The sequence below is a fragment of the Manis pentadactyla genome, chromosome 12 (assembly GCF_030020395.1).
Source record: "Manis pentadactyla isolate mManPen7 chromosome 12, mManPen7.hap1, whole genome shotgun sequence".
Taxonomy (NCBI): domain Eukaryota; kingdom Metazoa; phylum Chordata; class Mammalia; order Pholidota; family Manidae; genus Manis; species Manis pentadactyla.
Window position 1 is genome coordinate 94,303,772 of NC_080030.1, and position 72,089 is coordinate 94,375,860.

Below are 72,089 nucleotides of genomic sequence, written 5' to 3' on the forward strand. Positions count from 1 at the left end.
TGGATGGAGGGTGAAAGGGTAAAGGGGCACAATAATTTGCAATCACAATATAAGTTGGTCACAGGGACCTTAGTATAGAATGGAGAATATAATCAGTGATTCTGTAATGTCTTACTACATTGATAGATAGTAACTGCACTAGAGTGGGTGAGGATTTAATAATATGGGTAACTGTTGAACTACTTTGTTGTATATTTGAAACCAAGGTAAGATTGTATATCAATGATACTTCAATAAAAAAATAATGATTCATATCTTTGATCCATTTTGAATTAATTTTTGTATGGTGTGTGGTAAGGGACCAACTTCATTCTTTTGCATGGATGTCCAGTTGTTCCAGGACCATTTTTTTCAAAAAGACTGTTCTTTCCACCATTGAATGGTCTTGGAACCCTTGAAAATTAAAGTATTTACTTTTAAATGAGAAACAAAATCAAAATAATAAAAAATGTGTGTATATATATATATATGTATATATATATATATACATATATAAAATGCACTATGGTACATCTATGTGGAAAAGAAAAAAATTCAAGTTTCTCCTATAATTGATAGTATAAGTGTATACTTTGTGTCAATTTATAATTTGGATCATTATGTGATGACTACGTACTTAGGACACTTGTATATGATCACCGTGGAATGATATCTTCCTCATTATACTGAAATTGTTTCATTCTCTGAGGAATGAGGAGAATGATGGCCCCTGGGTCAGTGTTAGGTATTTTGAGGGTGACAGAGCTGGAGGAGGAGGAGGGGGAGGCACGGTGAGTGATTCAAGGTCTCCATGTTAACCCCTGAGGTGAAGTTCCTTTTGTAAGTCTACACTTTCTGCCTTGAATTCTTCTTGCTCGTGTGTGCGTGTGTGTGTGTGTGTGTGTGTGCGTGCATGTGCATGCGTGTGTGTGTGTGTCGGGGAGTAACCTAAGAATAGTGCTTGAAAAATTGCCAAGATCTTAGCTTTGTGTTGGAAAAACCATCCACTATTCTCATTGCCTGAAACCAGAATCAAAGGAGGTGTTCAGAAGAACAAACATTTCCAGCCTGATGTCCTGCAAGGTGTCAGGCCTTCTACCTGGTTCCTGGGTAGATGAGGGGGGCAAGAAAGGGCCCATGACTTGGTCAGGCTGTGCGCCTTCACCTCACACCTCTGTCCTAGTGGTCTGTGTGACGTTTGGTGTGTAACTTAACCTAACTCTTTTTGCCTTAGGCTTGCAGTAGAGCAAGTGGAGGAAGGCAGTTGCTGTGTTGCAAATGACAGAAAGTATTTTTCAGATTTAATAAATGTATGGTCTGATTATTATTCTTTTAGAAGCATGGGCAAGAAGCCTGTGAGACTTCATTGTTCTGCAGCTGGCACTGTAATTTCCTCCTCGGCAGGTCCTCTTGCCTCTTCCTCCACCCCAGGGACCTGTTGTGGCTATCTCCTCTAGTGCAGCATTAAGACAGTCTTAGGAATACTGGTTAATTGCTGAGTAGCTAATCAGAATTGTAAAGGTCAGTGATAACAGGAAACAACTTACTCGTGTTTGCTAGCAGCAGGATATGACAAAAGCAATTTATCTTGATAAATGCACTGCTGAAATCTATTGAGCTTATTTTGTCTCTCTCAGGCTCGGCCTGTCCATCTTCCTCTGTCCTTTTTGGTTTCTGCTTCTGTCCCCTCTTTCGGTTTTATTTCTTGGTTTTCCACACTGCTGCCTGGTCTGCTTTGTTACTCTCCCCTCCTAGTAACAGAGAGGACCACGAGTATGCCCTCTTCACCCCTTTCCTTTCTTTCTCCTCTCATCTTTTTCCTTTTCCTTTCTTTCTTCATCCTCTTCATTTGGTTTTGTGTGCCGAGGCTTCCCCAGGCCCAGAACATAAAAAACTACCTACTGTGCTAGGGATTTTACTTCTGTTGTGCAGGTTACTTTTTATTTTCACCCCAATTCAATAGGCAAAGATTAGCACACTATGGTCCATGGGCCAAATCTGGCCCATTAATCATTTTTGTCAGTAAGGTTTTACTAGAAAACAGCCACACTAACTTGTTTATGCATTGTCTATGCCAACTTTTGTGCTACAACGGCAGTTACAAGAGAGAAGTTACAAGAGTAGCTATTGAGTAGTTCCAAGAGAGACTCTTTTGCCTGTAAAACCAAAACTGTTTACTACCTAGTCCTTAACAGAAGTCTGCTGACTCTTGCTATACAGCCGTGTAAAGTCTCAGTTTCACAGAGGAGGAAAATGAAGATCAACAAGTTTCAGTAACTTTCTTGTATCTAGATTTCGAATGGCAGAAGCAAAAGTCAAAGTCACCACAGCCCTTTTATCATCTCTCCTCACAAAGCAGATCTCCTTGTTGAGATATATTTAGGGGAGTGGAGCAAATTTCTGCAAGGGGATGACATTTGATCTAGGTCTTAAAGGAAAAGTTGTATTTTGCAATGGACAAGAAAGGACAAAACATTCTATCTAGTCTGTGACACAGAAGAATGAAAGAATTTGGTGCATTGAGGAGATAGCTAATAAAACTAACAAAAACATGGTGCTGGTGATTATGAGGGCAGTGGGGTGAAACTGACAGGAAGGGAGGCTGCTAGAATGAGAGGAACCTGCTCCAGACCAGGAACCTGAGCTTGAGCTCCCAAGCCTGTGGTTTCTGCTTTGCTTGTGTATCTTCTCTCTCAGGAGAAAGGAAAGAAATACTTTGAACATTTGTTCCAAATATATTTATTTTCCAGTAACTGTTTACATGTAACACTGTGTTAGTACTATAGTGTATGCATTATAAAATGTTCAAATATAGAAAATTGAAAAAGGCAACTGAAAGTAAAACATATTTAAAATAGTTTTTATTTTAACTGTTAATGGTTCACAATACCTTTTGGCTGCCTTATAATAATGATGATGTTTAATGAGAGTGATGTTAATGAATATGCTTACTTATATTTTAAAATCTTGACTTAACCTTGTTATGGCTGTTTGAGGATACCATTTTAAGACAAGTTTTCCTTAATATGTTGTTTTAACGGTATCACAGCTGAAAATGATATTTCACAAAGATACATGCATTCAGGTGAAAAAAGTACATTGTTAATTCCATTTATAAATTATGATAATTACTTTTTAAAACTATCTACCAATTATGCAGAAGTTTTTTTGGTTTAATTCATCCATTAAGTTTATACCTTCTTTGCTGTCAATTGCTTGTCAATGTGCAAATAAATTTGAAAGTATGTTGTTTTCACATTTTACACAATGTGTTCAAGCCACTGAAGCTGTTCACCTGTAAATTTTTAAACATTTCAGGAAATTGTAAGTTTAAGTATCTAGCTTTGGCAGTTCTTGAAGATGATACAAACCATTTCCAGCAACAAAAATCATATAACAAAGAAAATATTTCTAAACATTTGTTTTTGAAAAAGTTCTCCCCAAAGCACAGATTTCTCCCAGAAAGAAGTTATTTTTTCTGTCTCTGACACTGTCACCTTTACCTAGAAAGAACAGATTTTGTGCTTATCTTTGAAAGCAAATGCTTCTCAGTGACAGGTCAGACGATCACTGTTTTTGCTCTCGCCTCCTCTTGTGGTTGACTAAGAGTTCAAACTGGGGATGGGAGAATTGTTTGTCTTGACATTTTCTTATTTATTGGCATCATTAGTGTTTTCTTCAATCCACAGCTTCTTTGAAAGTCGTCGTTAAGCCAGTTGTCCATCTTGTAATAGTTGGTTTAGTAAAAGTATTTCCATATAACATCCATTTCATCTGGAATATATAAACTGAGCTGTGTTGTGATGTGCTCGGATAAATAAATGACTGAGGGCTCCACTGTCAAATTCTTGAAGTCAATGCATATTTTGACTGTTAGAAATCCTTAATTTCTTTAGTTTATTTTCGATATCTAAAAATAGAAGTTTTAACATTTTACTCCTGCACCCCAGTGGCTCAGCTTGTTCATTCCCCCGGTGCGAACACCTTATTTTGGAGACTGCTGCTTTGAGTGCTGGAAAGCAAACCACAAGTTATTAAATAGGAAGCAGGTGACGTGATCAGATTCAATTAGTCTTCGGGATTATATTTTGTGGCTTTGTGTCTAGACACTTTAAGTATTCCTCTCAGGTTTTTACTGTGCTTATTCAAATAAATGAGTTGGCTGGTTTTAAGTAATATTATCCAAACATGTTAAGGATAGCCAGCCACCCTAAGCCTCATGAAGGCTTGTCCAACCTCATTAGTTTCTTGATGTCCTCTGAAGTTCTCTGATAATTCCAGGGTCTTTGCCCTTCAGGTTGGAGAAAAATGTGCTTTAGGTACAAGGAGACTGAGGTGACTTAACCACCTCAATGTGGAAAGAAGAATAGTTGTGTTCCCTGAGAGTCAGGGCAAATGCATTTTGTGACCCTATTAAAACTGAAGATTTAAGAGGAAGAATTTATTAGCTCTGACTCCATATTAAAAAAAGAGGAAGAAGAATTTAAAAAATGAGAAATGACTCTAGGTTAAGAGTTGCTTGAGGAATTATGCCCTTTTTAAGCCTTAATGAAAAAATTCTTGTGTGTTTTTTTTTAATATAAGCATATGAAGATAAAGAACCAACCACTGACCTTGAAACAAGGAGATAAAAAAATTGAATTGGTCCCTGAGAAATAGAAGTTGTCAAAACAATACCTACCTAGGCAAAATTTAATAGCCATTTTGGATAAAAGTGCTGTGCTAGTTTGTTTTGCAGACCAGGTACCCAGTACATAAGGGACTTCCTCCCTTGTTAAGCCTGGAGGTTTACTTTTCAGAGAAGAATTTTCATTATCTCTTTATGAAATAATTATGTAAAAAGCTTATTGTTTCATTTCATAATTTTTCCAATTACTGTAATTGTGTGAGTTTAGAAGATGAAATAAATTAAAAAATTTAAAGGCTACTCTGTGTAGCTGCAAATGGCTTACAGCATGGCATCCACATAGAACTATGCCTTCCAAATTTTTGAGTGGTTAGGAAATACATTTATGTCCCGAGAAAAGGAATACATAGATACACAAAATGTTAAATTAGAACCTTAACCAAGGTACCAAGATATTATTGATATCAGTTACCAGAATGAATTGTGAGACAGAGCACCTGTTTGGAATTTCAAAGTAGGTGCTTTAAAACCTTGGTTTTATGACTCTTCAATCTTTTACTCGCTTAGAGTATAGAAAAGAATTCAGAGGGTTCATACTTGTAGACAGGGAATTTTTTGTGAAGGGTTTCTTTGGAGAAAGGTGCTGGATGAGTTGTGTGTTTTGCCCTCCCTACCATCAAGGGGAAGGATTGGAGGAGATCTTGAAATGTGCCCCGTGCAGTTACCCAGGCACCAGAGACAGGTATCTGCCTTTTGCATGGGGAGTCTAGGATATGAGCGGTGGGCTGCCCAGCTGCCTTGGCATTGGAGGAATGAGTTGTCTGATACATTGGGATTAGCCTGCATCTCCTGAGTTTGTTCAGATAAATAATTTATAGGTATTACCCATGATAGTTGTGAGTCATACACAGGAGAGAATTGATGTCACGGTCATCTTCAGACCAGTTCAATAGCACTGATAAGTGGGGCACCCCACCAGAAAGAGCAAGCGTTTGGTCACTGATGGAGTCCCAGCAGGACTCAGATAACCAGCTGCACTGGAGATGCATTGCTGGAGTTTAAGAAGTGGCAACAGAGGACTGTGATGCCTGAGACTCCCCAAGGAACTCCCACTCTCAAACGTGCCTCCGAATCAAGAGCTTTCAGCAGACCTAGAGAGCGTGCAGCTGTCTTGCAATGTTACCAATCAAATAAAATCTTTCTTCCTACCTTTCTTTCCTCCCCAACAGGACAGTAAGATGGGGACAGGTTTTGGAAGAGTAAGACAGGGACAGGAAGGGAAAGGTAGGACAAGATGATCTGTTTGCCAAATTGAGCCTGTGTTTGTGACCTAACATCCCTGGGCAGTGGGGTGGGGTGCGTTTTGTAATCTGACGGTGAACTGAAAAGTGCTTCTGGGGAAGTGGAAGAACTTTCCTCCCCTGCATAAATATTAAAAGTATAGTGGGAGGCCAAGTAAAGTTATTGGCTGATTACATCTCCTAAGTCCTGCCTATTCAGCATCCAGGTTACAGAGCCATCCCTTAGTTCAGGGCCCCCAGAGCAAAGAAGCCACAGGGCCTAGGGGAGAGCACTGGCCTCAGTGACGTAGGGGCTAAGAGCAAGGGCTCATGGGCAGTGCTTCAGCCCCTTTCCCTCTCCTTCCAGCTGCAGTGGCTGGGCTGGGGCAGAGGGAGGAGGCATTGTTGTAGGTAAGCAGTGAGTACTAGTTTTTTTGGTTTGCAAGGAAGGCTGTTTGGCAGCATCAGTTGGTCTTCTCATTAATGAAGTTGTTGAAGGGCTGATGGGTGTTGAACATCTGCAATGTATATATCCTCCCAGCTTTTATGTATGTCTAATGCAAAGATAGCCTCTCATAGTATTCTTGAGTATGTGATGTTTTTGCAAAGCGAGATGATGAAACAAGGTAACAAGCACTGAAGGACTCAGGCATGGGTTGTTTGCGATTCAGGCAAAATCACAGCATTTTACAGGTTCAGGGTAGGAAAAGTCATGAGACTTCATACAGTGCAGGGATTATGATTGCAGGTTTTGGGGTCAGGGTGTTGGACTTCGAATGCTTGGACCTCAGATAAGTCTAAGCCTCTTCCTCATCTGTAAACTACTGGTCTCACGGGAGTATTATGGAAATTGAAGAAGGTAGTCCCCATTGAGTACCTGCTGTAAGGGTTCCTGGTCTTGATAAGGCAGCTAAAATTGTAATTGTTTTCCTAATCTGTAGAGTTGATCCTCACCGTCCAAGGTAGTTATGTTGTGTAAAGTCATTGTGAACATTAAAGTAGGGAATACTGAACCATTGCTACTAGGTGAAATAAAGGTTAGGTTCCTGTGAGCCTCTGTTCACAGTATTTTCATCAGCTGATCAATGTATAACTTTGTTTTATCTGAATTTCTGTTTAAAGACAACTTATTTAATATTTGTTGTTGATTCATTAACATTGAGCTCAGGGATAACTAACACTCATTCCTGAATGAAGATTACCTAATGCACCTGTTTTTTTCTGTAAGGAACATTCTTGTGCTTAGGAATACCAGACAGCATTTTAGCACTACACTTGGGGGCTATTTTAAAACAGCAAAACCACCAAAAGAAGCACAAGAATGTGGAAAATATGACACTAAATAGACTATAAAGAGGACACTTGTTTGCAACATACCAGCTGAAACAAGAAGGCTGCTTGTTTGACCTCAGCTGGGAATGTGCATGACGGGCAATTTGAATTTTTTTGTTGCTCTGCTCATGCCTGGGAATGACCACAAAGGCACCACATAAATTTTACAAATAAATTTTAGAGAGTAGGCACATTCGCAGATACAGAATCCATGAATAATGAGAATTCACTGGATCTGGGTGATTAGCAACCGATGATACAAGGTCTGCTTAAATATCTCCAGTAAAGAGAGAAGGACATAAAATAGCAGTTCGTTCCGTCCTTGGCCAGATCTCCCTTTTACAAATTCTACCCCATGGGACCTCGAAGAAGAACTGTAACATTTCTTTCAAGTGACAGTTGTTCATATGCTCTCCCTGGAACATGGTTCCAGTGTTTCAACATCTTTTTTAGAGTGTGAGTTCCATGAATAAAGCTGAGTAAGTGGCAGGTGAGGTTTGATCAGGGCCCCAGAGAAAAGTGACAATTGCCTTTTTCATTCTAGATGCTGTATTTTGCCAAATAATTTTAGAGTTTATGCGGCAGAGATTGTTAGTGCTTATGCAATAAATATACATTTACTAACATTTATTATGGCCCTGTGTAGGTAAGTGGGGTCATGTGACTAACAATTGTCAATGAGATATGGAAGGAAGTGATATAAGCCCCGCACAAATCTGATCTATAAGAGCACCGCAGGAATCTTCCTCGACCAGCTTTGGAGTCACGGTGCCGCAGCTGACCCAGCTACAAGGGGAGAACAGCTCTGGGTCTTGAGTCACCGCTTGGTGGAGAGCTGTGCAGAAGGGTCATTCTTGGCATGAATGTGAAATACAATTTTATTATTTTAAATACTTTTGATTTTTGACAACATACAGTGTAACCTACTGCAACAAATTTAATCTGTAATATCTTTTTTTGTGGCTATATTGTACTGTTGACTCACATAGAATGCGCTATAAACTAAAATCTGTTCTTTTTAATTCAGGCTACTACTTAAATACATACCCCTATCATGAACTTACTGACTTTTTCGGGGGACAAGTCTAATATATATTTCCTTTTTCCCTACTAGGTTTTATTTTTTTAGATCTAGTAATCTTTTCCAACTTCTCAAAAACTTCTTAGATCATGTTTCCTTTAAGTAGCCATCCTTTCAAATTCTGTGTCTTCCATAAATGTATAAACCTTTAAACTGCTTGCTGATAACCACATTAATATCCAACATCCCGGGCCTTGGTACTCAGAAAAAGAAGATGCAAATCTTGTTTCTAGCCAGTTACCTATTTTTTCAAAATGTGAATTGCTGGTCAATTCTGGATTGTTCCTTTTTCTTTTTTCCATTATTTATGTTTTCTGTCCTTCAATATAACTACTCTGGATGTTTTTTTAATCCCCCATTTTTTTTAGTCTGAATCTTGCAGTCTCTAGAAAACACATTCTTCCCCCTCCTTGAGAAAATACCTCTTGATAGTCAATATCACATCACCTGGAATCTGTTGCTGGGGCCCAAGGACAAAACCCCTACCCTTTGCCACCATCTGCAAAGTATTCTATTATTGCTTCTCTCTTCCAAAATCCTGACTATTACCTCTAAAAAAAACTTAGGAACACTACTGGCCTTCAAGCTGTTTGCTCTCCTAGTGCAGTGGACAAGCACTGTCCTCAAAATTAGAAAACTTTGGTTTGGATCCTGTTTTTTTCCAATTATAAGCTTAATGGCCTTGTAAAAGGGCCTTGGCCTTGGAAAAGGGCCTTAGCCTCTATAAACCTCAGTTTTTTAAAAAATCTGTAAATAAGGATAATAGTACCCATCCTGGATACTCCTAAGATTGTGTGAGAATTGCATGAGTGAATGGTGCCAGAACATTTAGAATGAGAAGAGAGGTAGTGTGGTTACTCTCTTCTCCAAGGATGCTTCCTGGGCCTTTTCTGTCACCATCTTTCTTTCTCAGGGATCACTAGGAGTGTACGGGCTCAGCAGGTCTAGTATACCTTACTAGGCAAGTCCTCAGATATTACCCTGTATATCTGTCCCAGGAAGACAGGAAAACTCCCCACTGACTGTACTGGATCTTATGCTTATTGATTTTCATCCCTCAGGGGTAGCTAGGGGTACCAGCTCTGGGACAGCAGGCATCAGAGTTGTTATTGATGGGCTCAGTGACAGACTTCCCCACTGTCCTCTCTAAGGGTTCCAGGAAAAATTGTTTCATGGTCAACAAGATCTGGGAAATGAAGAATCCATCTTGGATATTTATCATACAACATTAACCTATTAAAGGCTCTGAGAAATCCTGCAGTTAGAAAACAAAACAAAACAATTTAGCTTCATTTAATTCAGTGGTTCTCAAAATTGTCTGATCTTGGAATGCTTTCTTTCATGGAATTTATGTCTATGTCACATTGAACTGATTTTAACAGAAACATCTTCTTGAAATGTTGTCCTAGGATAGTCAACAGTTAAATATCCCTCAATGGGTAGCTTATTTTTATTCTGATCTTTCCCTCAGCCTGGCCCAGTCCCAGAAAGGTTTTAGAGCTAGCTCACAAACCACCAGTCTGTGTCTCAGATTGTTAAATACCTTCACACACATTGGGAGAAGTATTTCCTTACCTCCATCCCTCCACCCTGCCAGCTTTCCAGGATGTTCCTGTAAATCTTCCCAAACCAGCATGTTTCCTTCCTTGAAGTCATCCTTTAAGAAGTGTGGCATCAAACAGCTGCGGTGGGGGGAGTTGTGACTTTTGACAGTGCTGCTGAGAACAACTTCTAAAGGCTGGAGGAAGGGACACAGGGAGTACATTGGGGAGCCTATGGTGGCCACTGCTTCTGCTCTTCATAGACATTGAGGATATGGTACCTGCACAGACACAGTGCCTGGATTTAACACAGCCAATCAGCTCAAGGAAACATGAGGTTCAGGATACTCTCACTTATTTCTGCAGTCCTCATATTCTCTATTATTGTCCATTCCTCAGAAGTCTGCCATGACCAGTGATTAACTTCTCCCAAATGATATCACTGAGATCTTGAACTTCAGGTTTTCATTCTTTTGATGATAAGATTCCTCATCTGCTACCTGTTTCCTTCCCTCATTGTACTCACATGGATTCGGTCATAACGATCCTAAGTATTGCTTCCTGATATTATGCCCCAGATATTGTTCAAAGCACTTCACATAAATCAATGTACTTAATCCCTACAACATCAGTGTGATCTAGGAACATTTACTGATCAATTTCAGAGAAGTTATATAATTTCCATGGAGACATATAGTCAGTCAGTGGTAAAGCTGGACTCTAAATCTCATCTGTCCTTCACCAAAGCCCTTGCTATTATCAATGACTCTATATTGCCTTCTTTAGTGCAACAATCCTATACTCTCCAGCATCTTTTATTCCTTCACTTCCATTACTTAATGCTGCATTAAGCTAATTCTGCCCAGGTTATTCCTTCAGGGTCTTTCTTCTCCTGTGGCTAAACTCTACCCTCCGTCCCCTCTCATTCTGCCTTACAAATTCAAAGTCAGCAGGTTCTTATCTCTGGTTTTAGCCTCCCTTGTACTCTGGGACATCATTTCTTACCTTATCTTTCTGTCTCTTCTGCCTAAGTGATTCTCTTCTCTGGCATCTTAACACTTACTTAGTCATTTGATCACTGTGTTATATTTGTATTACCCCAGTGCACAGAGTTCCTCAAAAATTACTAATGATTTCCTTCTTTCCAGACCTAATGACGTTTCCTCAGTTCTCACTCACTTTGGCTCCTTTAGGCATCTGGTAAAATTGACCACCCATTAAAAAATGCTTTTACTGACTTCTCTAGCGGAGTGCTTTCCTGTCTTCTTTTCCTGTATCCTTTGCTAGCGGCTCTGCTCCTCTGAATCTCATTCATATTCCTGTTTTCCAAAGCCATGTTCTCTGCTCTCTGTTTCCCACATGGACTTCCCTTGACTTCAGCTATCACTTCTATGTCAGTGACTTCCAAATCTGCGTTAGTAATCTTGCTTTTGCCCTTGCCCCAGTTATGCATTTCCAGCTGTCTGTGGCATAAGTGTACTTGAAAGGAAAATTGAAGGCTTTCACTTACCTCTAAAATGGGTTCCTTTTTATAACCACTTCATTTCTGTTAGTGGTCAGTAAGATTATAGTCTTCAAATAACTTTGAAGTTATGTTTTACATTCCCCGTCTCCTTCATGCAATCTACATTAGCTTTGTCCTTTTATTTCAAACTGTTTTTCATATTTTCTGCATGTCCATATTCCCCACCCAGCACCCTGGTTAAAACTGAAGCCCACGAAGTTTGTCTCTGGGACCCTCATTCAAAAGGTTCTGGTCCCTGAGCACCCCCAGTGATGTGTCTTTCCCATTCCCTCAAGTTTACAGCACCATCAGTTTGTCTGCTTTCCTCTAATCAAAATTCTCTCTGTCAAAGGAATATCTGATAACGTTTTGACACATTGCCCAGTCCTGTTATGGCAACTCAAGTTTCTAAAGTGTAACTGAACTTTGCATTGACCAGCAAAGGCTCTAAATCTTCAATGCCATCAAACAGATAAGGACCTCTGAAAATGAGCAGTTGCATGATTACCTCCTTTGCTTGTATGAAAGCCCAGTGCCACTATCCATGCTGAAGTCCTAATCTGATCAGCTCCTTGTTGCACCTCTGATTCCAAGGTCTCCTTTTTCCAATCAGTCCAGCTACCAACTTCCCATAAGAAGTTAGGTCCATCTGCCTGTTTTTGTTATGTCCTTTGGATTGTTGTCTGCTACTGATTTCCCAACACTACTCTCGATTACTTAAACATTCTGTCAGTCAGCAAATGGGGCTTTAATTCTTGCCCTTCCTTGCTATTTGCTTTTGCTAGTTTTTTTTACCCTTCATCTAATGAAATCACAGGACATAGCTCTCAAGGACAATGTAAATGATACTTTCTCTATAAAGCTATTCTTTTACTCTATCCAACACCAATTTCTCTCTCCTTTGAACTGCTTTTGTAATTACAGTCAGAACCACTTAAATCAGCATGTAAATGCTCTCTAAAATTTTTATTATTCTTTATTTTACCTCTTTACCTTGTGGGCCAGGGTGACATCTTATACTCCTTTAACATTTTTGTATATTATAAACATTAGATAAATATTTGTGGATTGGCAGCATGTTCTTCCATGTTTAATATAAGTTGGCCCAAGTTGACAACTACTTGAATATATTGCTAAACTTATTCCTTTGATTCAGTTAAGAATGGATTTTATTTTTCCACCTAAAGAGGTAAAATATATGCCCATCACGTTCACAATATTTGTGTGGGTTCTACAGATGTTACCACAAATACTTGGTTTACAATAAAAGTTTTGGAATTCAGTTCTAAATGATAGGGTAGGGTTGAAAGAAGTTTGATAATGAAGGCATTTAAAATAAAAATGTAAATGAATGTATGAGTATGCCTCAGACTGAGTCACACAACCTTTCCAAAGTGAATTGCAAAAATAAGGATTAAAATAATTTCTCAGGCTCTTACTGTTAAATTATAGTGCAATGAAAGCATTTAGATGGGGGTTATAGGCATTGCATTGTTAATTACAGTGGTTGCATTTGCTTTTGTTCCAGTGCATTGTAATTAATGAAGATCTACAGCTCTGTGCTTTGTCTTCGAAAACATACAGTTTTCATAGGCATCAATATAGCTACGATATTCTTCATTTATTTCTTAAGAATAACTCTTTATAAAACAAGGGAGTCCATTGTTGAGGCAGCAACATGAAAATCACAGCAAGATTTCAGTTTGGACAGATCGGAGAGCAATTGACTCCATTCACATATGCCCAACCTTGTCTTGACACCCCACAAATGTGGGCTATAATGGCATATGGGATATTATTTAGACCAGCTCAGTAATGATAGTATAATCATGTCTTTAAAAAGTTTTTTTCGAGTCCTAAAAATGACGTTAGGGTACACATGAGGAAAAGCTAGCAATGGCATGAATTAAACTGCATATTTGTAACCTGATTCTTGGTTCAGCCCCTGTGATTATTTGTGTTTGCCATTTTGAATTGAGAATATGACAAAGAATTTTGGAGAAGGAGAGAAGGTAGGTACTAAAAGGACTTCCAAACTTAATGATATCAATGCTTTGCAAGCACTAAATATGAACAGCTAACCACAAAAGGGAGGAGAGGGTAAGATTTCTGCCTCATAAGTGTCACATAAATGTAGACAATGATGAAGAAAATAATTTTTGCCTTTATCTCTGTCTTGTCCCATTTGCTTAGATCCTTCTGCAAAGGTACTAGCTCTAAAAGAAGGGGTGATGGATTGGACTTGGCACATGGCCCAGCAGAAACCTGACAGTTACCTCTCCATGGCCTTCATTTGCATTTGAGGGCTTTGTGCTGCTGTTATTTTGAAATAATCAGTGTGCACACAAGAGTGAACATACAAATTGTGCCACTTGGTCCTTCCTCCTTGCTCTGCAGGGACCAACAGGGTCCCCTATGGAGATGTGGATGGCAGAAAAACCCTTCTCTAACTCCTCCCAAATTCCCTGGTGGAGCTGGGCGTGCAGCCTAGTAGGTTTTGGGTAGAACCGACTGATCACCAGTGACTTTTTGTGAGGCCACTGGCTTGAACGTGCCTCTTTATACCTCTCTGAAGTGACTGATGGTCAGTGTTGAAAGCCTCTGAGAATTCTCAGGGTACAAACAATGGGCCAGAGGGTGACAGAGGTAACTAAAAGGACCTCCAACCTTAGTGATATCAGTGTTTTGATGGGCAACTCCTTTAGTGCTGAGAAGCTAAGGGCCCCCTGTGTCTTAGGGGGCAGGGATAGTTGTGCCTTCTCCTCTAAATCCACAGAGGGTTACAAGCTATGAGTTGATAAGGGCCACATTTCCTCTCTGGGTGTTGAAAAATTTGGCTAATTTTGATATTTTGAAAAGGAGTTTTAGAATTTTGTTGTAAGTGCCACTTAAGGTTTCTCAAAAAAGCACTTCCCTATTTATAGAGGAAAACACTCCCTTCATAATATGAAGGAGAATATCTCTCAAATCTGGAAAACACTAATTGACTTTAGATTGTCTTATCAAAATATGAACTGATATCATAGGACTCCCGCAGATTTATCCACTACAGATCTTTTACTTTAATTTATTGGTTTCTTCACAGAATTGCCAACCGCATTATAGTCCCAAGTGCAGTGGGAAAAGCACTATCATATAACTCTTGAGCAGATGTGCTACAAGAGTCTTTTCATTTCCTTTCTTAAACCCAAAGAATAATGACACTGCAATATCATGTGGTGAAAAGAGCAATAATTTGATAAACATTGTCTTTCCATTAGATTAGAGCAATTAATCTGATTCTAATTTGGCTGAAACATTATCATACTGGGGTCCCCAGAGCCCTGTGAATAATCTCTAAACACATTGGCACACTCAGTAGACAAACATTATCTCCACTCGCACTGTTCTTCCATATGGTATCCTCCCATGGTGATGGCGGGCACCCTGCTGTTTCAATCAAATAAATGTCAATTATCTGAGATAGATTTTTAGTTGCTGAGCCCGGGCTTGCAGAGCAGCCAGAGTGACTGGGTAGAATGGTCCACAACTCTTTCCTGCACACGCTGCTTGCATTTTATAAGGAACTCACACCTTGCCACACCACCCGGCATTCGAGGAACTCCATAAATAAAATGGGTTGTTTTAGAAGCTGTGTGTGTGTGTGCGTGAGAGAGAGCGAAAGGAGGCTTCTTAACCTTCCTTTAGCTTTACTTTTCTTATTCTGGAAGGTAGAGAGTACTTTTTAAATTCAAGGTGAGATACTCTTCACCCTGCATCGTCTGAAATAGGGTTTCTGTGTATGTTCACGCCCTACTCAGTCACTTTCCCATTTGTAGCAGCCCTTTCAGTCCCTGAATTGAAATCTGGACCTAGAGAAACAGTGATTGTATCTGACTGCTGGTTTCTTTGGAAGGCTTTTTCCTGTTCATGTTTCTTCACTGTGGTGTGAGCTCTGGCATTTTCTCACTAACATTGAAGGGGTTGCTGATGAGATCAGTTATCAGTTGCCCCTGTGGACTCCAAAAGGCAGTGGAGGGAAGGAGGAAGTGAACACGTTTTGCATGCGTCTGGGGAGGGTCCACAAGGGCACTTCTGGCGCTGACGAGGGGAATCAAGCCTTTCAGAAAGAAGGCCCTGGATATGATTCTGACATTGTCAAACTAAGCAAAAGTAGACGGAGTAAAACAGTATGACATGCTGAGAAGATTGTCAGTTCTACAGTTTTTTGCAGAGCTCTCTATCTTTAGGGTGTCAGTTATCAGGTGTTGGTTTTGTTATCAGACAAGCCCTTGTCTCAAAAGCTTGTAAATTTGCCCAGAGACCTGGGGGCCTCTGATGACTGTATGTCTAGACTAAAAGCACTAGGTCACTCTCCTTGCTGCTGCTGCATGACAAGCTGGCACAAAGAGAAAGGCAGTCCGTGGGGATCTGGACTAATACACTGTGGCAATCCAGCACATGGTGTCAGAAAGGATTTCAGTTTCTACGTTTGCTGTGATCCTGAATCAAGGAGGAAAGCACTGATTGTGCAGAGTGGGAAAGGACAGTAGCATCAAGCCCCTCCTGCCTCTGAAATGGCTTAGTTGGAGACTGTCAGTCATTGACATCAAATGTCAAACTCCAGGTCTTCCACTGCATATAAAGGGCAAGGAAGTTCCTTACTCCAGAGGTGGGCCCTGTGCACCTGCTCTGCAAAGTGGGAAGTGTGGAGGATGGATATTTTAGCAACAGCTGGAACATTGCTGAAGAGAGCAAACATGCCAGGTTGACATGTGGGGAGGTTCATAAAGAGAAGGCTCAGATAAATTAGAGGTGGTCAGGTGTAATGGCTAAATTATGTAGGCTCTGGAGGGAGGTGGCTCGGGTTCAAAGCCTGAGGTCACCACTTACTATATGATCATGGGAAAGTTAGCCTATAGATTTCTGTTTCCTTATCTACAAAATGGAGATTGGTGATAGCAGCTAGCCCATGTGTTTGTTGTGGGGGCTAAACAAGATAATGAATGTAAACTGCGTAGCATAGTGCTGGAACATAGTATGTGCTCAAAAAACATTTGCTTCTATTTTTAGAGAATGAAGAGTTCAGAAGACTTGGCTTTGAATTATGTGGCTCTACCACTCAGCGGTTTTGTGTCTTTGAGTAGGGCAATAAATCAGTCTAAGCCTTAATGTCATAAGTTCTTCATGATATTACATGGTTATTTTGGGACTCAATGACATAGATACATTGTTGTAGTAAGGAACTACTGAAGTGTCTAAAAATGTCCATGGCTGCAGTACCTATAGGCTTCTATGTGCAAACCAGGCAAAGTTCTACTTCAGTGCTATAATTCAAAGCAGCTGAAGTAAGTAGATTAAATGTACATTACATAGGGAAAGGGCTCTGAGTCTGTACATGTTTGGTAGGGCTGCCAAAACCAAGTACCACAGGCTGGGTGGCTTCAACAATGGAAATGTATTTCCTCATAGTTCTGGAGTTTAGAAATCCAAGGTCAAGGTGTCAGCAGGGTTGTTTCTTCTGAGAAACTCTCCCTCTCCTTTTTTAAAAAAAAATTGATAAATCATATTTATAATCATATGTAGATGCTGAAGATGAATTAGAGAGGTCAGACTTCCATCTTACAATTTAAATTTCAGTTTTTCTTAGGGGGCAAAACATTGTAGTATTAAGAGCCTAAACAACCTTGTGCACATTAAGAAAATAACATTTCCTAGAGTCTGATGACTCTAGCATGGAGTAGAATCATCCATCATCTATTTGTTTTTTAAAAGATATATCATGATTGCCTGATGAATGCTTATTATGCCTGTGTGTTATTATTCAGAGAGGCAATGTGATGCACAATGAAAGGATCATAGATGTGTATACGACAAAATTATTTCTTCTTCCAGTTTTACTGAGATATGATTGACATATAACCCTATATTAGTCTTAAGTGTATAACATAGTGATTTGATATATGTATATACTGAAAAGTCATTACCACAGTAGGCATAGTCAGTAATTGTCACCTCACATACACATTTTTTTTTGTTGTGATGAGAACTTTTAAGATTTACTCACTTAGCAATTTTTAAATATATAATACAGTATTATTATTAACAATTGTCACCATGCTGCACATTACATCCCTAAGACTTATTTGTTGCTGGAAGTTTATACCTTGTACCCACCTTCACCCATTTTGCCCATCCCCTCTCTTGTTGGCTTGTGGTTGTCTTCACAAGTTCTAATATCCTCTTCCTCTTTTTATATGGACACTAGTCATACTGGATTAGAGCCAGCCCTGGTGACCTCCTTCTAACCTTACCTCTTTAAAGGCCCTATCTCCAAATAAAGTCACATTCTGAGGTACTAGGGGTTAGGATTTTTACATATGACCTTTAGGGTGACACAACTCAGCTCATAACAGAGTCCCATACTGGGATTATATTCTCATCATGAGACTTTGAGTTCTATCAGATTTGGACAAAAGGAAGGTAGCTGAAAGAATATTGATCTAGATACCACAGCTGCTGTGGTCTGGTCAGCATTCACACAGATTAGCTGAGTGACCTTGAGAAAATCCATTACTATTTTATAGTCTCAGCTTCCTCTTCTCTAATGTTAATTTTAGCATTAAATCCTTTAATGATTTAAACATTTCTATCTGTCTGTCCCTCTCTCCATCCTATCGTCCATTCATCTCATCATACATCCATCCACCCAACTTTTCATCCTGTCAGCACATATTTATTGAGTACCTATTATGTTCTCAGCACCAAGCCAACCTGGGAGCAGAAGTAATGGATGAAACACATTCTTTCCTCAAGGCATTTGCTAGTTTAATGCAGGAGACAGATAAGTAAAAAGCACATAGACTTTTCTCTATTCTCTCTTCTACATGACAGTCACTCAAATATGTGAAGGCTGACATTTCTTACTTTATCTCTCCTGGTTTCTTGTTTCTTGATTAAATATACTCTAATTTCTTTAACTGGTTCTCTAGACCAGTCTCTAGACTCTTCCTTCTTTTAAATTAATGTTATGTGGTATTTTCTATTTGCCATTTTAAAATAATTCAGAAATAAATAAAAGCTATATGAAGTTACTTTAATGCTACTTGATTATGAAGCAGACAACAATCAGACTTTACTCATGCTGGGGCCTCACACCGATTTAATTGGGATCAAGAAGAGATGTTACAGATTGCATTGGCATCTCAGATGCCACTTCTCTCCCATTTTCTCCAGTTGTGTCACTGAGCCATATTTACTGAGCTTTATTTATTGTGGGGTGCTGCATTGAGCTCGGTTAACACATACCTTCTTGTCAAACACAAAAGTCATAGGGCTGATACAAGAGGTCACCATATTAAACAACAGCAACAATCACAAGGTCTACTAATCAAGCGCGAGGCATTTTGTAACCTTTATCTCCTTAATCATTATAACAACTCTATGAAATATTCACCATTTTACAATTGGAGCTACTGGGTCTTGGAGGTTAAATAATTGCTCAAGGTCACACAGCTGGTAGGAGGAGCCAAAATTTATCCTCAGATATCATTGATTCTAAAGACTCAGTTCATAATTCCTATGCTTAAGACCCGCTCGAAGAGCCCTCTGTTTAACAGAGGCCAGAGGACTGCCTGGTGGGTTTTCTGTTGGGCTGCCCGGATGTTAGAGTTCCGATGTAAAGGTGCCATTAGCAGCAGATTTAGGCCAGGTCTCATGGGGATCACACCTTGACAGGGATGTTATGGTCCTGGATCTGGGCATCAGCTCTTCCCTGATATCTCACTTTTATTATTTTGTCAGGGTGGTCAGCATTTGCAGGATAGTATTTCTCTAACAAAAAATAAAAGAATGACTTATAAGCCACAGTGACCATTTACCATGGGAAACGGGACGGTTTTTAAAACCAGGAGCATTTCTTCAACAGGCATGCCCTCTCTGTTGGGGTCAGTCACTCAGAAGGACAAATAATGCAGGAGGGTGCTTGGTGAGCATAGGATTTACAGCCAAGTGATTAGGTTTTGCTCAAGGGAAGGCTCCTCAGGCTAATGTGACTTGGAGTTAATCCTTCTCTGCTCTGTGGTTATTTCTGCCTAAATGATGGGGATGCATCTTCTAGAATCACAGTGTAGTTTTCTCGGGTCACTTAGATGAGACACATGGACAGTCTAAGCTCCCAGTTCTCTTCAGGCAAAATATCCATTATCAAAAACATCCCTTGCGACATCTTTCAAGTATAACATCCTAAGTCATTGCTTGTCTTTATTAGTTTACACTGTAGGTTGTCTGCTCCTCGACGAGGTTTGCATAGGACCTGTATTAGATTGTAGGGGTTGAGTCATCCATTTTGCAGCAGGCAGGGTTTTGGGGCATTAACTTTAGTTAGAAGGCTGAGCCCTAATCAGTCTAAGAAAATCGCAGTAAAGCCTTACTCTCAAGCCAGCGCCAGTGTCTGTTTGAGGATGTCAGGCCTTCCTTAGCTAGAGGGCATTGGCTCAAGAATTTGTACTTCTTCCAATTGGGCAAATGGGACATGAAGGGACATGTGGGGAAGCACTTCTGGAAAAAAATTCCCTGCTTCTAAGAGGGAGCCATGGAAAAAGTAGGTGTGAGATGAGGATCGTTAGAATTACTGTTCTGCCGATCTAAGGGTGAAGTGCTCCTGGAAGAGGCAAGAACCTAGACCAATGCAGGGGAATAGTGCTGGAGTTACTGGGTAAGTCAAGGCCAAAGCCCAGCTTACCTCTAGACTTTCACTTATGTGAGCAAATAAATTATCTCTGTGGGAGCCAGTTTCATTTAGATTTTCAGATACATGCAGCTGGAAGCATACTACTTAAATGATGACTTTTTCAAATCCATTTCATATTCATAAACCATCCAGAAAAGTTTTCAGATGGCCACACCTGTCCTATATTACATGGGATTTTTTTTATACTCTCAGTTCAGGGAGTGAGATCTTTTAAATAGCCATTAGATTATGGGGTCCAGTTTACCTCTTGAGCAATTACTATGGTTATTAATCCAACCAACTATAGTTTACAGAAATATCAGCATGGTCGTTTGCCTGAGCTTAAGGCAGAAACTGTCCTGCAAGTATACCTATATATCAGTGAAATGCATCATTTCTCAGAACCATCAGATTACCAGTTCTGAAAGTCTGCCCTAGACCTCAACCTGATACTACGAACTTCTGTGTTTAGCCCTGGTCTAAGACATTGTCAGAAGAGTTTATCACCTCTGGAAAAATCAAATTTAATGGCATATTATTCAAGATCCAACCAGAATCATACATATTATCAAAGTGCTGATACCTAATGAAATTAAGAAGTTATGCCAGAATGTGAATCAGTGTACTATTTCCTTTATAGAAACAATAAAAATGTCTGCTCAACTAAACGATATACTTTGTGCCCTAATTAGCTTACCTTTTGGAGCAACATCCTTATCTTGCTATGGATCAATAACAATTAAAGGTTTGACAGCTGGTCTGTAGACCCCACTTTGAATAGCATTGAATATGGCTCTGGACAACATTTACTTATTAATTTATTTAATAAACATTTGCTAAACTAGTATGTGGAAGTAACCCAAGAATAATTTTAGGAGTTATCTAAGGAATCTTCTTCACTCTCATATTCAACCAGACATCATGTCTTCCTCTACATTACTGCTGCCGTTGACTTGATTCAGGCTTCCACTGTTTTCTGAATTGATTCCAGTCTCGCCCTCTCCAGGCCACAACATGCTATTAAAATATATATTTCTGTGCTCACCGTGCTTCTTTAGCTTCCGTGTCAGTGAAACCTACGGTGTTGAACTCTGCTGAGTTAACCACAAATGTTGCCTCATACTGCAGATGTTTTTGGCTAATGACCCTTCCACCATGCTCCCCTGAGATGACTGTGTCTGCAACTTGCATAGTTTCCTCTGTCAACTTTCTTTATGCCATTTGTGTTCTGCAGAAAGTCTTTGACTCATAATGGTTAACAGACGATGTGCAAGTGATAATGCTTGACCTGTGGCAAGCAGACAAAGGAAGAATGCTTATTAGATGTTATAATGCAAGCTCTGTGATAGTTCAGCCAACTTCAGAAAGTGATTCAGAATGAGAGGCTATGAAAGGGTGGGAGGATATTCTTTGAAATTAGGAAAGGCATCATAGTTGTCACAACCTGGGAGAACTAACCAACAATTATATGAACGAGAGTGGAGAGAAACTATAGTCAGAAGAATAGAATGACTTCAGATTATTTGATGAGAAAGGAAATTGCAACAATTCTTTGGGCATTTTGAGACCTTGCCTCTCAGGAAAAGGATGCTTTACTGACCCCTAAGTGCTAAATACATTCTGTCTCAGTTTCCACCAGTGCATCCCTGTGCCTGAAGGGTTATTTTTTATTATACATGCATAATATTAGTAATCCCTCTGTCCTTTAGTTTTTGAAGAGCTGAAACTTAATTTTACTATATTATTATTTTACGTAAATCTCACTAAAATGTATCATATTCTTTTCTGCTTTGTTTCTGGCAGTGCTGTTAAGCAGATTTAAAGTTTTGGTGGTAATTTTTGGAGTCATCATTATGAACATTAATTATATTGCATTATTCTGTAATGTGGCAAAATCTTTGGTAGGCAATTAAATTATGTTTTAACTCTGTGTAAACCGCATATGTGAGAATAGCTTAGAATATTCTAGATAAACAAGAGTAACGAAGGGAGACTAGTCCTACTTGGTTCTTTAGTGCCTTATAAGACTTAAGTAATTAACAGTGTTTTTGTGGTATAGAAATGGTATATATAGTCTAGACATTTGTTCCAATATATGTAAGTATTTAGCATATAATAAATAGGGATTTTCAAACTAGTTGAAAAAGAATAGATTATTTAAAAAATGACATTGGAAAATTATCTAATCACTAAGAGCAAAGAATTAATGCTTAGTCTCTAGTTTACATGATTAGTCCCAGATGTATTAAAGAAGTGCTAGAAAATGCAGTAGAAATGAGTATTTTTATAATCTTGGGATGGGGAAGGGTTTTTGAAGTAAGCTATTAAAACTGTAATGATAAAGATTAATAATTTATCTGCATAAAAATTTTAAAACTTCTGAATTTTAAACACATTCCAAACACATAAATTAAAGGAGGAATGATGTCACATCCATTAGGGTGGCTGCTATAAAAAAATAACAGAAAATAACAAGTGTTGGTGAGGCTGTAGAGAAATTGGAACCTTTGTGGACTATTAGTGAAAATGTAAAATGTTGCAGCTGCTATGAAAAACAGTAGGGCCGTTACCCCCCAAATTAAAAATAGAATTACCATATGATCCCACAGTTCCACTTCTGGTATATATCCAAAAACTGGAAGAGAGATTTGTACACCTATGGTCATGGCAGCATTATTCACAATAGCCACGGAGTGAAAGCAACCCAAGTGTCCACTGCCAGATGAATGCATAAACACAATGTGATTTATTTATACAACAGAAATTATTTACACTTAAGAAGAAAGGAAATTCTGACACGTTACAACATAGATGAACCTTGAGGACATGTATAGGTGAAATAAGCCAGTCACAGAAGCACAGAAAAAAATGTTGTATGGCTTCACTTATAAGAGATACCCAGAGTTAGTCAAATTCATAGAGACAGAAAATAGAATGGTAGTTCCCAGGGCCGGATGGGCGTCAGGGGAAATGGGAAGTACTGTTTATTGGGCACAGAATTTCAGTCTTGTAAGATTTTGCAAAGAGTTCTGGAGATGGATAGTGGTGATAGTTGCACAATAGTGTGAATGTATTTACTGTTACTGAACTGTGCACTGAAAAATGGTTAAGATGCCAAATTTTATTTTATGTGTATTTTACCATAAGTAAAAAACCCAATAATAATGAAAGGAATGATGATGCTTGCTGGTTAAGAACATACTAAAGAGTCAGACATCTAGATTTTATCCCTAGTCTTATTTCTTGTCATTAGCTCAATGACTAGGCAAATTTGTTAAATTCTCAGTACTAGACTTTTTTTCATCGTATGGTTATTTTGAGGATTTAATGAGATATTCCTGTAGAGAGCTTTTTTCAGGTCATGGGACATAATAATTGCTCAATAACTGCTGCCTATTATTATGTTAAGAGTGGAATGGTGAACATATATTATAGTTTTATAGACTTGATATGTAAAGAACTCTAGCAAATCAATGAGAAAATGATAAAACCTCGAAGTGCATGCGCAAAAGATATGTTAGGCATTTCTGATTTCAAGGAATGAGGACATTTCCAGCCTAACATAAGTAAATTATGGCCTTATTGAAGAATAACTAAAAGAGTTAAAGTCTCAGAAAAATCCAAGAAAAGGAAATTAGCGTAAGATTAGAAATAGACCTAATAGTTCTGGAGATTCTGACAGGAGAATCTCTACGTATCTTTTCTTGTTTAATCTGTGCCTCGTTTCTTCTCATCTAATAAATCATTGTTTCATTCCTTTGTCGATTTTATCAGTCTCATAGTTTTTGCTTACTCTTGGTTTGTACTTCCTTACATCTTTTATTTCTTCATGACTTTGGTGTGTCCTTGCCCCTTCACAGATTTTACTACTCAGAGCATTTTTCAATTTCAGTTCCCACTGCTAACAGCCTGATTTTTCTCCATTTATCCAAATTAAATTATTAGAATTTAATTGGAATTTAAATGGAATATAATTGGAACTTTGTCAAGAAACTTGTTGAATCTTTTTGGTGAATCTTTCCACACCAGGTTGTCTTGAAGCTCACTGCTCAGCTGACCTTTGGTTGCCTTTGTATCATGTGACCTATCCTACTCCATTCAGCTGTGGTCTAGGTGGCAGATTTCTGTGTGGAGCAAAACAGGATCATTTAGGACTGGCTCTGCTGAAGGGGTCATTTGTATTTTCTACATTTCCTTTTTATTAATTACTTTTATCATGACTATATTGTTGGATTTTTCTAGTTGAAGACAGATATTCCTCCTTCATTTTTTATGTTTGCTTTTAATAGTTTATACCTAACTATTTCCATCACCTTGTTCACCAACCACTAATCTGTTATCCATCCTTCCATGTGTCTATAAATCAAAACAGGACAGAGGTGCAGTGGGAACATAAGATAAGCAAATTTGGTAAGCTTGATTTACAGAAGACAATAACTCAGTGAGCTCTGCTTTGAGGGTAATTTTCTTTTTTTTTGATTAAGTACATTGATATTGGTGCAGAGACTTTCTGAATTTCTGAAGTCAGGTTTGTTCTGGGTTCTGGGAAGGTGAGGTGACTACAGTCTATTAGATTCAGTGCAAGGTCCTTCTACATTTGAGCAGATGTGACACCTTTATTCACAGTATGCCATATTCCTTTATGTACTTGTGTTATTTTTTCCCCCACAGTGCCTTTGCTATGAAATGTTCCCTTTTCAGAAAAAAATAATCCATATTTTCTTGTTATCTTTTGGTTAAGGGAGGGAGTATTTTTTTCAGGGAAAACAAAACTCTACAGTGTCAAAGTAAGATGATCTTTTTATGCAAATGTTACCTTGCAGTTTTTAACCATCTGTTCCTAATTGCACTCACAGGAGATTATCCTCATAGTCTAAGAGACATACTGTGAATGCTTAGGCACATGCTTAAGAGACTCCAAGAAAGTAGGGATCAACATTATGAACATTAAAAGAAATTAGTCAAAGGAAGTGTTCGTGCATGAAAGATGGAAGTGAATTGAAAAGAAGGGGATAAAAGTTTTGTTTCAGTGATGGAAACAATCAAAGGTAAACCATGGTGATTCTGCCTGGAGAATTTACTACTACTGCAAATAGTTAAAACAATTGCTTCCATAGAAAAAAATCTTTCTATTTCTTCTTGTTTGTTATAAATTAGCTTTGTTGTTCTCCAGGACCTCCAGAGGTTTTGAGGGAAGATAATACAAAGATGGATAAAGCATATTCTCTGTCCCACCTGTATTTGGGGAAGTCAATGTATTTTTAGTGTAAAAATTGGTTGTAGCTTGGTGATGAAGACACTAAAGCTTGTAAAGGAAGACTCCTGAAAACTTGTAGAAAGAGTCCTGGAATCTTGGAAAGCTGGTACAAGGTAGATAAGACACTGGGACAACACTTAGTCAACTGCATTTCTGGAGAACACGTTAAGTGCAGAATATTGAAAAGGATGTAGTACTAGCTCCAGTTTAGGGTATGTGACTTATGCACAGTCTGATGGACTCATAGATTGACAGAGAAATATGAGGCTTATCGGTCTGACTGCAGAGAAGGGGAATAAGTGAACCACTGTCCAAGTGGGAATTTGTTTTGCTGCTTTTTCTCTCTTTCTAGCTCAGCAAAATCACTTGAAAACTATAGAGGCCACATTTTAGAAATTAAGAAATGGAGGCTCCGAGTGGTTAAAAAAGTTGCTTTAGGTAACCAGGTCAGAGTGGTTGATTCAGGATGGGAAGCCAGATCTGCGGTACGATTGTCATTTTAATATATTGCACAGAACTTGCACCCTGTTGTGCTTGCAAAAATAGTAATTCATTTCACACTCCATGACTAAAATAACTCTTTCAAAGTTTGTTAGTATTTCTTGAGTTTTAGAATGTTTTTTTAATTTGTAGCTTGATTTTGTATTGGGCAGCCTTGATGGTTCTCATACACAGAGAATTTATGACTGAGTCTTCTCCCTGTATGTTTTTAAAGGTGATCAGAGATTATTAATGGACTTACTGTGGGACCAGTTGCTTGTTTTGTGTTAGGGCGAGAGGATGAAATGTGGTTGTGTGATTGCTGTGTGTTGATAATAACTCAAGACTGCAAGCTAAAACATCTGGTTGATGGTCCTGCTTCTGTACTGACTAACTGTGTGTTCTGGGTCTCAATTTCCTCATCTGACAGAAGGCAGCTTCAGTTAAATAATCTTTAAGGTCCCCACAAGCTGAAATATCATAATATTCTAGATCACAAAAATGTTAGACGTTTTAGTTTATACTTATCACAGCTGTTATGGGCTAAAGATTTGAAAAATCTAAGTCTGCTTTGTCGCAATTCACTAAATAATTGCCCAACTTTTAGTTTCACAATGGCTTTTGGATTTTCTTACTCACTAAGTTGTTGTCTGACTTGAACTGTCAAGCAAGAAGAAGTGAGTACAAGTGCCTTGATATCTGCATTTCATTGCATAATCATATGTATTAAATATGTATTACAACCACACAGAACTCCCAGTTTCTCTAACGAAAGGCTGGAACTCTATTAATTGTCTGCCTTTGCATGTCTCATTTTCCCTGCTTGTCATTCCATCTACCCTGTCTTGGCCTTGGCCTAGCAAATTCCCACCTCAGTTGTCAGTCAAACCAATGTTTATTGTTCACCTACTATGGGCAAAGCATCCTGTCAGTAGCTGAGGTTGGTCACAGCCCTAAGCTCCCGTAGCTTAGTAAGGAAGATCGAAATCAAGTGAATAAAGATAAATAATAATAAAAAGAATGCAAAGTGGTGTGAGGGAAAAGCACCAAGTGCTTCTAGGGTCTACTAGAGGAAACTAAACTCAGGCAGCGTTAGTGGCTTTCTCCTGTGGGTTCCCGTAGTACTTTATTGCATGTCTGTCTCTACTGTGATACTGATTACATCACATTCTTACCAGCATTATAGGTTAATATATCTATCTTCTTTTATAAACCTGTATTGTCCATTTTGGTAGCCACTAGCCACATGTGACCTTGTCAATTTAAATTTCAAGTAATTAAAATAGAAAAATAAAAATTCACTTCCTCAGTCACACCAGCCACATTTTAAGTGAGCAGTAGCCACATGCTGTGAGCGGCTGCCTCATTGGACAGTGAAGGTGGAGAATATTTCCATCATTACAGAAGGTTCTATTGAACAGTGCTGCTCTAGACTGAACTTCTCAATGTCAAATATTGTATTTCATTCATCTTTGTGTCCCTCGGACCTGGAGTAGTTATTTGTGTAGCAGGAGCTTAATATTGATTGATTCATTTACTTATTTAAGAAATATTTGTGTGCTTATTATACACCAGGTATAATTCTAGGTGCTGAGAGTAATGCAGTGTACAAAAAATAGTTCTTGCTTTCATGGAGCTTACATTTTGGTGAGGTTGAGGGGAATTGGACAATCAATAAATCAATAAGTAAACACAAAAATACTTCAGATGAAGGTGAGTATTATGGAGAAAAAACAGGTTAAGTTACATAGGAAGTAGCAGGAGAAGGGTGAGGGGTGGATGGGTTGTTTTTTCATATAAGCTGGGCAGGAAAGGCCTCACTGATGGAAGGAGTCATACAGAGAGAGCAGCAAGCCCAGCGTCCCTGAGGCTGGAGTGTGTTTGGCTTATTCCGGGATACCAAGGAGGCTGGTGTTCCTAGAGCTGAGGGAAGACTGTGCAGTCATAGAAACGGGCAGTAGAGGAGGAGGCAGGGCCCTTGGGTTTTATACTCTGAGGGAGATAAGAAAAAGATGGGAATTGTTGAGCAGAGGCATGAAGTGGTCAGACGTATTCTAAATGTGATCAGTCTGGCTGCTGGTTGAGAATAGACTGAAGAGAGTAAAGCCATAGACCAGGTAGAGTCTCTTAGGCAAGAGAAAATAAAGCAGTGGCTTGAATGTGTGGTGATCATGAAGGTGGTGAGAAATGTACATATTTTGAATGCAGAGCAGGCAGGATATGCTGATGTTATTGGATGGCTGATCAAGTAGAAGAATGGATTTTGCATCCACTGATGTGATGAAGACCCTTGAAGTTGCAGACTATGTGGGAAAATCCGGAATTTGGTTTTGGACATATTAAGTTGAAACATCTGTTGACACACTTCAGGTATTTGTAACTGATGTCCAGGGGAGAGGTTTGGCTAGAGGTATAAATGCTTGTTGAACGACTGACTAATTGAATGAGTAAATGAGACATTATTATCTTAAAATAGAACTTGGCTATGAAGCTGAGGACTTAGTCCTGGGGGGCAATTTGCATATTGATGAGAGAAAAATAGAAAAGGAGGCCATAGAATCTGAACAGACAATGGATGCTTAGACCTACAAGTAAGAGTAATTAATTCATTTTTATGGTTATTATTTGAATGGGGATTTTAGGATTTTAAATCTCAGTCTTGATGGGGTGGGGTTGGAAATGGTAGGGATCCTTTTCCAATTTGTTTCTTTCTTATTTGGGAATGAATATCCACTCTCAACCCTAGAGGTAATAGTTATTCTCTATATTTGCTATGTTTGTGTTCTTTAGAGTTTTCTTTTATCTTGTTTTGTTGTTAACCACCTTTACTAGTTAATAATTCTGTATATTAAATTGCTCCTAGTCACATAACTGAAATGGTTTCTGTCTTCTGAGTGGACCCTGACTGATATATTAGCATAAACAATATGCAGAAAAATAAGCAACCCAAGAATATGAGATAAATAAATAATCTGAAAGTGATTATAAAGCAAGTGTACTTAAAATGAACAGAGTATTGAAAGAGGTAATAACAACTATGAAGAAATATTAACACTTTATGAAAAAAGAATAGGATGTGCAAATTGAAAAGGAATTAAATACAATGTTCAGAAACTACAAAAAGTCATTAATTAAGACTTAAATAGGTAGATTAAACATTTGGTTAGATTCTGATTAAGAGAATTGATGACTTTAAAGATAGCCCTGAGGAAATTGCTCAGGATGTAGCAAAAAGATAAGAAATGAAAAATTAAAAAGAAAGGAAGTATAAAAGAATACAACAGAATGGGTGCAAAGGAATTAGGTGATCTAACATATATTAATAGGAATTCTCTTTCTTTGTCTCTGTCATCTATATCTATCTGTATCTATTTCTATAAATATATGGATTTTATATATTTCCAGAGACATAAAATAGAAAGAATGGAGGATGGGACAATATTTGAATTGATACCAATAGATACTGAATTGATATTGATACAGTAGATATTGAATTGATACTGAATAAATACCAGTAGATTTTATTCTAGGATTACAGGGATGATTTAACTTTATGAAATCTAATGTAATTTACCATGTTAACCTATCAGCAGAGAAAAAATATGCTATGTCAGGCTAACAAATCTTAGAAACTATGAATAAAAGGGAACTTCCTTTAACAACAAAGATGTCTACTCAAAACTTAATATGAACCTCACATTTAATGTTGAAACATTAGAAATGTTCTCTTAAAGTCAGGAATAATTTAGGATGCCTGCTATCACCACTTCTATTTAACATTATACTCAAGGCCCTAGCCAACTCAGTATGACATGGATATAAATAAGAAGTACACAGGGAATGGAAAAATAAGAAACTAAATTGCTAGTGTCACAGGTGATATGATTACATACATATGATATTCAAGAGAATCTACTTGAAAATTAGTAGAAATAACCAGCTAGTTCACAAGCTTGTTGTCTACAAAATACTGTATACAAAAATTAATAATACTTGAATATGTCAGATATAATTGTTTTAAAAATGTAATTTTAAAACAATCTATTCTTCTAACCATAAAACTACACAATATATGAGATCAAATTTAACATAATATATATGACATTTCTAGAAAAATTTGTAAAGTACTATTGAAGACTGTATAAGAAGATCTAAATAAGTGGAGAATTCTACCATGTTTTGGACAGGAAGTCTCAGTATTTCAAAATTTTAATTCACCCCAAAATCTATAAAATTGAAGCTACTTCAATCTAAATTTAAAATTTTCTCAGAACTTGACAAGCTGTTTCAAACATTTACATAGTTGAATAAAGGGCCAGTAATAACTAAAGGAAAACATTTGAGGAAGATTTAAAAAAAATGAACTTTATCATTTATCAAGAGTTGTTATAAAGCTATAGTAATTAAAATGTGTTGGTAGAAGGATGCACAAATATGTTAATGTAATGGAACAGGGAGCCTAGAATCAGCCATCTGTGTATATGAGAAACTAATATACGGGAGAAGTGGCTTCAAGTTAGTGGTGAAAGATAAAATAATAGACGATGGTGAGACAACTGACTAATCATATAGGAAAAATAAATTTGTAAGCCTACCTCATACTGTACACAACAAATAAATCCTAAGTGAATTAAAAACACAAAGATGAGTTCAAAAAGTAAAAATATTTAACAAAAATAACTTTATGGTATTGGAAGTTAGGAAAAGAGTTTTTACACAAGACTCAGCAAACACGGAGCTTAAAAAGATTGATAATGTTAGCTGTTTAAAAAAAAAATCTGTTTAAAAAAAGACCATGAAATAAGCCCCATACTGGGAGGAAATATTGTAATTCAAGCAACCAATAAAATACTAGTAAACAAAATACATGTTAAATAAAACCTTAAAGCAAAAAAAAGAAAATTTTTAAAAAGAATATGAAAAGATTTCATCTTTTGTCTAGAGAATAGACAAAAGATATGAAAAGTAAATTATTAGAAGAAATCTTTGATGCCAATATATATGTAAAAAGTTGCAAAACCTCACTGATCATTAGGGGCAATGAAACTGAAAATGGGACATTTCTTAACCAGTAGATTGGCAAAACGTAAAATCTCTGATCATACAGATTGTTGGCAATATTAGAGAAAGAAGAATTTTCAAAAACTGTTGGTCTTAGGATGCAATGGTGCATCTACCTTGGAGAGTAACTTAACAATACGGAGTTGAAAATGTGTGAACTCTAAAGGACAGCAATTCTATTTTTAAGTTACATAATTGGGTTGAACTCTAAAATGAAGAGGCTTTCTCAAAAGTTTTAGTGCAGCATTATTGTACCGGCAAAAATTGGAAGCAACATTGAATAATAAGGAAATGGATAAATTAAACAAAATTTAATAGATTACTAAAAATTTAAAATATGGAATGGAAAGGTACATATCAGCACCTGTGGTGATTCTTCTAGGGAAGGAAGGAAGGGTGTCTCTAACACTTTATTTGTATCTGCTGCATTTTATTTTATAAATATCTGAGGCATATATTGCCAAATATCAACATTTGTTAAATTGAGAGGAAGGGTGATAATATTATTATCTGTACCTTTCTGTGTGTTTGCAATCATAGTTAAAATTAAGATATTTATTTAAGTGAAAACAACATCTTAACTAATCCTTATTGTGATCTATAACATAAATTTGAGACTATGATTATGATCTTAGATGGAGTCTTTAGTCTTAGAACTAAGAGATGATATCTGGCTAATACTGATGAAAGAAGGAATTCTTATCTTTGGTTTCATTAGTGCTGTCCTCTATCAACTAAGCCAACTGTCAACTATGACAACATTTATAAACAAAGGGCATTGTTTGCTTGATGAGTTTGGACAGCCACATGACTAAGATGAGGAAAAGCTGTGTGGTTTGTGGAGGCTAGAGCAACAAGATGCTGTTAAATTATTTTTCTCAATTTGACACGAAAAATGTACATTATAAAATGTTTGGACATTAACATCTTAGCATCAAATTCAATTGAATTGATTTCTAAAATGCAATTTTTGTTGAAAAAGGTAGTAAGCAATGGTTTAATTTAATTTGTGTCAAACAACTTATGTGTATATAGTTGAAAAACAGAAGCCTTGAACAGAATTTGAGGACTTTGAAAAGAAGAAAAACTTCTTTTCTGCATTTATAGATATTCAGAGTTCAGAAATCTTATTTTATCTGCAAAGGTTAGGTTTCTAAAATCCTCTTGGTAGGAGAGTTTCTTAAAGTTTTATTTATTTTTTGTTTCTGGGACTTAAGGACCTAGGAGAAAAATAAGATTGGAAGAGCAAGATTTAGAGAGCAGTTGTGTCAAAGCTTATATGTGTACGTATTTATGTCTATAAATGTATACATGTGTACTTGAAATGACACTAAAATATAAAGTAGTAATTACACTAGATAACAAGAGCATAATGATGTTATTCATATTTTCTTTGAGTAATGTAGCAAATATTAAATTAGTTCTCATTTATCTTTGATTGGGAAAGGAGGGAGTTAGTTCCTTCTACTGAAACCTGTGGTTCTTCTTACTCTCATCACTCAATTTAAAGTTTGAGTTTAGTTGTGCATTAGTGGCTTTGAGGAATGTTGATGGCTGTGCATGGTTGAATGGTACTGTTCAGTGGTTTAGACCTTCAGAAGGTACTTTCTGCAAGTAACCCTTGATTGTAGAAAGTATGATCTTCAGGATAGATTGTGCTGGATTATTTTTAGAAGAGGCAAACCTTTCTAATTCTCCCATCCTTAGTCCTCAAAAACAGCAACAGAAAGAATGAGAGAAGCAAGAGAGCTCTTTCCTCCCTCAGAGCCAATGCTCTTGATCGTCCGCTGAGGCTAGTTACTGGAGTGACCCAGCAATTCCCATGTATCAGAACTGAAATTGTCGTGGTTGCTGAAAATGTTTAGAGAAGGAAATTCCATTGTACTCAGATTTCATGTAAAGGGAACTCACAGTTGGGAGGGAGAACTCTAAACATGACTGCATTAAACCCTGGAATTACAGAATCCTATGTTATTAAAGCTGGAAGAAACCTATTAAGTTTTCTAGTTTAACCTTTTCATTTTTCATCTATTGTAGGTATATATAAAACTATATCTAAAGGCACCATTGTCTCAGCTTTTCTCTAATTTATCTTGACAGTCATAACAGTCAAACCAATTGTGTGTAGAAAGAGGCATAGAGACAATTTCAATGGGGTATTAACCTTTTGATACATTATTTTGAATATCAGCCATAAAAAGCCAAAGTTTAGAAGTCCAGCATATGGCTTATGTCATCCTGCATATTCTAAATGCACCATAGTTGAAATTTAATTGCCAATTGTCCAGATATCCCCTACTGCCAAATATGCCTTAAATAAACAAGGACCATGCTATTTATAATCTACAGAAAACCATGAAAAACTTCATTTTCCTAAGTGTAAAGTGCGGAAGCTAGGATGAAAGAGGTATTTCACTTGATTTATAAGCTTTAAATATTAAAAGTAATGCACCTTAAACCAAGATTTGGCTTCCAACATTTGATGAGTTTTTATTTGGCTACATGAACTGTCTCTCTGTACAAACTGCCTCATTATGTATATAGTTAGAATGCTTTTTCAGCAATCTCAGGAATTGTCTTCCAAGTACGTGTGAGTAGTTCACAGGTGGGGAAATTCACCAAGATGAATTTTTGAAAGTCCATGTAGTTTTTCTGGAGAAAAATGGAGAGAAACCTCTGGAGGCTCTGTAGATGAGGCCAGCTAGGGCTTGCAGGAAACAGACATCCTTTCAGGCTTCTGGGTCAGTTGTGCACTTTCTTCTGGCAGAGAACAAGACAGAATTCAATGTGGAAGGATTTGGTTATGGGAGACGCCTGTGAAAGGAAATAGAAGGGGTGCCAGACCAATTGGGAGAGCCATCCAATTATGAGGCAAATACGACTCTGAGTGAAAGAAGTAGAGCAGGCTGGGTGGAAGTGTCCTGGACTACGATGCAGTCTAAGGAAGGTTTGTCAAGGCCTTGAGCCCGAATTGGACAATGAAGGAGTCCCATGTCTCCCAGGAACCAGGAACCATATGCCTGAGTAGCCTTGCTGCACGGGGTCAACAGTGGGCGGCTGCCTGTGGGAGGTACAACCTTACTCTAAAGGCTCAGAAAGATTGCACAGAACAGCAGCTAGGGCCCTGATCAATTTCACTCCCCGTCCTAGGATGTCTGCAACATGAGTTCTCCTGCTGCTACCTGGAACCACGGGCAAAATTATGAAATAGGCAGTTTCGTCTCCATCCTCTCCATCTTTTTTTCTCCACCACCTCTCTTTCCTTTTGTAGGGTGTTGCTTCTTCCCTACTCCTCTTAGCTCTTGAAATACCTCCTGCTCCTGGGAAGGGCTTTGCTCCTGGGATAAATGTGATATTCATTGTAGGGTGAAATTCCATGTTATTTAAATACTTTGCTCTTAAATATTTTGTATCCTCTAAAAGAATTTTAAAAAATGATGTGTGCTCTCACAAATTCTTGGTTTGGAGTGCCTAGTTCTTAATATTTTAAAGCTTATAAATCAAGTGAAAGACTCTCTTCCATACTTTACACTTAGGAAAATGAGGTTTGTCATGGTATCCTATAAATAGCATGGTCTTTGTCTATTTAAGGCATATTTTGTAGTAGGGAATACCTAGACAGTTTGGCATTTAAATTTCAATTATGGTGCATTTAAAATATGTAAAGTAACATAATTTAAAGAAATGACATGAACATTCATAAATTTTGAAATAGATAGCTATAAATTTTCTCCTATAGTGACTCTGTGTATCCTGGTGGCAACACTTCTTCCTAAGATTCCATAAGGCGGCATGCTGTCATTGCTCACTGTATTATACTAGAAATCCCGGGAGGCTACAATGACTGAGGGAGGATCCAGATTATCAGGGAAGCAGTGAGCCATGGTCCAAAATACGCTGGGGGCACCTTTTAGTGGAGGTCCACCAACTTCTGTTCTCCCTTACCCCATGTATCTCAAAAAAAGACCTACTGAGGATGGTTGAGGGGACCTAAGGCTTAATTTAACTGACTGGGTTCCTGGCTAGGCAGCTGCTGCCTAGCTAATCTCTACCCAACTGTTAGGGCACATAATGGCACAAGAAGGTTTGTTGAGTTTTAATTAACAGAGAACTTAATCAACTGCTTCTCCTCTTAGATAAAACTGTCTTAATTCTTGAACTCTACTGGTATCTCAAAAAATATTTGCTGTAGATGGGCTATACATTATCAAACTGTTTTGATACCAGTAGGGAGCTCATTTTACCCCTCAGGCAGAGACTGTCACACTTTGCTTTAACTGATACTGTTTATCTGTCCTGAACTGTGACCCAGGGAAATGGATTGTTTCTAATGTGCTCAAAGCTTTCCTAATTTCCTCAATGTGAGTGTCCATGTGCAACTTCCTAGTGAAATAGTGATGGGGAAATACATTACTGATCATTGTGGAAATCTGGAATTTGCAGCAAATTTTGGATGTGAAACAGGCAGCAACCTCATGCAGGTGTCCTCAGACACCCTTATTTAAATCTTCATCAAGCTGTTCTCTGTCACTCTCCTGTATTAGTTGTGGTTTATACAGAATACAGTTCAGTCATTTTGTTTTCATCTGTGGCTCAAGGACATCTTGGCATTTCCTTCTATTTACAACTAATGCAGTATATTGCTGTTACTAACTTTACAGACTTAGCTTTTGTTTGGGAAAATGATCTGAATTTTCAATAGAGTAGGATTCGGTGCCACTAATGTACTTTAAAATAACATTTTTAAATTGCCTTTTCTCCCTCTTTAGACATTTAGTTGCTTTTCCAACATACAATTTTTTATGGATGAGTTTTCTATTTAATACTCTGATTTAGATTAAATTACTTTCTTAAAATCACATAGTCTACTTAGTTTTCTAATTCCCATATGCTCCACTATTGCCAAAGTAACTTCATCTGTATAATGTGACTGAAGAGTCAGCCTTCATTCACAACACAGTGCAATCTGTTAAAGTGGTAAATATTACCCATTTCTATTATTAGAGCTGAAATGGAATTTTCTCTTGCCGCATTTTCAAGATGTGACATAATTAGATAGCAAGCATGGAAGAGCCAGAAATAGTGGAAGCTAATGGTTTGTCATCAGTACCAAGGAAGCTTGCATTCAGTCTGCATTGCCTGGCTCCTGACTCGTTTGCACAACGCCCCCAGGCCATCTCATTCTGCGTTTGAATTATAGGGTGCTATGTGAACTTTGCAGGTACTGGGGTAAGGAAGCGTGAAGCAAGGTTTCCAATTCTATATTGGTTTTCAGACTGAACAAGAACAGGGAATTCTTGCTTGATGTTTCAATTCTCTTCAGCCTCCTACAGACACACCTTCCCAGCTCTGAGAAGCAGCTGAGTCGTTCTTCACCCTATTTAGAGAGGCTTCTGACTTCTCCCTTCTTTACTACAAATCAGAATGTTAAAAAAAAAAATACAACTGTCCATGTTGCAGAAGTATTATTGAAATTAGTGCAGTGATAAAATTCCTGGCAGAGATGAGGGAGGGAGCAGGAATGGAAGTGTATATATGTGTGTGTGATTGTGTGCCTGTAGACCTCACAAAGTGATTGAGGAAGGAACTGGGCTAGCTGGAGAAAACCCCAAATAGGTTTTTGTTTTTGTTTTTTACAAAAAAATGTGCTCATAGGAACTTTATAGTTAAAAATCAGATTCATTTTGGGTCTATCAATTTGTTAAAGGAAAACATTTTTTAATATTTATATCTTCAACAGGGCTGTTAACATTGTAGTGTAGCAATTAATTCCTTTATTGAGTGTATCAGTGGAATTCAACTAAACTTTCCCTACACTCAAGTTGTGCATTGATCACTGATGCTGTGTGGTCTGGCCTGTCTCATTACTTAGTTTCTTACTCTGCATGCTATTATTAGATCATAGTATATTGAGGATTCTAGGCAAAGTTAATAGGGTAACATGGCTTGATTTGTCTTAGTAAACATTGGATAAAATTGCTGGTTTCACTAGAGCAATCTGATTTGCAACTCCCTATGAAAATCTTCCTTTTGATTCACACTTTGGAATAGAACAGATGCAAACTTCTTGTCTTCCTTATAAGTCACATGTGGGTAGTGGAAAGAGGCCTAGTTGGACTATCAGGAGCCATGCCTTCTAAGACTGCTTTCCTTGTAACAAATCTTGTGTGACCTCAGGTGAATTATTTAAACCTCTCTATGGTATGTTTTTTCCCATATATATACAATTATAAGGGATGGACTTTATGATCTTGCTTTATGATATTGGCATGCCCCAAGCCCGTAAGATCTGAGTAAGAAAAACTGGTGCATTTCTGTATGTTGGCATTGTTTTTTGCCTTAGTGGATGGATAACAGGGACAGCAAAAGATTATTCATTTCTTTGTTGACGCTCAGCAAACCGTGTTGAGATTATGTCTCTTTGACAGATGGAAATGGTATTGGTGGGATGAGGAATGACTGAACAGTGATTTTTCTTGTTTGTTAAGACGTTTGCAGCATACTAGCTGAAAATCAGGGGTTTAGCCACACATGACAGTAACCTTTTCAAGCTTCTCCATCTTTCTTGGTGACAAACTGATTTCAGTTCACGCTTATGTCAGAGGCCCCTGGAGCAACCATTAGCAAACAAACTTGGTGACTCCTTTCTAGATCCAATGCTTAAGGGTACTGATCCCCAGCACTTTACTGGAATTTAGGGCAATGACCAACTCAAACATTTCTTGTGTGCCTATGAGAACTCATCTATAAAATAACAGTATCATCTGTGAAAGTTTGTATTGTTTCTATGTAAATGATTTTCTACCTTAAACCTTTTTCACTGCACAAATATGTTTTGATCAAAAATGTTTCTATGATGAGCTTGATGTAGATGTAGTCTAAGATTTAAGTTTAAGGGCAAATAAATAATGACGGGACAGGTTGTTGTCACTGATTGGATACTTACCACCTGCAAAATGCTGTGAATTATATGTTCATTACCATTTATAGGCATTCACTTATTTTAATGATTAATAACAATCATATAAAGTAGGGATCATTATCGTGGCCATTTTTCTACTAATGTAATTAAGGCTCTGAAGGAATGTGTGATTTTTCCAGCCTCAACTTAACTGGAAATATTAGAAGTAACACTCAAATCCAGTTTGACCAGAAAGCTTTGTCTTAAGTAACACTCCATAATTCTAGCTCAGTTGGTCATCTTCCTTCTGCCCAGAAACACACTCCCTCACCTCCAGCAGATGATGTTATTCACACAAAGATGCTTTTTTAAAACAGATACACTTTGAAGGATATGTGCTCCTGTCCTATTAACTGAATACTCTGAAATTTTTCTTTTGCTGGAGAGCCACTGGAAAATACCTGGGAAGTCACATATACCTATTTTCATAGAGACATTGCTATTTCCTAACTTAAGAAGATTCCTCCAAATTTAAATGAATATCTTTCTTCCTGTTGAAAATGAAAGTGCCTCTCAGACAACAAATGAGCAGAATATCTCTCCAACAGGTCTTTTAATTTGCAGATGCTTGAAAATGAATGAAGATCAAAGGCTTTTTTGCAGACTGCTTTCCCCTATGGGAGATATTTTAGCATGTTAAGAAAAAGCATCATTAAAAAAAAAATAAAACAAGTTAGATTTTAAATATGTTTAAAAATAGCTTGCACCAAAATGCCATCTTGTGCTGTTTATCTTGTGTTTTTAGGCATGCAATGAATAGTTCTTTCCTACATCTAGCCTTTGTTGTTGTACATATAGGCTTTTGTAGTACAGACCATCTTAATTTAACCAGAAGGATCATTACCATGTAACACATTTGTATATTGCAGAAAATTCCACACAAAGGTATCTGTGTCCTTGCAGATAAGGATGTTCCCATTTAGATTAACTGAACGAAAAACGAGCCTAACAATGGATGCTGCCTTTAAAACAGAAATAATCTGATTTTCAAATAACATGCCAAAGCCACTGTGGGACTAGCTGTCATTCTGTCAAATAGAGTTGGCCTAGTTTGCAGTGGATCATCTTAAATCGCAAGGGCCAAATTTATGTTCAAATTCCCCATTGAGTTGTTTCTTCGAAGGCATATGGACGGTTTGATCATCTCTTTTGTTAGGATTAGGGTTAGTATATTCTGTCTTTTTTATTAGCTTTACTTAGACCCAAGAAGGACCAACTCTAGACAAAACTATGAAGGGGATAAGGTTTGTTTAAAGTGTCTTTCTTTCAGCATCCTCTTCTGGGAAGCATGCTGTGGATCCCACTTCTGAGGGGGAAGAGTGCTGGTTTATTGCCTGTCATTCTAGCTGGTGACCCCAGTACACTCTGTTTAACCACCGCCACTCACATCTCTGCACCCTACACATGTTCTGGTGCATTCCTTTCACCTCGCCTTTCATTAGTGCTTACCCGACCAAGGTCTGTTTTCCCAGGCTGACTGAGGCTAATGTGATAAACTAATGACTGATACTGGGTGAGCAAACCATTAGCATTTAAATAGGGACCTTCTGGACGAGATGCACTTAACAGGGAAGAGGTCTTCAGAAGGAGCAATTTCAGACATTATGACAGGACCAGGTCAAAGATAATTTTGTCAGATGGAGCCCTGAGGTTGTGAGCCGGGGCAGCCCTAGTTTCTAGCCTTTCTCACAGTCAGGATTTCAAACATTTATGGCAGGATCCCAACAGCTTTCATAGGACTTTTGGCATAAGTCCTTTGACCCAAGAGCATTTTCTCCTGCTCCTTGACAGGTTCCACCTTTCCTCCTTCAGAGGAGTATACTGTTCTTGAAACAATTGAAAATAGAACCTTTCTAACAGCTAGAGGGAAACATGAGTAAAAATGTGGCAAATGGACATTTTCAAAAGACCCTAAATCCAGGGCATCCTCATTGCACAGCTTTAGGGCGCCGCTGTCCATCCACATAGAGTCACAGTGCTTGCTGTCTCCTGGAGACCCCAAAACAAAAGGCTCTGCAAAAATCTGGATTTGTGTTTGAGGCTCCTTTCAGCCCAGTCAGGACTACAGATAAGTTTTTACTCTCACTTTTTCTGTAGCTACAACATAAGTATCTTGGTTTAGGGCTCATCGGTCACCATCATCCTTTTACCTCCTGAAATCCTGAGAAAATAAGCAGTCTCTACATGAAGCAAAACCTACAAGGGACGCTTGGGGACCATGGGTCTTCCTAAAGCATACCTGCTTGAAAGCAGCACTGCTTAAGGCTGGTGGCTTTATTATCTTTAATAATATATTCAATGTGCCCTCCGTGGTTCTTTGGATGAAGATGACAGGAGAGACATCCGACCCAAAGCTGTTCCACTGAATGGTGATTTTGGTGACTTAGTGCTTTTTCAGACTCCTGCTGCCACTGTTGTTTGGATTTTATTTTAAAGCTGCTAAATGGAATCTCTAAGCCTTCCATTCTGTCTGCCTTTTTTTTTTTAATTCTGAAGAAATAATTCAGAACATGTCAAGGACAAATGCTTGAGGTATAGAAACTTAAAAAAAATTACTATTATTATTACAAAGCAACCCAAAAGAACTTTTAACTTCTTTGATTGTTTAAAGTAGCTCTGTAGAAATATGACGTCTTAGATATGGAGAGAGTTTATAATTGGGCACAAGAATCTGAGTGCCAGGACAATGCAGCTGGCTGCTGGAATTCCTGGGGACTCCGGAAAGGGAAAGGGTCAGTAAAAGTTTATCGGAATTTGATAGCAGCCTCCATACAAATATCCAGATAAAACTACAGCCAATTACTCTGTACTGCTTATTATGCACCCCCCCCAAACGCCCCAAATTCTGTGGAGATTTAAATCTTTCATCTAGAATAAAGATTTGTAGCATAATGACCTGATTTAGCTACAAAGAAGAAATAAATCCGACAGCTAGGACCAGAAGAGGTATTAATCTCCAAAGTTCACGTGAGCCTTTCTTTCCCCCTTTCCGTTTTTATGCAACAGGGGCCAAAAAAAGAAAAAAAGAGTGAGCGACTTTGTTTGTATTTCAGCTTGAATTACATTGCTTGGGAGATAAAGGGCAGGGAAGTGGGGAATGGGTATTAGACTGAGTTGAAAGAAAGATTTCCCATTCTTTAGAGACAGAGCAAGCAACTGACAGGGAAGCAGAGGGCTGGAGCTGAGCTAGTCCATTCCGAGGCCTGCCCGAGGCTGCGGAGAGAGGCAGGCAGATAGGAAGGGCATTGCAGCAGGAGGAGCACCGGGGGCACCTGTCTGCTGTCTCCCATTACACAGGTATAACTTAGTGGGACATTTTACAATGTGGACTTGGGCACTGAGTTGATAATTATTCTACTTTCCAGTTTCAGGTTTGACCCCTGGCACACCCTGACCCCATGTGAAGACAGAGCCCCCTCTAGAGTTGATCAAAGGGTGGGCTCTGATCTATGCCCTCTGAAGCAACTTTGGCTTCTGGATATATGACCTCTTCAATTAGGCTTCTTTACGTTTCCTATGGACAGAGAGCTTTTGGCTCATTTTGCCGCTGCTGTCTTTGCTCAATGTGAAAGCGCATTATAAAATATGATCATCTGACGGTGATTCTGACAGTTCTAACCAACTGGCTGCTCTGTAAATGAAAAATAATATGGTTTTAAAGAACTTAACTTGAAAGTGGAGTAAGTTCCGCCTCTGCAAAAGAATATATTGATTCAATGGTCACGCGTAATCCTGTAAAATTAGGCACAAAGCAGACACTAATTTTAAAGAATAGTGCTGCCATTAAAATATATCTCTGCACAGCTATAGGACAAACAGATTTGATTTCCCCAGGGGGAAACTGAGAGGCCTGTGCTGTTTTTGCCAGTCTTTGAGTTGCTGTGTGTGTTAGTGACAGTTTGAGTCCTTCAGGCCATAGGGCTTGGATTCCTAAGCAAAATCTCTAAGCAAAGACTCCCAAAGAAATAAGCAATAAAACTGCCCTTTTGCGTTTTTAGTTAACTTCCTTTAGATCTCATTGAGCCAAGAGTCAAATCCACTGTGAGTAAATGTGTTGAGCATTGTCAGAAAGCTGTATTAATGGACAAAGGCCCACTTTAAAGGTCATAAAGTATTTCTCTCACATGGGTGATGAATAGCAGTTTGGAATTTCCTTAGCTCTGTTATACTGTGTGCTGAGGTGGTGGTAACGCTTGTCAGGGACAGGCTGTCTTGCCTCACTGGACTAAATGAGAGGCTAAGAAATGAACTCCTCCATGGCAGGCTCTCATAGATAAGCCATGAGATTTTCTCTAATGAGGTTTGCAAAGAATCTGTGTTAATATTAGAAGCTATAGCTACTAGTTATGAGTAGTGTTCAAAATGAGCTGGGCTTGAACCCAGTGAAACTGTTACAGTCTTGTCCAAGACCTGTATGCCTAGAATAGAAAATCTAACCCATAGGACTATCAAATACCCATAGGAAAATTGGCAAAAGTTTAAGGGTATAGGATTAGGATTTAAAATTTCAGTAGAATTAAGTGGAAGAGTTCTGGTAAATACATGATTATAATATTAAGTCTACAGAGAAAACAATTTGTACAAAGATCAGATAGGAAATAATGGCTAGTATACATTATCAACAGGAAACATAATTTGCACACCTATCTAATTATTTTGTGTTCTGTTGTTCTATCGTTTCATAATTCAGCATCCTGTCTGGCAAGTCTTCCTCCAATGGAAATAGAGCCAGTGGGGAGCCCAAACTTATAAGGAATTTGCTTATTTCCCCACTTACATATTTGAAGCAAAGGCGGTTTTGAGGTAGGATTGTGGGTGACCAAATATGAAAAATGACAGCTCACAGTGAAAGGTAGAAAAAAGTCAGAGGCTATAGCATTCCCCATTATGAAGCAGCCTAGGGCCATTTAGTGTAAGGGCAAAGACCTGCACATCTAATAGTCATGAGGTTACTGCTATATTAAAGCATAGCACAATAATTAATTATTTTCACAATACTAACACAAAGGCATCAGGAAAATCTGAAATGTTATTCATTAAAAGTTTGGGCTCTTCAAGAAGTAAATATATCTAAGTGGAACTTCTTATTCTCTAATGACACTGATAAATTTACTGATTTTTGCAATCTATTGTAACTATTTTTTTCACAGATAACACTAAAGTAAACTTCAGAAAAGTTTTCATAAATAATCATACAGTTTGCCATAGTAAGGACTTAATTGATAGGATTTTAAGGGTATAATTTTGAAAGCAAAAGTACTTAGATGGCTTTAGATGTTATAACTCTTTCCTACCTTTATTTACTTCCATCTTTACATAGCAGGTTTCTTATAAAAATTTAAAGCATGTGCAAAAAAAGAGGGAAAAGTATTTTCCTGTATATTGTACTTACATATTGAATTCAAAAATAGATAAAAAGGATTCTCCTAGCTGGTTAAATGATTTCCAACTTGTGTTATCTTGTTCAAATCCCAACTAAATTAAAGCCAAAGAAAGAAAACCTCACAACCGTCTCCATATTATGGCTGTTTTCTTGGTCCATTTTGATAGTACAGGCTCTGTGGCCAGAATGAAAGAAAGCCTTCGCTTTGTTCTGAACCAAGGACTTCTGGAATTGTGCACTGTGTCAAAATATGAACCAATTCCATCTGCTCTGTTTCATCCTGTTGACATTATTAATGAATACAGATCTGCCTTGACTTACGATTGGGGTTATATCCTGATAAACCCATTGTAAGTTGAAAATCTCCTAAGTCAAAAACGCATTTAATACACCTAACCTACTGAACATCATAGCTTACCTTAGCTTACATTAAATGTGCTCAGAACACATGTTTACATTAGCCTACAGTTGGCATAGTCATCTAACACACAGCCTGTTTTTATAATAAAATGTTGAGTATCTTGTAGTTATGGAATACCATACTAAAAGTGAAAAACAATGGCTGTGTGAGTCCAGAGTGGTTGCAAGTGTATGGGCTGTTCACCCTCGTGATGGCACGGCCGACTGAGAGCTGCAGCTTGCTGCTGCCGCCCCGCATCGCAAGAGACTATTGTACTACATAGCACTAGCCCAGGAAATGATCAAAATTTAAAATTTGCCATATGATTTCTACTGAATTTCACAGCATTGTAAAGTCAAACTCATAAGTCGTAAGTTGGGAACCATCTGTGTTCTCTAAATATTGAATGATCTTTTCCTAGCCTAGTGCAGAGTACATTTTCACGGTGGTAGGCTGTGAAATCAATACTGCAAATGAGTTCCTTATAAAATAAACAATGAAGTAGCAGAGCTGGTTGTTTTGCTTTATGTTCTCTTCAGGAACCAGTTCTTCATGACTATTCAATAAATATTAAGTAATTAGGGCTGTAGCTATGGAAGCATAACCAAAGGCTAAGTGGTATTTTCAAGGTTGTAAAACATGTTAGCAAGGAAGCCTGGGATTGAAATGAAGAGTTCTTAGCCCCTTCCTGGGGTTTGGATCACTGTGTCCTTCTATTTCCTTAATCACATATAACTGTCGGGTTCCTTAGCAACTTCTAATCCAGTGTTCAGTTGGGCAAAATTTGGAAACCTCCAGGCAAGGACCTGTTTTTCAGTGGGAGAACATATTTACTTCCCGCTGGAACACATCAGGACAAGCCATTTCTCTTATAATCCCATTCTTGCCAAAAGACTGGAAAATAACTTATTAGTGAGTCTGACCTCTCAAGAGCCACAGCAACAGCTGCACTGAACACAGAACACACAGCATGACTGGACTCTGTGCAACTGGGATGACTAAAACCAAAGCAATGACCATTCCAGCCTCACTTTGACCTTTTCAATTGGAGGGCAAGAGTGAGAAGGAAACTTAAGTGCCCATGTGATCAGATGGACTTCGTTTGTCTATTCGTTTGTACATTATCCTTGCTTTTGTGTATATGCTATTTGAGATCATATTCAAATTAATAATACAGGCATATGGCTAATCTTATTTTTGGAGTCTTTCTATATAGTTCACATTTCAAGATTCTTAATTAGGCCAAACAGAATATCGGGAATACAAACTCAGTTTAAAAATATATGTGTATTAGTCATGAAATTCAAATATTCTGTAAGAGCAAAGGAAACTAGGTTCAAATAATACCATTTTTGTAATATGTACTCCCATCACACTGCCGAATATTCCGTGATTTAATGAATTCAGTAGCTTGGAAATTATATCACTTACCAAATATACGAATTTAATTGGTGCAGTTTTCATACAATGATATTTGGTTTTCAGTCGACTGACAATAGCATTTATGGAAAATCTCCTATGTTCTGGACAAGTATAATGAATGAAGAGGGAAAAATTTCAATCCTTCGGTGTTTCATTTATTTAAAAATCTCATTTTTGCTAGTTTAATAAAAAGATTTAATAATTCTTTATTAAAAGATAGGTAAATACTATGACCTAACCAATTAAGTGCTGCTGAGATATTAGACAGTTCAAATGTTGATAGTTTAGAATAGTAAAATCGATTACTTTTATTTACAATCTGAATTTATTTCTAAGTTGGTCTAATTATGGTAACTGGTGTACATCCTCTCAACAGTGTTTCAGTGGTGTATACACTGTCTGAATGTTGAGAAGATATGTAAAAATGTTTATTGAAATACAATTTATAATTGACTAGCATATAAGCACTAGTCTTAGATGTATTATATAACTAAACTAAATATAATATAAATAAAAATAAAATTCCAAAATAATTTCTGATGGCCTAAGAATGTAAGTAGGTTTTCATTTCAATTGTTACTGGAAAACCAAAATAAAAAAAATTAACAGCAGTAATAATAATATAACAGAATAAATGAATGCTCATTATTATTTAGTATGTGTTGTACTTTATGCACATTGCCTTATTGTATATTATAGTAACTCAATGATTCCAAGTCTACTCTAATGATTTTGCAGGGGGAGAAACTGAGTCTCAGGATGAGTAATATCACATAGCTAGAAACTGGCAGGGCCAGGCTTGGAACTCAACCCAGTGTGACTGTAAAATGTCTTTATGCTCCTCTTCATTAAATGTTGAAAGATGTTACAGAGGTAGATTCCAGTCTGCAGCACTATACATATATCAGAATGAAAGGTTTCATTTTTATTATTAAGTGCAAGTGTACTCTATTATTAAGTACAAGGTTGGAGTAGATGTTATTTGCCCACACATTTGCATGAAAGATGGTAGAAAAGGAAGTACAGAAAAAGTGTATATGTGAGGCTGTATGTAATTTTATTCATAAAATACACAGATGCTGGTTGGGGGGGTGCTTATTTAGTAAATTTGTTTTATGAGCCATGTACTGTGAAATTATGTGTATACACCACTTACATTGAAAAAAATGTACTGTTGTATATATAAGATATGTATGTATCTTACAGAGATGCCTTAGAATATAAAGGGCTTCTAGAAAAATTGTTCTGATTTTAAGATTGACAATTAATGACTAGACTAATTTTAGAATACCTTGCACAATACTGAGAAGACCTTGAAGAAGTGCAAAACCTTGCACAGCAACTCCTAATAATTATGTTTATTTTACCAGTGAGGAGTAGAACATGGCCTGTAAATTGGAGCTTTCTTCTTAAGCTTGTCTATTAAAGCAAAAAAGCCTAAAAAATTCTTTGGCACAATAGAAGAATGGAAGGATAACAACTGGGTTTCAATTCGTTGCTGGCTCCAGTCCATTAATAGTTGCTCTTTGGAAAATGCATTGTGTTGAGAAGGATTTTGAGGCTATATCTGAGCTCAGGAAAGAAGGCTGTGACCTACTAGCAATGTCTACCATGGGTAAAAGATTTGGGCACATCACACGTGCACTACTTTCCCTGACTAGTGTTTTTTCCCCCATTAACTTATCATGGTCTCATAAGATCTGGGATTTTCTAGGATGTGGAAATTCAAGTGCTAAAATGGGTAGAGTCCTGGATAGTTGGTCAGTCTATATTTTAAAACTATGTATTTTGAAATAATTATAGACACTCAGGAAGTGGTACCCATTAGTACTGATTCCCATGTACTCTTCACCCAGTTTCTTCCAATGGCACATCTGATATGGCTATATTGTAACACATACCCTTCTTTTGTATCCTCTACAAGGACAAGTGTCTACATGAACACAAAAGAGTATCGAATGAATGAATACACGGATGAATGAATGACATGTCAGGTACAATGTTCTCTATCTATTCTATATTTTTATGAACATTTTACCCCCTCATAAAGAAACAGGGCCAAGTATTCTCAAAGCTTAAAAATTGTGCAAAGACCATATGAGAAACTCAATTTAAATACAGAAAAAATGGGAAAAGCATAAACTCTCTTTAAATTGGCCTGAATACAAAGGAAGTTGGAATTATAAAACGAACATGGAATTGTGACCTTTTAAAAGAAGGGTCTGGCACGGTGTTTCAAATCTTCAGTTTTATAATGCAAAACTGGGTTTTCTGCAGTTTCTAGGAAGTTGAAAAGATACATTTAGTAGATACATAAAATATACTTGGTATGCTCTAATATTTAGTGTAGAACATGGAAGCGGAGATAAGCTGGAAGCTGTGAGTTGGTGAATTACCAAGGTTCAGTACAGGTTGGACAAGCAGAGCAGAATTTTGTCTTGGTAAGAAGCAGCTAGGCTGAACGTGATTTGGAATGCTTTCCTGCAGAGCAGTCTCAGGTGTGTTTTGGTCTTTACAAAATGCTCAGTTTGGAAATGATCATGTAGCAATAGTGAGAGTCAATGATTCAGATTTATGGGAGAATCAGTCTTTCATCTCTCCCAAACCATCATGGCAAATGCAGATGCATGCACTAGACATCCGGTAGACATTAATATTATAGGCAAGGTTTTCTTAAAACTTAGACCATCAAGAAGAGTGCCCTAAGAAAGCTGGTCACCTTTTTCCCTTTCCTGTTGGTATTTAATTTTGAACTCCTTTTATATAACTTCCAAGTTCTCCCTGGTTCTAATTCAAAGCCAAACTACAGATCCCATAGATCTTGAGACTTATTCTATCTTGTCTTTGACCTTGTAGTCACCTTTGACCTCCAGTACTATTCATCTTCACCTTGACATTCCACTTTAATTTGTTTCCCTACTTTTTTATCTTCTCTCCTGTCCCCATAGTTGCAGCAGGAGTCATGTAAATCATTTTGTTTTAAGCCTTTCTCTTCAATGTGTGATTAAACTCTTTGAAGTCTGTGAAATTGGACACTAACTGAGCTGTGAGAAATTAAAGGTACTGGATTTCATTATACTGACACCCAAAAGATATTCCTTTAAACTGATTAGGGGAGATTTTGCCTTCCACTGATAAACTGAAATCAAAGTTTTCTGTGTGCTCTTCACAAATGTGTTAACATCAAGTGTTTCTTCTTAGAATTCTACTTACGTTGTATCTTTCTGTGTCTTATCTTGGAGTAGGGTAGAGGGTGGAGTGAGACAAATGAAGGGGCACGAAACTTCCTCACCAGCTCTGCTGACCAGGTCACTGGTCCTAGCTGCTGGGCATCCTGGTGCAGAGGAGGAGGAAGCAACAGCATCTCCTTCAGCTGGAACAAATCTCCAGCGAGGGAGCAAAGCTGCCCTAAAGGGGAAATTACACGTCTGCTCAGATTATGTCCACATATGCACCAGTGTGACTGAAGTTAGTTGAAAGCAAAGCCAAATAGAGAAAGACACACTTTGATGCCAAACAACAGTTTTTCACTAATGTTTTCACCTCTGTGATTCCATTTGCTGTTCTGGTTGGTTGTGCTACAGAGGTTCAGGCAGCTGAGGTTTGTAGCCCAGTGTTTTCTGCACCTTCCAGGAGCCTGCTGGCCTAACTGTCCTTAGAGATTGATGAGACTCTACTTCCTGCATCTGGGGGGTGGCCTTCCTGCAGAGGGGCTCCTGGACCAGGGGCACACAGTGGCTTGTCTGTTTTTATATTCCTGGGAGATTTGGGGTTCACAACTTCCCTTGTGTGAAATGAAAGAATCGAGCTGATTTAAAGGGTAAATAAAATATCAGAGGAAGTAGAGGTTAGCTGTTACTTATGGCTAACAGAGATTTATGAGATTACACAGTAACTGAAACGACACTTTAAGCTGTAGTCATTATAGTCTACATAGTTCCATACCTCATTAAAGGGAAAAAATGTGGAGAATGGAGAACACTAAGTCCTTCTTCTGTTAAAAAAAGTTTCTGGTCTTGGTGCAGATGGGATCCATAATCAAAAGAACATTGCATTTTTTATAGCACCTTCCCATAGCAAGTTTTGCTAGAGACTGTAAATTCTACTTCAACAAGGGTCGAGTGGAAAATCCTTTATTTTATGTTTGGAGAAACTGAGGCTCAGGGGCAGACAGCACTGTAAGGTGCACATAAGAAACAAGAGTACCTGGAAATTTTATTTATTTCTAGTGTGTTTTTACCGCTCAAAAAAAAATTCAGTGAATAGCACAAGCGAAGAAACAGCCTATACTGAATTCATTGATATGCTAGGCAGCACCCCCTGTTCAATTCCATTTCGAAAGCTTTTTCCCCTAGAGCAGTGATGGATTCCACAAGTCTTGGAGCACGTTAAGGGAGGACTGAAGGGTGCTTGTGGGCACAATGAGCTATTTTGAGTGTGCTTTTTGAAAACCAAAATTACTGGAGTAAAATCTTTAAAGGCTTAATGTTATACTTGTTACACGAGGGGAAGGATTCATGTAAATCCAGAGGGATGTGACTCAAAATGTGGGCAGAGTTAGAGGGAGTCTGGTCTACATGCCAACACTGTCTTGGACGCTAAGGCCTTGCTACTCAGAGTATGATTCCTGGACTAGCATTAGCATCACCTGAGTGCTTGTGAGAAATGCAGAGCCTCAGGCTCCATCTCAGATAGATTGCATCAGATATGCCTTTTAACAAGATCCTGGGGACTGGTGTGCACATGAGCCTAAGGAGGTGGTCAGACGAGGGCCAGAAACAGGTGAGATTCCAGGGCTGAGCTGGCGACGTGAATGTAGGTTCGGTGTGGCCAAGAGCATTGGTGCTGAGCAGGACGGTCCAGGTGAGTGCTTGCGGGTGTTCACAGAGTCAAGACAGGGAGAGAATGTAGGAAGAGTTGTCCAGTGAGGCACAGGGACATGGAAACAGACAAGTTAGAGAGTGCCTTTGTGGAGCAGCCATCAAACAGTGGGGGCGGGGCGAGAGGCAGGTGAGGAGAGGAGGGTCAGGGGAGGTCCCAGGGGCAAGGCAGTTCCCAGAAGACGGGACAACTAATGGTTGTGTTGCCTGAAAGAAAGCCGTGCTTGGAAACTAGGCAAGCTGAAGAGGGTGGAAGGGGCCTGGTCAGGAGGGTTTTGTGGATAAGGCCTGGGGGCTGATACAGTGGAAGGGGCAGGGCAGGCACTTCTCCAGCGAGCTTCCATCTGTATCTGGAAGAAATTTTCCTTAAGGCAGATAGATCTTTGGTTTGGCCTCCAACACTGGCATTTTAGAGTCACATCAAGTTCTTTCTTTCCATTCCATTTAACCCAGAAATGAAGTTAATAGGTTCTTGGGCATGCTACTACTGGGTCTGACAAGAATGAGAGTTTTAAGTGATCATTGGAAATACATGAATAAATGGAAGTTTTTCAAAGTACAGTATTACAGACTAAGTTATATTAGCTTCTGACACTGGGCTTACGAAAATCACAAATGTTAGTTCATAAGGAAGGTGGTGTTTCAGAAAAATTAAAAAATTTTTTCCGAAGCTTACTTCCCATCTCCTTTGCCCCCAGAATAGAGTTAGTCATACTTGAAACTGCTAACTGGAAGTTCAGTCCCATCCTACAATCCGGCACTTCACTTCCTGTGATCGCTCTCAGTTTCAGTCTGCACTGAGCCTGATCTCATTTTACACCCTATTTTCAAGCTTTCTTTATCTGTAAATAAAAGACCAATTTAGTCTTTGGGCAGTGTTAATTATGAACCAGACTAAGGCACCATGATTGTCTTTGTAAAATGAGGAAATATAAAGTTTCTCTGGAGGCACAGCGCCATGTTTTTATTTGTAACTAAGTTGTTTAAGGAGAAAAAAAGGCTTTGAATTCTGCAGAGGAGCCCCAGGCTAGAAAGCCGAGGAACATAGCATTGCCTTCCATGTGCTCTCCCCTTCAAGTAGCAGTCTTTGTAGGTGAGGAAAGGCGCAATTCATTATAAGCGTGACCATGGTCAGTACATATAATACAAATCCACGCTGGGTCTCCTAGTTACTCCACCTTATTTGCTAAAGGGAACTTCCAAGGATGTACCGAGCAGGAGCATATAGAGTCCTGTAGCTGTTGCTGGCAATCAGTGGTACCTCTGCAAGTTCAAGTGTGCATGGAAGCAGTTCTTAGCAAATATGAGTGCTGATTAAGCATCACTTCCTCAATAAACAGGATGGGTTTATTTTGGGGGTGAGGTGGAGTGGAGAAGGAGCAGAAGGTTACCATTAGGAATGAAGTCCGGAATCTACACCTAATGATCCTTTCTGGATTCACCGACTTCAGGTATGCGAAGATTCAACTCTGTCTATAGGCCACTGCTTCTTGCTCTTCATGGTGGAGTTAGTGTATCCATGCATCCAGAGTTGGTCATAAATAAGCATCTTGTAATCATCTAATTAATTTATCTACTTCATCACTTTTTATTTTCATTTCTGTGAAGAGTAAGGAGTCTGCTGAAGATGTAGGGAGAGCTAATGAAACTCAATAAAGGGGATCTATTGATTTTGAGATTTTTATTGGCTCTGCCTATAAACTAGTCATTATTCCCTATGTTCTTTTGGAAAAGATGACACTGCTAAAACATTTGTATTTACTGTGTAACAACTGCTACCATTTTTTCATATGCACCAGGCACTGTGCTGAGCACTTTGTGTGTAATCCTCACAGGAGCCCTATGACATTGGTCCCTTTCCAGTATTGCCCCCATTTTACAGGTGAGAAAACTGAGTCTTAAAGAAGTAGAACTTTTCTGAGGTCAAACATTTTGTAAGTGACAGAATTAGTATAGAAACAAACTCTGACTGTTTTGACATAAGAGACTACACTCCAAATACCTGTGCTAGTCCATGTTATACTTCTGAGAGTTATGTAAACATACCATATAAAATAAGAATGATGACACTTCCCAGATAATCAAGTTGTTCTCATTGTCCTCCTGCAAATCAAAGTTATTTCCCATCATCTGCTGGGTTTCCTGCCACAGCAACTCTACTTATATTCCCTTGTGTTTTCTAAATTCTCTTTCCCATATACTCTGGTAAAGCAAACTTCTCCTGGGTCTATTAAGTTTCTCTTTTTTATTCTTTCTGCTCTGGCCTCCCTTCATTTTCCCACATCAAACTAGACACTAAATGAGAGGATAGATATGAAAGTGTTTTGAAAAGTTAGAAGGAAATCAAATATAAAGTGTTATGTTTATGGCTGAAACAGATGTATTTTACATCTGCTCAGTGAAACTCCCCCTTCTTTCCAACTAAGAGACTCAGCAAAATTTTTTCTGGAATTTCCAGAAGGCAGAAAGGCTATGAATCAGGCACATAAGCTGCCACGTCAGTCAGAAGTGTCAAGCCAGGTAATCTGTGTAAGTCCACCTTAAACCTAATGAAGGTCAGTTTCTAGGGAAAAGTCAAGAAGTTTGGGGGGTGAACTAAGCATTGTATAGCCTAAAAGCTGTTCCACGACCAAGAGGTTAAATAGCCTTCCCATGACCAAGAGGTTAAACAGCCTTCTTTGCCAAGAAAAATGAGTAGACTTAGTATGACAGCACAGAGACTGGCTAAAATGAGGTGAGTGAAGAAATAAAAAAGTGGCACAAAAAAGAGAAAAAGGGTCAAGAACTATTTCAAGAAGAAGAAATACACAGTTTTTAAAGAAAAATTAGTTGCTAAAACCTAGACTTTCTTTTAGTTTGTATACTTGATACCACAACTACTTTGGGGCTAATACAGGAGCTATAAATCAGTGAAGATTAACTAAATGCTTACAGTGAGTGGCTGTGAAATCTCAGCTTGGATGCAATGTTTTGATTTATCTTTTTAAGATGTTATGCCCACACGGGTGCTTTGTTGAGTCACGTCACGTGAATCACCATCTACATGTTCTCAGATTTCTACCATGGCTCCTAGTCATCACCCTGCTATTATTTAAAATAATAAAAATATTAAAATTTGATTCTATTCACATAGTGATTTATAATTTATGGACTGCACAGCAACAGAAGTATGTAAGGATTGACAGCACTAGTGTCTCCTCCAGGGGGTTCTCTCTGTCCCTGCTTTAGAAATGCTCTCTAGTCCTCTGTTCTCAACTCCATTTTAGAGGGTGGAGACCAAGAAGTGAAGTAATGGCAATGAGGATACAACAAACTGGCTCATTTTTTTTTTTTTTGAGAGGGCATCTCTCATATTTATTGATCAAATGGTTGTTAACAGTTAACAACAATAAAATTCTGTACAGGGGATTCAATGCACAATCATTAATCCACCCCAAGCCTAATTCTCATCAGTCTCTGATCTTCTGAAGCACAACGAATAAGTTCTTACATGGTGAACAAATTCTTACATAGTGAATAAGCTCTTACATGGTGAACAGTACAAGGGCAGTCATCACAGAAACTTTCGGTTTTGATCACACATTATGAACTATGAACAATCAGGTCAAATATGAATATTCGTTTGATTTTTATACTTGATTTATATGTGAATCCCACATGTCTCCCTTATTATTATTATTATTATTATTATTATTTATAATAAAATGTTGATGTGGTAGGTAGATGCAAGATAAAGGTAGAAAACATAGTTTAGTGCTGTAAGAAAGCAAATGTAGATGATCAGGTGTGTGCCTGTAGACTATGTGTTAATCCAAGCTAGACAAGGGCAACAAAACATCCACGGATGCAGAAGATTTCTCTCAAAACAGGGAGGGTGAGGTTCTAAGCCTCACCTCTGTTGATCCCCAATTTCTCACCTCATGGCCCCCCTGTGACTGTGCCTGTCTTAGGTTGTTCCTCCCTTGAGGAATCTTACCCGTCTCTGGCTAACCAGTCATCTTCCGGGGCCATACAGGGAAATGTAAAGTTGGTAAGTGAGAGAGAAGCAATATTGTTTGAAAAGGTTGGCTTTTTACTTCTTTCCAGATTTATGCCCTGTGGGTTTTATGCCCAACATTTGTCTTGAGGTATCTGTACCACTTGGAAAAATTATGATAATTGGTAAATTCGATATGAGGCACGAATACTATTTAAGGGTTGTAATTAGGAAGGAAGAAGAAACGCTATAGAAGTAGCAGACGGAAGAAAACATGGGAAGATTGGTTATTTCTTTGACATATCTTCTTGTAGAGTAACTTCAGCATGTATAGGTTTTAAACTACTAATTAAATTGCGCACCCACATTAACATAATAGGAATACAGTTACATAACCAAAGCAGACCTACAATTACCAGCCATCTCCAGTGAAACCAAGAAAACAAGTTAGGCACCCTAAGTATTTATGAAAACTTATCTATGATATGATAGATATTGTCTAACTGAATTTGAATAGTTTGAGAAAAATCAGGCAATTTAAAACAACACATTCCTGGGAACTGTTCACATCCCATATGTTCTTTTAACAGTAGATAGTCTGTAGTCTCAAGATTTTGGAGCGCTGCAACTTGCACTTCTCCTAATTCTTGGTTGAGTTCCAACAGTATAGATCCAGTCAAATTTGTTGTTTTACTGTATGCACAGGCCAGCTTAGATATCTCCTTCTTCATTCCAATGGCAACTCCAGGAACCAGTGGGATGAATGCAGCTACAACTGCAACAGCGCCAGGATCTTTGTTGACGTTTTTTGATGATCATCTTCTGGACTGACACTTCGAGAGTATGTTGATGTTGGAACTTCTTCATATCGTATCTTAGTTCATATTCTGGGTAGCCAAATTAGTCTTTGATCCTCTGTATAAACACAAACAGACCCTTTGCCCACACTTTGATATGCCCTTTATACCACTGTGAAGAACTTATTGGAGGTCACCACACAGGAACTGCTTTTTTTTTTATCATTAATCTACAATTTCATGAAGAATATTATGTTTACTAGGCTCTCCCCCATACCAGGTCCCCCCTATAAACCCCTTTACAGTCACTGTCCATCAGCATAGCAGAATGCCGTAGAATCACTACTTGTCTTCTCTGTGTTGTACAGCCCTCCCCTTTCTCCTACCCCCTCCTTTATGCATGCTAATCTTAATACCCCCCTTCGTCTCACCCATCCCTTACCCCTCCCTACCCACCCATCCTCCCCAGTCCCTTTCCTTTTGGTACCTGTTAGTCCATTCTTGGGTTCTGTGATTCTGCTGCTGTTTGGTTCCTTCAGTTTTTCCTTTGTTCTTATACTCCACAGATGAGTGAAATCATTTGGTATTTCTCTTTCTCTGCTTGGCTTATTTCACTGAGCATAATACCCTCTAGCTCCATCCATGTTGTTGCAAGTGGTAGGATTTGTTTTCTTCTTATGGCTGAGTAATATTCCATTGTATATATGTACCACATCTTCTTTATCCAACCGTCTATTGATGGACACTTAAGTTGCTTCCAATTCTTGGCTATTGTAAATAGTGCTATGATAAACATAGGGGTGCATCTGTCTTTTTCAAACTTGAGTACTGCGTTCTTAGGGTAAATTCCTATGAGTGGAATTCCTGGGTCAAATGGTAAGTTTATTTTGAGCATTTTGAGGAACCTCCATACTGCTTTCCACAATGGTTGAACTAACTTACATTCCCACCAGCAGTGTAGGAGGATTCCCCTTTCTCCACAGCCTTGCCAACATTTGTTGTTGTTTGTCTTTTGGATGGTAGCCATCCTTACTGGTGTGAGGTAATATCTCATTGTAGTTTTAATTTGCATTTCTCTGATAATTAGCGATGTGGAGCACCTTTTCATGTGTCTGTTGGTCATCTGCATTTCTTTTTTGGAGAACTGTCTGTTCAGTTCCTCTGCCCATTTTTTAAGTGGATTGTTTGCTTTTTGTTTGTTGAGGTGGGTGAACTCTATATATTTTGGACGTCAAGCCTTTATCGGATCTGTCATTTTCAAATATATTCTCCCATACTGTAGGGTTCCTTTTTGTTCTATTGATGGTGTCTTTTGCTGTACAGAAGCTTTTCAGCTTAATATAGTCCCACTTGTTCATTTTTGCTGCTGTTTTCCTTGCCCAGGGAGATATGTTCAGGAAGAGGTCACTCATGTTTATGTCTAAGAGGTTTTTGCCTATGTTTTTTTCTAAGAGTTTTATGGTTTCATGACTTACATTCAGGTCTTTGATCCATTTTGAATTTTCTTTTGTGTATGGGGTTAGACAGCAATTCAGTTTCATTCTCCTACATGTAGCTGTCCAGTTTTGCCAGCGCCATCAGTTGAAGAGACTGTCATTTCGCCATTGTATGTCCATGGCTCCTTTATCAAATATTAATTGACCACATATGTTTGGGTTACTATCTGGAGTCTCTAATCTGTTCCACTGGTCTTTGGCTCTGTTCTTGTGCTAGTAACAAATTGTCTTGATTACTATGGCTTTGTAGTAGAGCTTGAAGTTGGGGAGTAAGATCCCCCCCATTTTATTCTTCTTTCTCAGGACTGCTTTGGCTATTTGGGGTCTTTGGTGTTTCCATATGAATTTTTGAATTATTTGTTCCAGTTCATTGAACAATGTTGCTGGTAATTTGATAGGGATTGCATCAAATCTGTATATTTCTTTGGGCAGGATGGCCATTTTGAAGATATTAATTCTTCCTAGCCATGAGCATGGGATGAGTTTCCATTTGTTAGTGTCCCCTTTAATTTCTCTTAAGAGTGACTTGTAGTTTTCAGGGTATAGCTCTTTCACTTCCTTGGTTAGGTTTACTCCTAGGTTTTTTATTCTTTTTGATGCAATTGTGAATGGAGTTGTTTTCCTGATTTCTCTTTCTATTGGTTCATTGTTAGTGTATAGGAAAGCTACAGATTTCTGTGTGTTAATTTTGTATCGTGCAACTTTGCCGTATTCCAATATCAGTTCTAGTAGTTTGGGAGTGGAGTCCTTAGGGTTTTTTATGTACAATATCATGTCATCTGCAAGTAGTGACAGTTTAACTTCTTCTTTACCAATCTGGATTCCTTGTATTTCTTTGTTTTGTCTGATTGCCGTGGCTAGGACCTCCAGTACTATGTTAAATAACAGTGGGGAGAGTGGGCATCCCTGTCTAGTTCCTGATCTAAGAGGAAAAGCTTTCAGCTTCTCACTGTTCAGTATAATGTTGGCTGTGGGTTTATCATATATGGCCTTTATTATGTTGAGGTACTTGCCCTCATTTCCCATTTTGTTGAGAGTTTTTATCATGAATGGATGTTGAATTTTGTCAAATGCTTTTTCAGCATCTATGGAGATGATCATGTGGTTTTTGTCTTTCTTTTTGTTGATGTGGTGGATGATGTTGATGGATTTTCGAATGTTATACCATCCTTGCATCCCTGGGATGAATCCCACTTGGTCATGGTGTATGATCCTTTTGATATTCTGTTGAATTCGGTTTGCTAATATTTTATTGTGTATTTTTGCATCTACATTCATCAGGGATATTGGTCTGTAATTTTCTTTTTTGGTGGGGTCTTTGCCTGGTTTTGGTATTAGGGTGATGTTGGCTTCATAGAATGAGTTTAGGAGTATTCCCTCCTCTTCTATTTTTTGGAAAACTTTAAGGAGAATGGGTATTATGTCTTCTCTGTGTGTCTGATAAAATTCCGAGGTAAATCCGTCCGGCCTGGGGGTTTTGTTCTTGGGTAGTTTTTTGATTACCGTTTCAATTTCTTTGCTCGTAATTGGTTTGTTTAACTTCTGTGTTTCTTCCTTGTTCAGTCTTGGATGGTTGTATTTTTCTAGGAAGTTGTCCATTTCTTCTAGGTTTTCCAGCTTGTTGGCATATAGGTTTTCATAGTAGTCTTTAATAATTCTTTGTATTTCTGTGAAGTCTGTTGTGATTTTTCCGTTCTCATTTCTGATTCTGTTGATTTGTGTTGATTCTCTTTTTCTCTTAATAAGTTTGGCTAGAGGCTTATCTCTTTTGTTTATTTTCTCAAGGAACCAGCTCTTGGTTTCATTGATTTTTGCTATTGTTTTATTCTTCTCAATTTTGTTTATTTCTTCTCTGATCTTTATTATGTCCCTCCTTCTGCTGACTTTAGGCCTCATTTGTTCTTCTTTTTCCAGTTTCGCTAATTGTGATGTTAGACTATTCATTTGGGATTGTTCTTCCTTCTTCAAGTGTGCCTGGATTGCTATATACTTTTCTCTTAAGACTGCTTTTGCTGCATCCCACAGAATTTGGGGCTTTGTGTTGTTGTTGTCATTTGTTTCCATATATTCCTTGATCTCTATTTTAATTTGTTCATTGATCCATTGTTTATTTAGGAGCATGTTTTTAAGCCTCCATGTGTTTGTAAGCCTTTTTGTTTTCTTTGTAGAATTTATTTCTAGTTTTATTCCCTTGTGTTCTGAAAAATTGGTTGGTAGAATTTCAATATTTTGGAATTTACTGAGGCTCTTTTTGTGGGCTAGTATGTGGTCTATTCTGGAGAATGTTCCATGTGCATTTGAGAAGAATGTATATCCTGTTGCTTTTGGATGTAGAGTTTTATAGATGTCTATTAGGTCCATCTGTTCTACTGTATTGTTTAGTGCCTCCGTGTCCTTACTTATTTTCTGCCTGGTGGATCTATCCTTTGGGGTGAGTAGTGTGTTGAAGTCTCCTAAAATGAATGCATTGCAGTCTATTTCCCCCTTTTGTTCTGTTGGAATTCATTTCACATATGCTGGTGCTCCTGTGTTGGGTGCATATATATTTAGAATGGTTATATCCTCTTGGTGGACTGAGCCCTTTATCATTATGTAGTGTCCTTCTTTATCTCGTTACTTTCTTTGTTTTAAAGCTTTTTTGTCTGATATTAGTACTGCAACCCCTGCTTTCTTCTCGCTGTTGTTTGCCTGAAATATGTTTTTCCATCCCTTGACTTTTAGTCTGTGCATGTCTTTGGGTTTGAGGTGAGTTTCTTGTAAGCAGCATATAGATGGGTCTTGCTTTTTTATCCATTCTATTAGTCTGTGTCTTTTGATTGGTGCATTCAGTCCATTTACATTTAGGGTGACTATTGAGAGATATGTACTTATTGCCATTGCAGGCTTTAAATTCGTGGTTACCAAAGGTTCAAGGTTAGTCTCTTTAGTATCTTACTGCCTAACTTAGCTCGCTTATTGAGCTGTTATATACACTGTCTGGAGATTCTTTTCTTCTCTCCCTTCTTATTCCTCCTCCTTGATTCTTCATATGTTGGGTGTTTTGTTCTGTGCTCTTTTTGGGAATGCTCCCATCTAGAGCAGTCCCTGTAAGATGCCCTGAAGAAGTGGTTTGTGGGAAGAAAATTCCCTCAGCTTTTGCTTGTCTGGGAATTGTTTAATCCCACCATCATATTTAAATGAGAGTTGTGCTGGATACAGTATTCTTGGTTCAAGGTCCTTCTGTTTCATTGCATTAAATATATCATGCCATTCTCTTCTGGCCTGTAGGGTTTCTGTTGAGAAGTCTGACGATAGCATGATGGGTTTTCCTTTATAGGTGACCTTTTTCTCTCTATCTGCCTTTAAAACTCTTTCCTTGTCCTTGATCTTTGCCATTTTAATTATTATGTGTCTTGGTGTTGTCCTCCTTGGATCCTTTCTGTTGGGGGTTCTGTGTATTTCTGTGGTCTGTTCGATTATTTCCCCCCGAGTCTGGGGAAGTTTTCAGCAATTATTTCTTCAAAGACACTTTCTATCCCTTGTTCTCTCTCTTCTTATTCTGGTACCCCTATAATACAGATATTGTTCCATTTAGATTGGTCACACAGTTCTCTTAATATTGTTTCATTCCTGGATATCCTTTTGTCTCTCTCTATGTCAGCTCCTATGCGTTCCTGTTCTCTGGTTTCTATTCCTTCAATGGCCTCTTGCATCTTATCCATTCTGCTTATAAATCCTTGCAGGGTTTGTTAATCTCCCTCCGGACTTCATCCCATTTCTCTTGCATATTTCTCTGCATCTCTGTCAGCATGTTTATGATTCTTATTTTGAATTCTTTGTCAGGAAGACTGGTTAGGTCTGTCTTCTTCTCTGGTGTTGTCTCTGTGATCTTTGTCTGCCTGTAGCTTTGCCTTTTCATGGTGATAGGAATAGTCTGCAGAGCTGGGACGAGTGACGGCTGGAAGGACTCCCCTTCTTGTTGGTTTGTGGCCCTCCTCTCCTGGGAGAACAGCGGCCTCTAGTGGCTTGTGCTGCGCAGCTGCGCGCAGACAGGGTTCCTGCTTCCTGCCCGGCTGCTATGGAGTTAATCTCCGCTGTTGCTGTGGGCGTGGCCTGGCTCGGGCAGCTGCTCCAAAATGGTGGAGTCGCGTTGGAGGGGGAGCTGCTGGGAGGCTATTTATCTCCGTAAGGGGCCTCCCTGCTCCCTGCAGCCCAGGGGTTAGGGTGCCCAGAGGTCCCGGATTCCCTACCTCTGGATTAAGTGACCCGCCCTGCCCCTTTAAGACTTCCAAAAAGCATTCGCCAAAACAAAACAAAACAACAACAACAAAAAATAAATAAATAAAAGAAAGATGAATGATTAAATAAATAATTGAAAAAAAAGAAAAAAAAAAACCGCTCACTTTTCTTTGTCCTCAGGTGCCAGCCTCAGGCACCCGCTCACTATTCTTGCTGCCCTGTTTACCTCGTACTGGGGTCCCTGTCCCTTTAAGACTTCCAAAAAGCACTCGCCAAAAAAAAAAGGCCACTCGCTTTTGTTTGTTCTCTGGTGCCAGCCTCAGGCACCCGCTCACTATTCTTGCTGCCCTGTTTCCCTAGCATCCAGGGCCCCCTGGGCACACACTGTGTCTGCACTCTGGCCCGGGTGGCTGGGCTGGGTGTTCGGCAGTCCTGGGCTCCCTCTCCCTCCCCACTCCGACTCCTCTCCTCCCTCTGGGAGCTGGGGTGAGGGGCACTCGGGTCCTGCTGGGCCGGGGCTTGTATCTTACCCCTTTCACCAGGCGCTGGGTTCTTGCAGGTGTGGATGTGGTCTGGATGTTGTCCTGTGTCCTCTGGTCTTTATTCTAGGAAGAGTTGTCTTTGTTATACTTTCATAGATATATGTGGTTTTGGGAGGAGATTTCCGCTGCTCTACTCATGCCGCCATCTTGGCTCTGCCCTGCTCAAACTGGCTCATTTTTATAAATCTTTATTTTGTAGAATTTGTTTAAACATAGCTCATGGAAGCCTTTCAAATAAATGAATTGTTGAGAGTGAAGAAATGCAACTTATTTGCTGCTTTGTGACTGTAGGTCTTCTCCCTAGGGAAAATCTGAAGCATGTGTTATTATCTCTCTCATTCACCCATCTCATCTTCATGCATTCCTTTCCTCTTTTGTGGAGGAAAAGCTGGTAAAAACTTCAACTCTCCCAGATCCTTGTGTGACCCAGGCATGTACACTGTCTTTGCCTTGGTCTTTGCTGGCTGCAATAAAATCAACAATAATCAATCATTTGTTTGCCTCTTAAGGATACTTTACTTTTTAAAGAGAAATTCTGAAGCAGTAAATGCTAATATGAAGGAAAGACTGAATGTGATGGTCAGTAGAACAGGATCTGCTTAAATCAGTTGTGAATAAAATTTTCACTCCAAAATTCGTCTTTGGTTTGGGAGTACTCACAGATACTCTGAAGAAAGATGTTGAAAAACAATTGTTTTAGATACACTAATGTTCTGGGAAAATATTTTTTGAGAAGAGATACTGGTTCAGAGCTTCTGGGAAGTATGTACCTGCCTTACCCAGCGTTCCTAGCACACAGTGCATCTGAAGCAAAACTGCAAATGCTTTACTGAAGAGAGAGGTGCAAACGGAGGCAGCAAGAGCAAGGGGGGCAGGGAAATGGGGCAGGGAGGGAGGACATGCATTACCGAGCTTCACGAGGAGCACAGCTTGGTGAACTGTGTCTGAATGGGTTTTACGCAACCAGTCAGCTCAGGACAATCTTGGTGGGAGAAAGGGGGAGGACTTTGTCAGCTGAGCCGTCCTGTCTCCTGCTCTCACCGGTTCACATGCATTCCCGAGGACAGGAACTCCCCTGCACTTCCGGCTTGTGATACCAGGGAAGCTGAGGCAGACGGCTAAGCTCTTTCTCCCACGGTGAGGGGCCGAGGCCGTGTGGTGGCTGAGGGCAGGAGGAACCTCATGTCTGGCTCAGCGGATCTGGGGGTCCTGTTGAGGTCCCAGGGAATGGCTGTTGATGCTATAAGCCACAAATAGAAATTAGTGATAGTGAGGAAAGAACAAAGCCACAGGAACAATCCCAAACAATACAAAAATCACCAAAGAGAGAGAGAAGATAAAAGTGTTTAATAGAAGTTGAATACTCATGGAGAGCATTTTCAGGAGAGGTGGGTTGGGGAGCCTCAGAAGAAAGGAGAGTAGAGGTTCAGAAACACAGCGATACTGCTTTCTTTTTAGTTTCGGTAGGGATAGCGATGTACACTGACTAGATTCTAAGGTCCTTGAGGACAGGCTTATATCCTTTTGCACTGTGTTGTTCTGGGCATGTACAGCAAATGGCCCAGGCTAGGTATCAGATGCCCTAAGGCGAACCAAGTTCAGCCCTTTGTTTGTAATAAGCTTTGCCTTGGCAAACGAACCAAAGACTTTTGTGTGTGGGGCCAGGGCTTTGTAGAGAATGTGATCTTTAGGGCAGAGAAAAAGCCAGTATTGCCTTGGTTTTAATATAGCATAAGAGTTAGAGTCAAACAAATTTTGGTTGAATCCTGGCTCTGCTTCTCACTTGTAATGTGATCATGGAAAAGTTAATTAAGGTGTAAAAGCCTCAGTTTTCCTCATTTGTAAAATTATGTATTATGATAGCAATTATGTTTGGTATTATTGGTATAAGACTACAGGGTCTATACTAAATGGGCAATTATAATTAGCTATTATTACCATTGCTATTGTATCCTCTTCATGCTCTGGGTACTTACAAAAGGTAGATTAAACCTAGTCTGATGGACAATTTATTTTAAATTTATCTTATGTATATATATATATTATTAAAGTATCATTGATGTACAATCTTATGCTGGTTTCAAGTAAACAACAAAACAGACATTTTTATTTTAAATTCATCTTATGTCTCTCTCTCTCTCTCTCTCTATATATATTTTTTATTAAAGTATCATTTATGTTCAATTTTATTTTGGTTTCAAGTATACAGCACAGTGGTTCAATAGTTACCATAATGTTAAATGCTCACCCTCCTCTGGTGTGGTTACTACCTATAGACATAGTAAGATGTTATAGAACCATTGACTATGTTCTCCATGCTGTACTACTGTCCCTGTGACCAGCTTATATTGTGATTGTGAATTATTGTGCCCCTTTATCTCCCTCACCTTCCTTCCTTAACCCCAATCCCCCTTCCCCTTGATAACCACTAGTCCCGTCTCCGTGTCTATGAGTGTCTACAGCTATTTCGTTCCTTTTGTTTTGCTTTGTTTTATAGTCCATAAGTAAGTGAAATCATAAGGTATTTATCTTTCTCTACTGGCGTATTTCACTGAAAATAATACCCTCTAGCTCCATCCATGTTTTTGCAAATGGGAGGATTTCATTTCTTTTTATGGCTGAATAATATTTCATTGTGTATATGTATCGCATCTTCTTTATCCATTCATCTACTGATGGACACTTAGGTTGCTTCCATATCTTGGCTATTGCAAATAGTGCAGTGATAATAAATTTCACTTATGTCAATATTTGCACACTTCTTTATAGGAAAGTGCAATGGTAAAGAGCATTTGGTTGGCAGGTTCTATATTATTTTTGAAGTTGTTTCAAGTTTCAGTGCTATTTAAAGTAAGAAATTGAAATGAGTTAAGCAGTTTCTTTTTAGATGATGACTATGCTGCATGTATGACTTATTCAAGTTAAAAGGAGATTTAAGTGGCTTTAGTGTCTCATACTATGAATGTGAATGTAATTTGAACCAAAACTTTCTCTTTGTAATTACTGTTCCCCATTAAAAAGCAAAAAATACTGTCCCTAAATTATTACTACTTATTCATGTCCTGGATGGGTGTTGTAGCCATCTATTTGATATACAGATAATAAAAGTTACTTTTTATTAACAGCAGTTTTCATTCCAATTTAACAAGTAAAAATGCCACACAATAATCATTCCAATCAAAGCAGATGTGTGCCTGCCTCTAAATGGCTGTCTGAATATTATTAAAAACTCAGGCCCAAGCAATGTCTATGTGAGGCAGAAGAGTAAGCAAAATATTAATTTGCTTTGCTGTCCCTGTTACTCTTGAAGAAAATTTTTTTCTTTTTATTAAGATTTGCATCCTTATCAGAAAAGTAACCACAAAGAAATACTTCCTGGCTCTGGCTTCTGACTACAAAGTAGAAATCTCACAAAGGCAAGAATTTGAGAGGAGGGAAAAGCAAAAGAAAAGAAAACAAAACAGAGCATTTAAAATTTATTAGGGGCTTTTTAATCAAGGCATAAGCTCTTACTTAAATCAACAAGCACTTAGTTTTAGAAATAAAATTGTAAATAGAATCATGGTTCACAAATGTGTCCATGAAATAGTGGGTTCAACCACTGGCTCCAGCACTTACCAGCTATGTGAACTGGGGCTAGTTAACATACGTTTTGAATTAAAATAATACTAATGAAAAATGGAAACACTAATAATCACTTTACATGCTGTTTCGGGGTTTTGAATTAGTGAACAAAGTATGGTGTTTAACATCTGTCACACAATAGGAATTTAATAAATATAAGCTATTATGTTCTTACCTTCAGTGAATATTGTTATCATATAAACCACTTCTTCTATGAGAAACCCCTGCCCTCATTGTGTTTATTCATTGAGACAGACTGCATATATTTTATCAGGCACAGAGTTCATTATTAATTGCATTTTGATTGAGGGAAGCATAGAAAGATCTAGATAATTCCTCATCCTGCCACTCTCATCTTTTATCGTAAATATTGCCTGGGGACTTGCTTCTCATGTAAATTTCTAGGAAAAATGTAGTATTAAGAGAAATCTTATTAAGACTATTGAATCCAGTACATACCCAGAAAAATTAATGTAAAACGATTACACACTGGGATTTTCTTTTCTGTTGATTAGTAATTTGTACTTTGCAGTGAGGTAGAGAAAAAGTGATCTAGTTTGAGACTTCAACTCTGGGGACTTAGTAGCAGAGGAAAAGAAAACTCTCAGCTCTGTTACTTGCTGACCTTCTGGAACTAAGAAAAAAGAAGTTATGGGATTTGAAATACATAGCAAGGATTGCATGATAATAGCCTGATAAATAACCGTGAAAAGTTTATTAGCCCACTTAAAAAAAAATGACTTTCCTTCACTATGTATATTACACTGGTGATAAAAATAAACAAAATCAGTGTTTTTATTCCCTTGAATAGTTTCTCACCTTGGATGAAAAGGTGGTCCATTTCTACTGCTGTTTTGGTGTAGTTTTTTAATGTTTTCCAGGTTTTTGGAGTTCCTATCATTACAAATTTTTATAAGGACACAACTTTATAATTAAAAAAACCCCAACTGTCTACTGGCCATTACCTATTTACTTGAAAATGAATTCATTTAGTATCAGGAATACATACTTCATATCAATATTTCTATTTGTGAAATAGAAATACTTTCTATTTGTGTATATAATCCTGTTGGAGCTGAAACTCTCCAGTAGTCATTGACTTGCTGAAGAAGGGAAAATGAATCAGCACACCTCAGGGATTTTTAACTGGAGCAGAGCGCTTATTTCCACCTGCCTCTGTGTGGCAGGTGGGGACTACTGAGGAATCATTTGATTTTTTTCAAATATGCCCCAACTCCTTAGGTATTCTGATATGTCTCCCTCTGGTGATGGTGATAGTGGGCTTCCTCTACCCTTTGGAAATCACAGTCCAATAACGGTGTGAGCAGGTCACCTCTCTCTCTTTTTTGAGGGTGGAAAATTTTTGGAAATCCCTGGTCCTAATGGAATTTTTTAAAGTCATAGAATGTTTGCTATATACTTGGAGCATATAGAGCCTCTGTTGCCTGAAAACAAAGAAGAAAAACACTCAAATCAATACAAAACAAAATATTCTTTAAATCAACACATTTCTTCCTTGCTAATTTAGAGAGTAAGGGCTTGAGATCAAATTATCTGATGTTTTCTTTCGTATCAAGATAGCAGATATTTCCAAGGAAAGTTTTGGAGCCGTGAGTATGTCCTGGGAAGGGTTTTTGACTTTGTATTTTCTATACTGGTATCCTAGATAACAATGCTGTTTCAAGAGATGTTGGGGAAAAAAAGGGAAAAGTCTGGATGGGTTTCATGGCCACATTAATTGGGAAATCCTGTACCATCATCCAAAGGTTGAGCGCTCTTGAAATAGTAACATCCATAATCTCAAAAGACAAATGAAATTGCATGCAGCCTTCGAGTCAATCCTGACTATGCAAAATACGAGTGGAGGAAGGAGTATCTGAGGCAGTATTGTTGATGTGGTGGCAAGCAACTAAGATTATTAGCAAAGTTCTGTGGAAATTTTGATGATTCTAACCATGGTACATATACACTTTTGATCTAGCCTTACATCTCTGCACCACAAATGAATACGTTGTAGGACATTACAAGAGCACACAGTAAACTTTCTTAAACAATAAAATTAATCAAAAAAGGAAGCTACTTTACCTTTAGATGTTCTGCTACTTCCTTGTGTGAATTGCTTTTGGCAGCTCAGAGACACCTTTAAAAACCTAAACGCTATGAAGTAATCCTTGCAATTTGAGGCGTGATTTGATTAGGGGCAAGATTTGAAAAGCTGTGGTTCTGTGATTGGAGGCCCTTGGCCTTATTTCCTAGGTCAAAATGTAGTTTTCCAAGGCCTTCCATGACCAGCTGATAATGACAAATAGAGCAAAGAACAAACAACTTGTGCAGAAAATACAGGGCCCTCTAATGCCATTCTTAGGGATCCTGTGACTGCCAGTCTAGTCACTGCATCCTGTGTACTTGTTTCCACTGCAAACTGTTAACCTATGTACTTTCATAAATAGATGAGTCAAGATGTGTAAAGTTAAACAAACTCAGATTCAACTGGCTACTGAAAATAGTAGAAGAGATGTTATAAGGTGGTATACGATTATCAAATAAATTGTATAGCCCATACCTATTATTGGAGCACAAAAAGAAGGCAATATATTGGGTTGGGATGTACTGCAGGGCCATGCTTCACTGTAGAGATTGGAGAGGAGAGTGGTTTTAACTTAGAATTCAAGGCAGGGCAATGTTTGCAACATCAGAAAGCATGTTGTCTTGGGAATGAAGTGGGTCCTGGTCAGTTGCCTACAGTTGATCAGGCTGATACAGGGAGAGGGTACTAGGTCTAGAGTTAGACCTATCTTTTAGAGTGGGACAGGAATTGGGGAGCCGACTCAGGTGTAGGTGCTGATAGGCTGTTTAATCTGACAACCAATGAGCTGCTTCCAAGGGACATACTTAATTTTGCAAACAGTTGACCTTGGAAGAATGATGATGAACTAGCGAGGTGTCTTGGCATATAGATGAGGCGTGGGGATCCGGGCGGATCTTGGAACAGATTTCCATGTCCTGGGGGTGGGGAATGAGTGTGGTTGGGCGGAGGCCATAGAAACTTGGAAGAGGAAATAAACAAAAGGCCAGTTATAAGACCTGGGTGTAGGAGTTGGGGATTACATTTAGAGGTGAGTTGGGGGCCTGGGTATTAAAGTGTTGGTGAGCATTGTTCTGTTTGGTGAAGCAGCAAGGGGGTCTTGAAGTTGAACTCTGGAACGGAATATGAGGGTAGGTGAAATTACTTCTACCTTCACAAGCAGATCAGGGAACAGGGAGTCTAACAGGGTAGTTCCATCTCGCTCCGTTATGCAGTAGAAGTGACAGGGAGGTAATGGACTAGAGTGTTTGAGAGAGAGGAAGGGGTAATGTAATACAGGTTGGAAGGACAGCGTGAGCAGAATCATGAAGATGCACGCAGAAGAGTTAGGCACCCACTATGGTTAGAGAGGAGAGTCTGTACCGGCCAACAGAAGGAAGCAGGACTAGAAAGTAGCACCAAAGTCAGATTATCAAGAACTTTAATTTCCAGGCTAAAGTGACCTTTCATCTTGTTGGCGATTGAAAGACTTTGAACATTTTTGAGCAGAGCATTTGAGATCATCAAAGCAACTGTGCTGAAGTATAATTTCACAACAGTGTGAAGGATAGATTGACATAGAATGGAGGAGGAGATTAGTGAGGAGGATTCTACGATAGTTTAGTGTAAAGCAATAAGGACCTGAAATAGGATGGAGGCGGTGGGGCTTGGAACTGAGGGGGAAGATACTGGAGAGGTTGCAAAATGAGTCTGGACAGTCAACTGCTGGGACAACACACTGAAGTGGAGGGAGGAGTCAAAGCTGGTGCTGCAGCCTGAGGGACTCAAACATTTTAAGAGGAAATGTGCAAGTCAAAAATGGTAGGTGGTTTCAGAAAACTAAAGGTTTGATTTTTATCAGTGTTTATTCTGAAACAGGGAGATATTTAAGAGAATATGTTTAATAAACCACTGAAAACCTGGTACCAAACCTGAGGAGAGAAGTAAGTGCTGGTGATACATATTTGTGACCTTCCACCCAGAGATGCTATTAGAGATCATGAAAGTCAGTGAGGTGTCCAAGGGGGTAGGTAGAACATTATAGGGAATACATGGCCATATTAACAAAGGAAGAAAGGAATTTCATGTAAGAAATGGGGAAATAGTAAAAAATTTCAAATGCTGTGGAAAAGTCAAGGAGAATAAGACAAAACACAGGACCTTTGATTTAACAGTTAGATGGTTGTTCATTATATTTAAGAATTACTTTTCAGCAAATGATTAGTGTATGGAAACTACATTTTTTTTGTGGGCTGAAAAGCTAATATGTAGTAATAATCTTGGAAATAGAATTCAGATATGGCTGAACAATTAGCTCTTAGATAATATTTGTCTGCTGTTTGGGAAACAGCACATAGTCCCCTAAGTCCCACTTAGTCCCCTAGTTTACCTGGTAATGAGTCTTCTAGGTATGCTTATATTTTCTGCCTGCTCCACCCTGCATTTCCATTTCCTCTCGTGCAATCAAGGGAAAATATTTAATCTCAGTTACTATAGGTCAGGGCTTATCAAGCTCGGTACTACTGACATTTTGAGCTGTGTAATTCTCTGGTGTGGAGGGCTGGCTAGTGATTGCACAATGTTTAGTAGCATCCCTGGCCTCCACCCACTGGATTCCAGTAGCGCTTTCCCCCTAGCCCACCACACTGTGCCAATCAAAACTGTCTTCAGATGTTGACAAGTGTCTCCTGAGTACCAAAATAGCTTCCGGTTAGGAACCACTGCTGTCAGGGATATCTGTGATTTGGCCTTGAGCTGCTGTTCTGCCATTCTGGTAACTACGCTCCAGTTTTGCTTGGGGAAACAGTGGTCTCTCACAGTCTCCACCTACTGGCTTCAGGTGGAGCTGATGCTGCCCCTCAAATACTGGTAGACGTAGGATGGAAGGGAGGCCATTCCCCTAAGTTGTCAATTTAGGAAGGTGTATAAGACCCAAATCAGATCAGTTGGCTTGGAATAAAACTAATCCTAAAGCTAGTCCTTTTCATTGAGCAGCCAAAAATATGTGGGCTCTTTCCTACCACATTTGAATCTTGGAAGATGTATATTTAATGGAAATATTCTGAACCAATATTTATTCATTCAGTCAACAAATATTTAATGGGTATCGAGGGTCAGAGCTGGGACTGTTGGTCACCATTTGGATATATCTAAATCCATCCATGTCTTTAAGCTAGTTAACCAGGGCTTTTAAGCTGTGTGAGCCATTAAAATATATATATATATTTTTTGTTAAGTCATGTTTTCTCTTGCAACAGAAAAACCTATAACTGAAGCAAAAATGAGTTCTAGAATTTGGGCTACAAATGAATGATCCTGGAATGTGGAATGGGCTGATTTAGAGTTGATGGAGAGGACTGAGGACCCTTTCATAACACTCTTTTAAGTTGCACTTTTAAATATTTTCTGAAGCATAGGAAATAAAAATTTGTGTTTGTCAAGTATGAAGCAGATGATTAAAACGTCACCTTTGGTATCTTTGTGCTTAGAACAGGTGCTCACTGAAGCTGGGCTATTAATTAGGAACTTGGTAGCAAAGTAGCAGGATGCTGGATTTTATGGACTGTATTTTGAAGTCTCAGTAATGTCCTACCAAAAAGAGACAAGTTGAAATGAGAAGATGTCCTGTCTGAAGGCAGGGAGGGTAGAAAATGTGTCTTGCTAACAGAGGCCTTTTCTCCTGCAGCCCAGAATCCAAAACAGTTTATGAGTCTAGTTTTACAGGTTTGGAAAATCCTAATGTTAATGCCTGAATTCATAGGACTCTTACAAAGTCAGGATGGTGTGTTCAGGCAGGAAGGTGGGGAAACAGTAGGAGGTGAAATTGAAGCCTGGGGAAAGTCGGCTTCCCCAGACCCGTTTTCCCCATCACGGCTGGGAGGCAGCTTGGGGCACAGGGCACTAGCACTTTGGTGACCAGTTGCTCCTGGGCAGAAGCCAAAATGGTTGTCATTAGATTGAGCCCAGAGAGGATGAGCTGAGCACCTTGGTCTGTTGATAAAGGTTAAAATTCTCAGGCTGGGATCTAGATTTGAAACCTAAAACCTAAACAGATCCATAGGAATTTAAAACTACATTATTGAATTGACTGAGAAATAAAAGACCAAAAGCCTACCAAATATTTAAACGAATTACAATGCCAAAGAAATGCCAAACCTGACACACTGGTGCAACATCAGTTACCCCAGACCTCCACCAACAAGTATATTTAAAGGAAATGTTCTGAACCAATATTTATTTATTCATTCAGTCAACAAATATTTACTGGGTGCCAACGGTCAGGTATTATGTTCCAAATGGTCACATGGATTTTTTAAAATCTTTTTTTAAAAATTAAGGTATCATTGATACACACTCTTAAGAACGTTTCACATGAAAAACATTGTGGTTACTACATTCACCCATATTATCAAGTCACCCCCACACCCCATTGCAGTCACTGTCCATCAGCATAATAAGATGCACTAGAGTCACTACTTGTCTTTTCTGTGCTACACTGTCTCCCAAATGACACCCCACACACCATGTGAACTAATGATAATACCCCTCAATCCCCTTCTACCTCCCTCCTCCCCCATCATCCCCCACCTCTCCCCTTTGGTAACCACTAGTCCCTTCCTGGAGTCTGTAAGTCTGCTGTTGTTTTGTTTCTCAGTTTTGCTTCATTGTTACACTGCACAAATGAGGGAAATCATCTGGTATTTGTCTTTTTCCACCTGGCTTATTTCACTGAACATAATACCCTCTAGCTCCATCCATGTTGTTGCAAATGATAGGATTTGTTTTTTTCTTATGGTTGAATAATATTCCATTGCATATATATATATATACCACCTCTTCTTTATCCATTCCTCTACTGATGGACACTTAGGTTGCTTCCGTATCTTCGCTATTGTTAATAGTGCTGCGATAAACATAGGGGTGCATATGTCTTTTTGAATTTGGGATCTTGTTTTCTTTGGGAAAATTACTAGGAGTGGAATTCTTGGGTCAAATGGTATTTCTATTTAAGTTTTTTGAGGAACCTCCATATTGCTTTCTACAGTGGTTGAACTAATTTACATTCTCACCAGCAGTGTAGGAGGGTTCCCCTTTCTCTGCATCCTTGCCAGCATTTGTTGTTCTTTGTCTTTGGATGTTGGCCTTGCTAAATGGTGTCGGGTGATATCTCACTGTGGTTTTAATTTGCATTTCCCTGATAATTACGGATGTGAAACATCTTTTCATGCACCTGTTGGCCACCTGAATTTCTTCTTTGGAGAAGTGTCCGTTCATATCCTCTGCCCATTTTTTAATTGGGTTATTTGCTTTTTGGGTGTTGAGGCATGTGAACTCTTCATATGTTTTGGATGTTAACTCCAGATAGGATAAATCATTTATGAGTATATTCTCCCAATTTGTAGGATGCCTTTTTGTTTTGCTGATGGTGTGCTTTGCTGTACAAAAGCTTTTTAGTTTGATGTAGTCCCACTTG